At 44.2% G+C, this 72,089-nt stretch overlaps 1 protein-coding gene across 2 annotated transcripts; it reads left to right on the top strand.

Annotated features, from left to right (window-relative positions):
* The first annotated feature begins 38,609 nt into the window (after positions 1–38,609).
* On the top strand, positions 38,610–50,331 carry LOC143783480 (microtubule-associated serine/threonine-protein kinase 4-like). 2 transcript variants are annotated; one of them, XM_077271881.1, is made up of 18 exons: positions 38,610–38,882; positions 40,624–40,725; positions 41,185–41,278; positions 41,709–41,776; positions 42,136–42,221; positions 43,005–43,213; positions 44,012–44,150; positions 44,251–44,383; positions 44,530–44,695; positions 44,857–44,958; positions 45,195–45,317; positions 45,452–45,552; positions 46,919–47,010; positions 47,367–47,455; positions 48,531–48,611; positions 49,078–49,158; positions 49,314–49,394; positions 49,628–50,330. In XM_077271881.1, exons 1-18 carry the CDS (start codon positions 38,655–38,657, stop codon positions 49,723–49,725), a joined length of 2,073 nt encoding a protein of 690 aa, XP_077127996.1. In that variant the 5' UTR covers positions 38,610–38,654; the 3' UTR covers positions 49,726–50,330. The 2 variants fall into 2 exon arrangements, with proteins under 2 accessions (XP_077127996.1, XP_077127995.1); XM_077271880.1 differs by lacking the exon at positions 38,610–38,882 and adding an exon at positions 40,112–40,381 and having other exon boundaries at positions 49,628–50,331.
* Positions 50,332–72,089: the final 21,758 nt, after the last annotated feature.

Below are 72,089 nucleotides of genomic sequence, written 5' to 3'. Positions count from 1 at the left end.
AATATAGACTTAAGAACCTATACAGTCTGTTTACTGAGGAAATGGATTAAGGTTTAGCTGTATGCTAGAATCCACACAGCATCATACGTGGAGGAAGGCAGAACAGTAAAAATGGACTGCCTATCGCACGCGGTGATTACACAGACTGTATGGGACCGCTACCACCCAAACTGCTCCGCATACGGGTATTACAGCAGCCGCCATACAGCCGTGGGGAACAAGAGTCCAGGCCCCAGTAAAAATGGGACCGCTGGTCGCACGCGGTGATTACACAGACTGTACGGGAACGCTACCACCCAAACTGCTCCTCATACGGGTATTACAGCAGCCACCATACAGCCACAGGGAATAAGAACCATGGACCCAGTAAGAACAGATTAGCCACCTTCAGTAAAACTGATAGCCGGTCACAGGCTGTAGTTGATCAGACTGTACGGGACCGCTAACACCCACACTGCTCCGCATACGGGTATCACAGCAGCCGCCATACAGCTGCAGAATGATACTGCAGCCCGCCAAGAAGTGCTATGCCATTCCCGCCAAGTGGAAGCTCGCCCGCACAAAAACTCAGTTTCCCGCCAAAATACTCAGTAGTACGCAGCTAAGCGCACAATGTCTCGACGCGATACATCCTCCCTCAAAACAAGGTCACAAGCAGACTCTAACAAGTCTTCAATAAGAGAGCTTACTGATGTTGCTCGTGCTGAAGCCGAAGCGGCCAAAGCGAGGTCCTCTTTCACCGGACAAGAGATGCATCTAAAGATGAGATAAGCAGAACATGAAGCAAAAAGTGCACGCCTGTCTCTAGAAAGACTTGCGGCAGACAAAGAGACAGCAGCTGCAATAGCTAAGGCAGAGTACTTGGAAGCTATGGAGGATCCTGGTGATGAGAAATGCAGCAACGTTCTCGGAACACATCTAGAACAGCAAGATTCAGCGCAATGCGTCGCAGAGTACATCCGTCAACATTCTGGCATGGATGACAGCCCTGACACACTACACCGACCAGCCTATGCTGATTACCAGCAAATCAACCCCGATCTTCGCTACTATAGACAAGAGGACGCCCAGCATAGAGATGTCGACCACAGCTACCATTCCACTGAACAGAAGGTACAGCTCCCGTCCCGCCTTAAAGAGACACCTTCACCGGAAAGATACTATGCAGACTATCCGAAACCAGTAACGTCTCACAGGTATGGTGGTACACCACACATTAGACATGACTGTCACACCGGCTCGTACCAGCACTGACCAAGCCACCATGGACTTTGCAAAGTTCTTTGCCCCCCGAGAACTGGTTACTAAAGGACTTGTAAAGTTTACTTATACAGCCGAAAACTATAGCTCATGGCGTGCCTCGTTCCAGAAGGCCATTCAGGGACTGAACCTTTCTAGTAGTGAGAAATTAGATCTCCTGGTAAAGTGGCTCATAGGTCTACGTAAAGTGTGGGAAAGACTTGATGAATGCTATGGGTCCATAGATAGAAGTCATCGAGAATGCTTTATACAAAAGAATTGATGATTTCCCTAAGATAGGGCCTAAAGGTTATCAGAAACTTAGAGAATTGAGTGATTTATTGATAGAGTTACAGGTTGCCCAGAAGGAAGGTCACTTGCCCGGATTGGCATTCTTAGACACTGCTAGGGGTGTCCATCCGATAGTACAGAAACTCCCTTACAACTTACAAGAAAAGTAGGTTACACATGGTTCACGGTATAAGCAAACTCATAATGTACCATTCCCTCCTTTTACTGTATTTGTGGAATTTGTCATCCAACAAGCTAGGATCAGAAATGACCCTAGTGTCAAACCCTGTAAGACACCTGTGGCAGTCCACAAAACTAATATTGTTTCCACAGGTCCTCCTCACAATACAAGTAAGCCCCCTCCAGAAGAGAACAAACCTCAAGATGTTAGTAAGCAGTGTCCTCTACACACGAAACCACATCCTTTACTGAAATGCAGAGCCTTCAGGGGGAAGTGTCTGGAGGATCGCAAAGATTTCCTCAAGGAAAACAACATCTGCTTCAAGTGCTGTGCCACAACCGCTCATCTCGCCAGGAACTGTGAAGCTAGCATGAAATGTGCAGAATGCAGCTGCACAGATCACAACACAGCCTTGCACCCTGGACCACCTCCACGAGCATTGTCGCAAGCAGAGGAGCATGATGAGAAGCAAAAAAACACTGAAGAAGACACCCCTGTGGTTACCTCTCAATGTACGGAGATCTGTAAGGGACTCACAGGAGGAAGATCCTGTTCAAAAATCTGCCTTGTCCAAGTCTACCCAGCAGTCCGCAGGGACAAAGTGTTCAAGATATATGCAATCCTGGATGACCAAAGTAACAGGTCTCTAGCCAAGTCCATCTTCTTTGACAACTTCCGCATTGTAGGCCCCGGTTCTCCCTACTCCGTGAAGACGTGTTCAGGTACCATTGAGACGGCGGGGAGGAAAGCAACCCGATACAAGGTGGAGTCCATAGATGGCCAGACCTGCCCATCCTGGAGTGCAACCAGATTCCCGACAACAGGTCTGGGATACCTTCAACGGAGGTGGCAACACATCACCCCCATCTGAAGCGTATAGCCCACCTGATACCCGAGTTGGACCCAGAAGCCCCAATAGCTTTACTCCTGGGAAGAGATATACTATGAGCCCACAAGACTAGAGAATATATCAACAGAACGCTCCATACGCACAGAGGCTCGACCTTGGATTGATCATTATAGGAGACGTCTGTCTAGAAAGAGCAGACAAGCCGGCCTCAGTCAACAGTATGCTTACCAGCACACTTGAAAATTGACGTCTGTATCTCTTCCAGCCATGTCAAAATAGTCTACTGGTAAAGGAATTATCAAACAGCTCTTCCCTACCTCGCACTTTCTCAGTTCTTACCAACGAAGACCATGCTTGTGAAGGTGAACAAGACCACATAGTCTTCCACAGGACGAAGGAAGACGACAAGTGTTGTGAAATTGGATTTTGGGCTCCCCCGGTGGCCACTGGTGGAATTGAACTGGTGTGCATCATCCCCTCTGTTCACCTGTTTCCATCAGGATGTGGGAGTCGCTATTTAACCTTGCTCCTCTGTCACTTCCATGCCGGTCAACATTGTAATCAGAAGCCTTTCTGTGCATGTTCCTGCTGCTAGACAACTCCCAGCTAAGTTGGACTTTAGTCCTCGTTTGTTTTTGCATTTTGTTCCAGTTCACTGCTGTAGTTTCGTTTCTGTGTCTGGAAAGCTCTTGTGATCTGAAATTGCCACTCTGATGTTATGAGTTAATACTAGAGTCTTAAAGTAATTTCAGGATGGTATTTTGATAGGGTTTTCAGCTGACCATGAAAGTGCCCTTTCTGTCTTCCTGCTATCTAGTAAGCGGACCTCAATTTTGCTAAACCTATTTTCATACTACGTTTGTCATTTCATCTAAAATCACCGCCAATATATGTGGGGGCCTCTGTCTGCCTATCGGGGAAACTTCTCTAGAGGTGAGCCAGGACTATATTTTCCTCTGCCAGGATTAGTTAGTCCTCCGGCCGGCGCTGGGCGTCTAGGGATAAAAGACGTAGGCAACGCTACCCGGCTACTGTTAGTTGTGCGGCAGGTTTAGTTCATGGTCAGTTTAGTTTCCATCCTTCCAAGAGCTAGTACTTATGTTTGCTGGGCTATGTTCTCTTGCCATTGAGAACCATAACAGTTTGACCGGCCAAAAAAGGGTTAAATTAATTGACAGAGAAAGGAGAGAAAAGAGAAGTCTGCTGAAGATTTTTTTTTTCTTTTTCTTTTTTTCCCCTTCCCTTCAGTTCTGAGTGTGCTTGTAATTGAATCTCTTGCAAGTCTGCCTATATTGCAGCCTTTCTCTCTCTCTCTCTCCTTCTAATCCTGGAATGGCTCTGTGTTCACTTGTTTAAAATGGATATTCAGAGTTTAGCTGCAGGTTTGAATAATCTCACCACGAAAGTTCAAAATTTACAAGATTTTGTTGTTCATGTTCCTATATCTGAACCTAGAATTCCTTTGCCTGAATTTTTCTCGGGGAATAGATCTTGCTTTCAAAAATTCAAAAATAATTGCAAGTTGTTTTTGTCCCTGAAATCTCGCTCTGCTGGAGATCCTGCTCAGCAGGTCAGGATTGTGATTTCCTTGCTCCGGGGCGACCCTCAGGATTGGGCTTTTGCATTGGCTCCAGGGGATCCTGCGTTGCTCAATGTGGATGCGTTTTTTCTGGCCTTGGGGTTGCTTTATGAGGAACCTCAGTTAGAGCTTCAGGCGGAAAAGGCCTTGATGTCCCTATCTCAGGGGCAAGACGAAGCTGAAATATACTGCCAGAAATTCCGTAAATGGGCTGTGCTTACTCAGTGGAATGAGTGCGCCCTGGCGGCGAATTTCAGAGAGGGTCTCTCTGATGCCATTAAGGATGTTATGGTGGGGTTCCCTGTGCCTGCGGGTCTGAATGAGTCCATGACAATGGCTATCCAGATCGATAGGCGTCTGCGGGAGCGCAAACCTGTGCACCATTTGGCGGTGTCTACTGAGAAGACGCCAGAGAATATGCAATGTGATAGAATTCTGTCCAGAAGTGAACGGCAGAATTTAAGACGAAAAAATGGGTTGTGCTTCTATTGCGGTGATTCAACTCATGTTATATCAGCATGCTCTAAGCGTACTAAGAAGCTTGATAAGTCTGTTTCAATTGGCACTTTACAGTCTAAGTTTATTCTATCTGTGACCCTGATTTGTTCTTTATCATCTATTACCGCGGATGCCTATGTCGACTCTGGCGCCGCTTTGAGTCTTATGGATTGGTCCTTTGCCAAACGCTGTGGGTATGATTTGGAGCCTCTTGAAACTCCTATACCCCTGAAGGGGATTGACTCCACCCCATTGGCTAGTAATAAACCACAATACTGGACACAAGTAACTATGCGGATTAATCCGGATCATCAGGAGATTATTCGCTTTCTTGTGCTGTATAACCTACATGATGTGTTGGTGCTTGGATTGCCATGGCTGCAATCTCATAACCCAGTCCTTGACTGGAAAGCTATGTCTGTGTTAAGCTGGGGATGTAAGGGGAAGCATGGGGACGTACCTGTGGTTTCCATTTCATCATCTATTCCCTCTGAGATTCCTGAATTCTTGACTGAATATCGTGACGTTTTTGAAGAACCTAAGCTTGGTTCATTACCTCCGCACCGGGAGTGCGATTGTGCCATAGATTTGATTCCGGGTAGTAAATACCCTAAGGGTCGTTTATTTAATCTGTCTGTGCCTGAACATGCTGCTATGCGAGAATATATAAAGGAGTCCTTGGAAAAGGGACATATTCGTCCTTCGTCATCTCCCTTAGGAGCCGGTTTTTTCTTTGTGGCTAAGAAAGATGGCTCTTTGAGACCGTGTATTGATTATCGGCTTTTGAATAAAATCACGGTTAAATATCAATATCCGTTGCCACTGCTGACTGATTTGTTTGCTCGCATAAAGGGGGCCAAGTGGTTCTCTAAGATAGATCTCCGTGGGGCGTATAATTTGGTGCGAATTAAGCAGGGGGATGAGTGGAAGACCGCATTTAATACGCCCGAGGGCCACTTTGAGTATTTGGTGATGCCTTTTGGTCTTTCAAATGCCCCTTCAGTCTTTCAGTCCTTTATGCATGACATTTTCCGTGATTATTTGGATAAATTTATGATTGTGTATCTGGATGATATTTTGATTTTTTCGGATGACTGGGACTCTCATGTCCAGCAGGTCAGGAGGGTTTTTCAGGTTTTGCGGTCTAATTCCTTGTGTGTGAAGGGTTCTAAGTGCGTTTTTGGGGTTCAAAAGATTTCCTTTTTGGGATATATTTTTTCCCCCTCTTCCATCGAGATGGATCCTGTCAAGGTTCAGGCTATTTGTGATTGGACGCAACCCTCTTCTCTTAAGAGTCTTCAGAAATTTTTGGGCTTTGCTAACTTTTATCGTCGATTTATTGCTGGTTTTTCTGATGTTGTTAAACCATTGACTGATTTGACTAAGAAGGGTGCTGATGTTGCTGATTGGTCCCCTGCTGCTGTGGAGGCCTTTCGGGAGCTTAAGCGCCGCTTTTCTTCCGCCCCTGTGTTGCGTCAGCCTGATGTTGCTCTTCCTTTTCAGGTTGAGGTCGACGCTTCTGAAATCGGAGCTGGGGCAGTTTTGTCGCAGAGAAGTTCCGATTGTTCCGTGATGAGACCTTGTGCCTTTTTCTCGCGTAAATTTTCGCCCGCCGAGCGGAATTATGATGTTGGGAATCGGGAGCTTTTGGCCATGAAGTGGGCTTTTGAGGAGTGGCGTCATTGGCTTGAGGGGGCTAGACATCAGGTGGTGGTATTGACTGACCACAAAAATCTAATTTATCTTGAGTCCGCCAGATGCCTGAATCCTAGACAGGCGCGCTGGTCGTTGTTTTTCTCTCGGTTTAATTTTGTGGTGTCCTACCTGCCGGGTTCTAAGAATGTTAAGGCGGATGCCCTTTCTAGGAGTTTTGAGCCTGACTCCCCTGGTAACTCTGAACCTACAGGTATCCTTAAGGATGGAGTGATATTGTCTGCCGTTTCTCCAGACCTGCGGCGGGCCTTGCAGGAGTTTCAGGCGGATAGACCTGATCGTTGCCCACCTGGTAGACTGTTTGTTCCTGATGATTGGACCAGTAAAGTCATTTCTGAGGTTCATTCTTCTGCGTTGACAGGTCATCCTGGAATCTTTGGTACCAGGGATTTGGTGGCAAGGTCCTTCTGGTGGCCTTCCCTGTCTCGAGATGTGCGAGGCTTTGTGCAGTCTTGTGACGTTTGTGCTCGGGCCAAGCCTTGTTGTTCTCGGGCTAGTGGATTGTTGTTGCCCTTGCCTATCCCGAAGAGGCCCTGGACGCACATCTCGATGGATTTTATTTCGGATCTTCCTGTTTCTCAGAAGATGTCTGTCATCTGGGTGGTGTGTGACCGTTTCTCTAAGATGGTCCATTTGGTTCCCCTGCCTAAGTTGCCTTCTTCTTCCGAGTTGGTTCCTCTGTTTTTTCAAAATGTGGTCCGTTTGCATGGTATTCCGGAGAATATCGTTTCTGACAGAGGAACCCAATTCGTGTCTAGATTTTGGCGAGCATTCTGTGCTAGGATGGGCATAGATTTGTCTTTCTCGTCTGCTTTCCATCCTCAGACTAATGGCCAGACCGAGCGGACGAATCAGACCTTGGAGACATATTTGAGGTGTTTTGTGTCTGCAGATCAGGATGATTGGGTTGCTTTTTTGCCTTTAGCGGAGTTTGCCCTCAATAATCGGGCCAGCTCTGCCACCTTGGTGTCTCCTTTTTTCTGTAATTCGGGGTTTCATCCTCGATTTTCTTCTGGTCAGGTGGAATCTTCGGATTGTCCTGGAGTGGATGCTGTGGTGGAGAGGTTGCATCAGATTTGGGGGCAGGTAGTGGACAATTTGAAGTTGTCCCAGGAGAAGACTCAGCTTTTTGCCAACCGCCGGCGTCGGGTTGGTCCTCGGCTTTGTGTTGGGGACTTGGTGTGGTTGTCTTCTCGTTTTGTCCCTATGAGGGTTTCTTCTCCTAAGTTTAAGCCTCGGTTCATCGGCCCGTACAAGATATTGGAGATTCTTAACCCTGTGTCCTTCCGTTTGGACCTCCCTGCATCTTTTTCTATTCATAATGTTTTTCATCGGTCATTGTTGCGCAGGTATGAGGTACCGGTTGTGCCTTCCGTTGAGCCTCCTGCTCCGGTGTTGGTTGAGGGCGAGTTGGAGTACGTTGTGGAAAAAATCTTGGACTCCCGTGTTTCCAGACGGAAACTCCAGTATCTGGTCAAATGGAAGGGATACGGTCAGGAGGATAATTCTTGGGTGACTGCCTCTGATGTTCATGCCTCCGATCTGGTCCGTGCCTTTCATAGGGCTCATCCTGATCGCCCTGGTGGTTCTGGTGAGGGTTCGGTGCCCCCTCCTTGAGGGGGGGGTACTGTTGTGAAATTGGATTTTGGGCTCCCCCGGTGGCCACTGGTGGAATTGAACTGGTGTGCATCATCCCCTCTGTTCACCTGTTTCCATCAGGATGTGGGAGTCGCTATTTAACCTTGCTCCTCTGTCACTTCCATGCCGGTCAACATTGTAATCAGAAGCCTTTCTGTGCATGTTCCTGCTGCTAGACAACTCCCAGCTAAGTTGGACTTTAGTCCTCGTTTGTTTTTGCATTTTGTTCCAGTTCACTGCTGTAGTTTCGTTTCTGTGTCTGGAAAGCTCTTGTGATCTGAAATTGCCACTCTGATGTTATGAGTTAATACTAGAGTCTTAAAGTAATTTCAGGATGGTATTTTGATAGGGTTTTCAGCTGACCATGAAAGTGCCCTTTCTGTCTTCCTGCTATCTAGTAAGCGGACCTCAATTTTGCTAAACCTATTTTCATACTACGTTTGTCATTTCATCTAAAATCACCGCCAATATATGTGGGGGCCTCTGTCTGCCTATCGGGGAAACTTCTCTAGAGGTGAGCCAGGACTATATTTTCCTCTGCCAGGATTAGTTAGTCCTCCGGCCGGCGCTGGGCGTCTAGGGATAAAAGACGTAGGCAACGCTACCCGGCTACTGTTAGTTGTGCGGCAGGTTTAGTTCATGGTCAGTTTAGTTTCCATCCTTCCAAGAGCTAGTACTTATGTTTGCTGGGCTATGTTCTCTTGCCATTGAGAACCATAACAGACAAGGTAGTGATGTCTATAAAAGACAGGACGTTCTTGGACATCATGGATTGTCAAATTGTCAAGGACAAGTCAAACAGTTGGGTCGCACCATTACCATTTCGACCTTGGAGAAGACGCCTACCCAACAACAGGGAACTGGTCTACAACCGATTCATCTCCCTCAGACACAAGTTTCAGAAGTCACCTGAGACGAAGGAACATTTCTTTACTTTCATGGGGAAGATATTCCAGAACAACCACACAGAAATTGCACCTGCACTTCGGCACTCAGAGGAGTGTTGGTACTTGCCCATCTTCAGAGTGTACCATCCTAAGAAGCCAGGGCAAATAAGAGTGGCGTTCGATTCAAGCGCCAAATGCAAAGACGTTGCATTGAATGATGTCCTACTGTCGGGCCCAGACCTGAATAACAGACTTCTAGAAGTACTACTCTGTTTCTGCAGAGATACGGTTGCTTTTATGGCTGATATACAACAGATGTTCCACTGTTTTCTCGCCAAGGAGGAACACAAAAACTACTTGAGGTTCTTCTGGTACCGCCACAATGATCCAGGCAAAGACATCGCAGAGTACCAGATGAGAGTACACATCTTTGGGAACAGCACTTACCCAGCAGTTGCTATCTACGACCTTCGGCATTCCACCAAAGAAGGCGAAGAAGAGTATGGGTCAGACGTCAGATCCTTCGTAGAAAAGGACTTCTACGTAGACGACTGTTTAAAGTCCACACCAACAAATTAAGCTGCCATCAGTCTACTAAAAAGGGCTCAAGAAATGCTGGCTCAGTCTAACCTAAGGTTACACAAGATTTCCTCCACAAGCCGAGAGGTGATGGAAGCCTTTCCCTCCGAAGACTATTCCAGCGATCTAAAAGACTTAGACCTAAGCATCGACACCCTTCCCATGCAACGGAGCCTTGGATTGCTTTGGGATCTGAAGACGGATGCCTTCACCTTTCAGATCTGCAAGGATGAGAAAAAGCAGAGGAGTTCTTTCTTTCGTGAATAGTCTATACGACCCCCTGGGATTTGTAGATCCGGTAACCATCCAAGTGAAATTGATGCTAAGGGACTTCACCCAAGACACATTTGATTGGGACGATTCACTTCCAGCAGAAAAGGCTAACCTGTGGGCAGAGTGGAGGAAGTCTCTCGAAACCTTTACTGACCTTCCTGTGAAACGACCGTATGCTCCTGTACCATCCACAGAAGTAAAAACATGAAGATTTTGTATCTTCTGTGATGCATCAGTCAAAGTGATCGCAGCAGTAGCATACCTGAAAACCATAGATGAGAAGGAACAATGCCATATTGGATTCATGATGAGCCAGACTATACTGGCACCACTACGCAAACACACGATACCGAGACTGGAACTCTGCACTGCCGTCCTCGCAGTTGAGTTGGCTGAGCTTATCTCAGAGGGGATGAATCTGGAGATCAAAGATGTAGACTTCTACACCAATAGCAAGGGGGTACTGGGATATATCTGCGTTTCGTACGCGATGCTTCTATGTCTACGTCAGCAACCGGGTACTGAGGATAAGACGATCCACCTGCCCTAATCAGTGGCACTACGAGCCTACTCACCACAATCCTGCAGACCATGCGACTAGATCCGTTGCACTAAGTCATCTTAATGGACACTACATGGTTCACAGGCCCTGCCTCCTTTAACTGTTCTATGCCTCACAGCAGATCTGATACATTCGAACTAGTGGATCCAGATACCGACAAAGAGCTCTGTCCTCGAGTGTCTGCTCTACATAAAGTGATTTCAAGTCAACACCTCGAATTTCATCGGTTCATCAGGTTCTCAACCTGGAAGTCACTTGTTCGAGCCATCGCTTGTCTACTTCATGTAGCCCAGTCCTACAAGTCAGCATTACCTGCATGCCAGAAACCTTGTAAAGGTTGGCATGACTGCTTCCAACCTGGAAAGAGCCAAGGTTACAATACTTTGTGTTGTACAAAGCATGTCTAATGTCTTTTGGGACAGATGGAGAAAGGAATATCACTCCACCCTGCAAATCAGGACAAAGTGGCAAAAATACAGCCCAAACATCCAACCTGGCAATGTTGTTCTCGTCAAAGACAGTCAGTCGCATCGGAATGAGTGGCCACTCGGCCTAGTCACCAAGCCCTTTCCCAGCAAGGATGGGAAGGTGCTCAAAGTAGAGGTCAGAGTGTGCAAGCTTGGGGAGAACAAACTGTTCCTAGGGCCAGTTACTGAACTTGTATTGTTATTTTCCCCAAAGGAACCAAATAGTGGCATCCGTTGATGCCAAGTGTGGAGTGTTCTGCCCATTAATGTGCAGCAAGTTAATTCACAATGTAGTACCAGTTGTCACCATTAGAGGTCATTAGGTACACATTTATCATGTTCCTGTATCCAGGAGCATTTTGCTTTAAGCCTGTGTTCTGACTAGAACCACTTCCCCTCTGGTTTCCCGGGCAAGAGTAGTCATTTTCCCCCGGACCTTGAGTCTTACACACATGTTCCTGACTCTCTCTTCCTGCAGATCATTGCTCTTGATAAGCGGATTACGGTGAGGCACAAATGTACTTACATGTGTGTGTTATGTTAGAACAGTTATGCAGCCACTGTGTAGCAGAGCATATTGTGCTTTGCTTCATATTGCTGTTTCTCTGTATGCAGATAGATGTTTGCCTGTATAAAGTAATACAATGCTGACAGCCTGAACTTGCCCTAAGATAGCCATGATAACTGTGTATCTGTCTTATCCTGTGTTCAGTGTTAGCTCTCTAATCTCTCCTGTAACATGCTGTAATGTGTCAAGTACTGATGCACTGTTATTTCCTTTGTAGTTTTACCTGATCATCCATTATATCCCATATCTCACAATATCATCTACTATTGTTGTTCATCGTTCACCATCTCAATAAATATAGACTTAAAGGGCCACTGTCACCCCCTCCAGTCGTTGTAAACTAAAATAGCCACCTTGTGCAGCAGTAATGCTGCAGTCTAACAAGGTGGCTCTTTTAGTTTTTGCTTCAGCTATTCCCTCAATAAAGGGCAGTGCGGCCACCCTGTTGCTGAATCCCCGCCCCGCACTGTGTTATTCATTATGCACAGTGCGGGGCTGGGGTTCCTGGGCACGCGCACTGCGCTGTTCAGACGCTCCCCCGGTCCCCCGCCTTCCAGCGTTGCCGTAATATACAGGTTTCCTTGCCAGTGTTTGGAATGAAGCAGCCGCAAATAACAACGCTGGAAGGCGGGGGAGCTGGGGGAGCGTCTGAACAGCGCTCCTTACCTGGAACCACTTGGTCAGACAGCTGGGTTGTTGTGGGGAAGACTTTCTGCCCTGGACAGAAGGGACCATGTGACTGCTGGGGGCAGAGAGGAAGAGAGAGGGATGTGGTCAGAAAAGAGCAGGAGAGCAGAGCACGTGGCACAGAGGGGACAGCGCGCCAGAGAGAGAGCAGGCTGCAGCACCGCGCTCCCCGAAAGAGAGTGCTCCCCATGAGGGCACTGAGGCTGAGATACCAGCCGTAGTGAAGGCTGGATGTGAGAGTGTGGACTTGGAAGCCTCTGTAATCAGAGAAGACGTATCCCCTTACAGTGACCTGAGCCCCGATGACCGCACTGACAAGCCAGGACCCCTGAGTGTGACAAAGTAAACTGCTCAGTGTGTGTGTAGCATTGCTGCTGCAGAGAGAGACTGACAGCCTAATATACAGAGACTCACAGCAGAGTGGCTGTGTTACTTCCTGCTTCCAGCTTCACTGGGAGAAAAGACTGCAAAGACTTAACCCCAGAGTCTCCAGTTCCCAGGAGACAGAGGAGAGACTTCAGGATCTTCAAGCGCTGCTGGTGACTGTACCCACGTTGGAATAAGGACCCTCCAGTCAGGACCGCCCTGGACTGATAAATTACAAGAACATTTGTTAACCATTTATATTCCGCTTGAGGCCAGCATCACACTGGCGTGTTTTATGGACATATGAGAGGAGCAGAAAATGCGGATTAGTTACCTCGAGTCGCGGTGATGCGCCCTCAGCTGGATGAACTCATATGAACTCGAGCCTGGGAACTGTTCAGAATATTTTCCCAGGCTCGAGTTCATATGAGTTCATCCAGCAGAGGGTGCATTACCGTGACGCGAGGTAACTACAGTACATTCCCCTACATTCCATTCATTCACCAAGTTTTACAGACAGGAGCACAGCTGCATTAGCAGAGCTCCTGGTTGTAAAATGATTTAACCCCTTCAGATGGATTTACAGCGTAGAACAAGACTGAACGACGGAAGGTATGGAATATTGTTGTTTGTTTTGTTTAACTTTATTTCAGGTGACAAGGGTCTTCAGGTGGATTAAGGGTATAATAAAATATTAAAACAACATGTGTCTTTATTTCATTAAAATACTTTTTAATAATGTGTGTGTGTTTTATTAACCATTTCGTACTATTGGATTAATAATGGATAGGTGTCATAATTGATGCCTCTCCATTATTAACCTGGCTTAATGTCACCTTACAATAGCAAGGTGACATTAACCCTTCATTACCCCATATCCCACCGCTACACGGGAGTGGGAAGAGAGAGGCTAAGTGCCAGAATAGGCGCATCTTTACAGATGTGCCTTTTCTGGGGTGGCTGGGGGCAGATGTTTTTAGCCAGGAGGGGGCAATAACCATGGTCCCTCTCTAGGCTATTAATATCTGCCGTCAGTCACTGGCTTTCCCACTCTGGCGGAGAAAATTGTGCGGGAGCCCACGTCAGTTTTTTCAGCGATTTAACCCTTTAATTTAATAGATAGAGCCCCCAATATTGACACCAAGACACTTGTTACATTAGTAAAGAGGAATATGTAATAAAAGAAGGGATATGAGATGGTTTACTGTATGTAAACCATGTCTCGTATCATGTCGGGTTTGTGAAGGAGAGAGGAAAAGGTGGCAATTGAATTACCGGCTTTTCTGCTATCTAGCGCTGAATTAAATATAAATACAGTGTATATATATATATATATATATATATATATATGTCTCACTGACATATATATATATATATATATATATATATATATATATATATATATAGACTGTATATATGTTTTAACGAATATTTGAGCCCATGGATCCATTGTATGTCGGTTTTGCAAGCCTGCGAGAAAATATCGCAGTACGGATGCCATATGGATTACATACGGAGGATGACATGCGCAAAATACGCTGACACACCCTGCCTACGGATGACATATGGATCACTATTTTGGGAACATTTCTGCGTATTACGCGTATTTTCATACGCCTAGTGTGACGCCGGCCTAACTGTTTACTGTTTGCTTTATCTCTATTAACCCCCTGTTTACTCCCTGCGAGGAGAATCTTACTCCTGTTAATAAATTCCCCTCAACAGTTGGTCTGTCTGTTCCATGGTGACATACTCAACCCTGCACTCTATTACATATGGATGGAAGGCTGTTGAGTGTCATCATAAAGAAAGGTGGCTATATTGGTCACTAATTTTTTGGGGGGTTGTTTTTGCATGTCAGAAATGTTTATTTCTAAATTTTGTGCAGTGATATTGGTTTACCTGGTGAAAATAAACAAGTGAGATAGGAATATATTTGGTTTTTATTAAGTTGCCTAATAATTCTGCACAGTAATAGTTACCTGCACAAACAGATATCCTCCTAAGATAGCCAAATCTAAAAAAAAAAAAAAAACACTACAACTTTCAAAAATATTAAGCTTTGATATTTATGAGTCTTTTGGGTTGATTGAGAACATAGTTATTGATCAATAATAAAAATAATCCTCTAAAATACAACTTGCCTAATAATTCTGCACACGGTGTATTTATTTCACCCGCTGTATGTCCTAATAATACCGCCTCACCTCGCCCCCTATGTGTCGGAGTCCCGCAAGGTTCAGTCCTTGGGCCCCTGCTCTTCTCCTTTTACACCTTCAGGCTGGGACAGCTCATAGAATCTCACAGCTTCCAGAATCACCTCTATGCTGATGACACACAAATCTACCTCTCTGGACAAGATATCACCACCCTACTAACCAGAATCCCACAGTGTCTGCCTGCTATTTCATCCTTCTTCTCCGCTAGATTTCTAAAACTTAATATGGGCAAAACAGAATTCATCATCTTTCCTCCATCTCATTCTACTTCTCCAATGGACCTATCCATTAAAGTAAATTGCTGCTCAATCTCCCCAGTCCCACAAGCTCGCTGCCTTGGGGTAAATTCTGACCTCTACTTCAAATCACATATCCAAGCCCTTTCCACATCCTGCCGACTTCAACTCAAAAATATTTCCCGAATCCAAACATTTCTCAACGAAGAATCTGCAAAAATCCTAATCCATGCCCTCATCATCTCCCGCCTTGACTACTGCAAGCTCCTGCTCTGTGGCCTCCCCTCTAACACTCTCGCACCCTTCCAATCTATTCTAAACTCCCCTGCCTGACTAATCCACTTGTCCCGCTCTATTCCCCGGCCTCCCTCCTCTGTCAATCCCTGCACTGGCTCCCTATTACCCAAAGACTCCTGTTCAAAACCCTAACCATGATATACAAAGCTATCTGCAATCTGTCTCCTCCATACATCTGTGACCTCATCTCCCGGTACTTACTTGCACGCAACCTCTGATCCTCACAAGATCTCCTTCTCGACTCCACTCTTTTCTCCTCTTCCCACAAACGCATGCAAGATTTCTCCTGCGCATCTGCCCTACTCTGGAACTCTCTACCACAACATATCAAACTCTCACCTACCGTGGAAACCTTCAAAAGGGACCTGAAGACCTACCTCTTCCGACAAGCCTACAACCTGCAGTAACCTGCACCGATCCACCAATCCACTGCACGACCAGCTCTGCCCTCACCTACTGTATCCTCACCCAGCCCTTGTAGATTGTGAGCCCTCATGGGCAGGGTCCTCGCTTCTCCTGTACCAGCCGTGACCTGTGTTGTTGAAAACTACTGTACTTGTCTTTTATTATGTACACCCCTCCTCACATGTAAAGCGCCATGGAATAAATGGCGCTATAATAGTAAATAATAAGAATAATAATAATAAATAATAATAAGACTTTTCGTTTAGCGTTCCAGTGATTTCTACATATGCTCCTGCTCAGGAGGCAGACTGCAAAATCAGTATTATTACAGGGAGAGAACAGGAGACATATTATTATACAATCACAGGGGTAAGAAGGTATGGGGTCAATATTATTATAATAAAGGGTGAAGGAGAATTATTATAAGGAGGCATGGGGGCATTATTTCTATTTGCTGCTGTACTTAGATATAAGGAAGCATACGGGAGGCATTATTACCCTAAGTGTGTACAGAGGGAACATTATTACTGTGTAGGGGCATGGAGGAGGCACTGCTATTGTGGGGGGACACAAAAAGAGGCTAGGATTACCATACAGGGCACAGACAGGCATTATTACTGTCTAGATTACTTATTATTGCACTACATGGTATGTACAGGAATGGGGGAATCTATGGAGGGTAAAAGCTGTAAGGAGTGATGGGCAAGCACTAAAATGCTCGGGTGCTCGTTGCTCAGATCGAGCAAATTGGAATACTCGGCTACTCGACAAGAGCAATGAGCCCAATGTAAGTCTATGGGAAACGCGAGCATTGTTTCCGCGATCTGTTAAGGAAATCCTTTCTAGGGTAATAATTTGTATGTAAGGCAAAATAAAGACCCCAAAAAAAATGCACCTCCACCACTTGGGCTATGTTCACATGTAGCATTTTTGATGCGTTTTTCAACTTTAGCATTGCTTTCAACTAGTGATGAGCGAGTGTACTGGTTGCTCGGGTTTTCCCGAGCACGCTCGGGTGACCTCTGAGTATTTATGACTATTCGGAGATTTAGTTTTCATCGCGGTAGCTGAATGATTTACAGCTATTAGTCAGGCTAAGTACATGTGGGGGTTGCCTGGTTGCTAGGGAATCCCCACATGTAATCAAGCAGGCTAGTAGCTGTAAATCATTCATCTGCCACGATGAAAACTAAATCTCTGAGCAGTCATAAATGCTCGGAGGTCACCCGAGCGTGCTCGGGAAAACCCGAGCAACGAGTACACTTGCTCATCACTACTTTCAACCAATACAAATGCATTCATGGGAAATTTGATTTGAACATTTAACAACGTTAGCTGTCCATGTGGTGTGTGACACATCATCAGACACATCTTGTTTCATTTATGAAGGAGGGACTCTTAAAGTCACAAAGCCTATTTTTATGGTGACAGCAGGCGGCATTAATATTCTTAAACGACCATTATTAAACAGTGGGTCTCCTATACTGTTATTGCCTATGCAGTGAGTGGCTGGGCTGCCAAAATTAGGACGCATCCTAATACTGCTTTCACGAGACGTACAGGAGGGCCTCCTGAAAATATGTTCCTATTATAAGAAAGTGGGTCTCCCATAGTGTTTGCCTGTGCATTTAATGCAATGCCTGCCCTGGCCCAAAGTTACACACACCCCAATAAGCCTTTGAGCCCCCGTACTGGATGGCATCAGGAAAACCTAGTTCACATTATTCATTTGGTACTACCATATTGTTTGCTTAGGCATTGAATGCAAGGCCTGCCCTGCACCAAAGTTACAGGAACCCCAATAAGCCTTTGAGCCCACGTACTGGATGGCCACAGGAAAACCTCGTTCACATTATTCATTTGGTACTGCCATACTGTTTGCTTAGGCATTGAATGCAAGGCATGCCCTGCACCAAAGTTACACGCACCCCAATAATCCTTTGAGCCCACGTTCTGAATGACCACAGTAAAACCAAGTTCACATTATTCATTTGGTACTGCCATACTGTTTGCTTAGGCATTGAATGCAAGGCCTGCCCTGCCCCAAAGTTACATGCACCCCAATAAGCGTTTGAGCCCACATACTGGATGGCCACAGGAAAACCTAGATCACGTTATTCATTTGGTACTGCCATACTGTTTGCTTAGGCATTGAATGCAAGGCCTGCCCTGCATCAAATTCACAGGCACCCCAATAAGCCTTGGAAGAGACGTAGAGGTGGGCCTCCTGAAAACAATGTTCCCATTATTAGGAAGTTAGTCTCCTATAGTGTTTGCCTATGCAGTGAATGCAATGCCTGCCAAAAATTAGGAGGCACTCCAATGCCCCTTGAAAGAGATGTGGAGGAGGGCCTCATAATAAAATGTTCCCTTTATAACGGAGTGGGTCTCCTATACTTGGAATGCCCATACACTAAGTGTATGGGCTGACAAACATTTCCCCATGGGGGTACACATAATTATTGTTTTTTTTATATTTTTTACAGGCATCATAAATACAGTTTCCAAAAAATAGAGTGGCTGTTGCATCACGGAATACGTTCACCCTGGTGTTCTAGTGGTGGTGTCTGAAGAGACGTGGAGGATGTCTTCCTATAAATCTTTTCCCAATTTAAAGGAGCAGGTCTCCTATACTTGGAATGCCCAAACACTAAGTGTATGGGCTGACAAACATTTCCCCATGGGAGGTACACATAATTATTTTTTATTAAACATATTTTTTACGGGCATCATAAACACCATTGCAAAAACATAGAGTGGCTGTTGCATCACGGAATACGTTCACCATGGGGGTCTAGTGGTGGTGTCTGAAGAGACGTGGAGGATGTCCTCCTATAAATCTTTTCCCAATTTAAAGGAGCAGGTCTCCTATACTTGGAATGCCCAATCACTAAGTGTATGGGCTGACAAACATTTACCGATGGGAGGCACACATAATTATTTTTTATTAAACATATTTTTTACAGGCATCATAAACACCATTGCAAAAACATAGAGTGGCTGTTGCATCACGGAATACGTTCACCATGGGGTTCTAGTGGTGGTGTCTGAAGAGCCGTGGAGGATGTCCCCCTATAAATCTTTTCTCAATCTAAAGGAGCAGGTCTCCTATACTTGGAATGCCCAAACACTAAGTGTATGGGCTGACAAACATTTTCCCATGGGGGGTACACATTATTTTTTTTATACAGTACAGACCAAAAGTTTGGACACACCTTCTCATTTAAAGATTTTTCTGTATTTTCATGACTATGAAAATTGTACATTCACACTGAAGGCATCAAAACTATGAATTAACACATGTGGAATTATATACTTAACAAAAAAAGTGTGAAACAACTGAAATTATGTCTTATATTCTAGGTTTTTCAAAGTAGCCACCTTTTGTTTTGCTGACTGCTTTACACACTCTTGGCATTCTCTTGATGAGCTTAAAGAGGTAGTCACCAGGAATGGTTTTCACTTTACAGGTGTGCCCTTTCAGGTTTAATAAGTGGGATTTCTTGCCTTATAAATGGGGTTGGGACCATCAGTTGTGTTGTGCAGAAGTCTGGTGAATACACAGCTGATAATCCTACTGAATAGACTGTTAGAATTTGTATTATGGCAAGAAAAAAGCAGCTAATTAAAAAAAAATCGAGTGTCCATCATTACTTTAAGAAATGAAGGTCAGTCAGTCCGAAAAATTGGGCAATCTTTGAGTGTCCCCAAGTGCAGTGGCAAAAACCATCAAGCGCTACAAAGAAACGGGCTAACATGAGGACAGCCCCAGGAAAGGAAGACCAAGAGTCACCTCTGCTTCTGAGGATAAGTTTATCCGAGTCACCAGCCTCAGAAATCGCAGGTTAACAGCAGCTCAGATTAGAGACCAGGTTAATGTCACACAGAGTTCTAGCAGCAGACACATCTCTACAGCAATTGTTAAGAGGAGACTGTGCAGCAGGCCTTCATGGTGAAATAGCTGCTAGGAAACCACTGCTAAGGACAGGAAACAAGCAGAGGAGACTTGTTTGGGCTAAAGAACACAAGGAATGGACATTAGACCAGTGAAAATCTGTGCTTTGGTCTGATGAGTCCAAATTTGAGATCTTTGGCTCCAACCACCGTGTCTTTGTGCGATGCAGAAAAGGTGAACGGATGGACTCTACATGCCTGGTTCCCACCGTGAAGCATGGAGGAGGAGGTGTAATGGTGTGGGGTGCTTTGCTGGTGACACTGTTGGGGATTTATTCAAAATTGAAGGCATACTGAACCAGCATGGCTACCACAGCATCTTGCAGCGGCTTGCTATTCCATCCGGTTTGCGTTTAGTTGGACCATCATTTATTTTTCAATAGGACAATGTCCCCTAACACACCTCCAGGCTGTGTAAGGGCTATTTGACCAAGAAGGAGAGTGATGGGGTGCTACGCCAGATGACCTGGCCTCCATAGTCACCAGAACTGTACCCAATCGAGATGGTTTGGGGTGAGCTGGACCGCAGAGTGAAGGCAAAAGAGCCAACAAGTGCTAAGCATCTCTGCGAACTCTTTCAAGATTGTTGGAAGACCATTTCCGGTGACTACTTCTTGAAGCTCATCAAGAGAATGCCAAGGGTGTGCAAAGCAATCATCAAAGCAAAAGGTGGCTACTTTGAAGAACCTAGAATCTAAGACATATTTTCAGTTGTTTCACACTTTTTTGTCAAGTATATAATTCCACATGTGCTAATTCATAGTTTTGATGCCTTCAGTGTGAATGTACAATTTCCATAGTCATGAAAATACAGAGGGCATCATAAACACCCTTTCCAGGGCAGGCCAGGACCTCCAAGGCATAGAGAGCCAGTTCATGTCACATGTCCAGCTTGGATACCCAATAATTAAATGGCACAGAGGAATCATGGAGGACATAGGTACAGTCAGCAAGGTACTCCCTCAGCATCTTCCCAAACATTGCACTCCTTGTGACAGAACCCTGTGCCTCTGGGCCAGGGTGATGGGAGAGTCTGAGAAAACACTCCCAGAACTTTGCCGGTGTTCCTCTGCCTCTGCTGGTTTGGAGTTGTGTCTCTCTCACCTGTACTCCTTGGTTGTCCAACAGACTATGATGCCTGCCAGCAGCATTCTCAGATGGGAATTTTTTTAGTAATTCCATAACAAGGGCCCTCTGGTACTGCACCATTTCAGTAGACCTGTCTGCCTCTGGAAGAACAGATCAAAAGTTCTCCTTGTAGCATGGGTCTAGAAGTGTCAAAAACCAGTAATGAGTGTCCCCGAAAAATTTCATAATGCGGGGGACATGGGAAAGACATCACAACATAAAGTCAGCCATGCGTGCCAGACTGCTAACAGGCAAGACTTCCGTGTCCTCGCCAACAGGATGACTGACCATGCTGTCCTCCTCCTCCCTATCCTCAGGCCATCCACGCTGAACAGACGGTATGACAGTTGTGCTTGTAGTACCGTCCATAGTGCATGAAAGTAGCTCCTGTTCTTCCCCCTCCTCTTCCTCATTGTCTACCAATCCACATTGGGTCGACATGAGGCTGGGCTGTGTGTTATCACCCTGTATGGCTCCTTGCTCTATGTCCTCTGTTATCATCCGGTGACCTTGGAGCAGCATGAATCTTTCTCTGGAGAAGGTGGGACCTGTACTGACCGTAAACCCTGAACTTAACACCGCAACTAGAAGTAGCCGTGGGATGTACCTAACAATCCTAGACACCTCGACACAGCTGGAGGACTAAATACCCCTATAGATAGAAAAGGAAATACTATCTTGCCTCAGAGAAAAACCCCAAAGGATAGGCAGCCCCCCACAAATATTGACTGTGAGAGGAGAGGAAAAAACACACGCAGACTGAAAACAGGATTTAGCAAAGGAGGCCACTCTAGCTAAATAGAAAAGGATAGGACAGAATACTAAGCGGTCAGTATTAAAACACTAGAAAATATCCACAGCAGAAAATACAAAAACTCCACATCTAACTAAAGACATGGAATGTATATCTGATCTCCAGAGAATCCAACTTGACTGAAATAATCCTTACACAGACTAAAGGCCCCGTCACACATAGCGAGATCGCTAGCGAGATCGCTGCTGAGTCACAAGTTTTGTGACGCAACAGCGACCTCAGTAGCGATCTCGCTATGTGTGACACGTACCAGCGATCACGCCCCTGCTGCGAGATCGCTGGTCGTGTCGGAATGGCCTGGGCCGTTTTTTGGTCGTTGAGGTCCCGCTGACATCGCTGAATCGGTGTGTGTGACACCGATCCAGCGATGTCTTCACTGGTAACCAGGGTAAACATCGGGTTACTAAGCGCAGGGCCGCGATTAGTAACCTGATGTTTACCCTGGTTACCAGCGTAAATGTAAAAAAAAAACAAACAGTACATACTCACCATCTGATGTCCGTCAGGTCCCTTGCAGTCTGCTTCCTGCTCTGACTTAGTGCCGCCGTACAGTGAGAGCACAGCACAGCAGTGATGTCACCGCTCTGCTCTCACTGTATGGCTGGATCTCAGTCAGAGCGGGAAGCAGACGGCAAGGGACCTGACGGACATCAGATGGTGAGTATGTACTGTTTGTTTTTTTTGGTAACCAGGGTAAACATCGGGTTACTAAGCGCGGCCCTGCGCTTAGTAACCCGATGTTTACCCTGGTTACCCGGGTGCTGCAGGGGGACTTCGGCATCGTTGAAGACAGTTTCAATGATTCCGAAGTCGTTCCCCTGATCGTTGGTCGCTGGAGAGAGCTGTCTGTGTGACAGCTCCCCAGCGACCACACAGCGACTTACCAACGATCACGGCCAGGTCGTATCGCTGGTCGTGATCGTTGGTAAATCGCTATGTGTGACGGGGCCTTAAGCTGGACAAGAAAAAACATTGAAAAGCACTGAACTGTAAAGCCCACAGCATGTGGGCTGCAGAAACAAAAACCAGAACTTATCTTTGCTGATTTGGGCAGCAGGGCAGGAGAAACCAGACAGAGATGTGAAACCTCCAAGAACAATGGACAACTGGCAATGACTAAAGAATCCTGCAGACCTAAATAGCAGAGTCAGAGCTGCAATCAGCAGAGACACCTGCCCAAGATTGCAACTCAGGGACAACTGCATTACCACCAACAACCACCGGAGGGAACCCAAGAGCAGAATTCACAACAGTACCCCCCCTTGAGGAGGGGGCACCGGACCCTCACCATAGCCCCCAGGTCGATCAGGCCGTGCCAGATGAAAGGCACAGACCAAATCAGCAGCATGGACATCAGAGGCAAAAACTCAAGAATTATCCTCCTGGCCATAACCCTTCCATTTGACAAGGTACTGAAGCCTCCTCCTCGAAAAGAGAGAATCCAACATCTTCTCAACTACATACTCCAACTCCCCATCAACCAACACAGGGGCCAGAGGATCAACAGAGGGAACAACGGGTACCACATATTTCCGCAATAAAGATCTATGGAAGACATTATGGATAGCAAACGAGGCCGGAAGGGCCAAACGAAAAGACACCGGATTAATAATCTCAGAAATCTTATAAGGACCAATAAACCGGGGCTTAAACTTAGGGGAAGAAACCTTCATAGGAACATGATGGGAAGACAGCCAGACCAGATCCCCAACCCGAAGCCGGGAACCAACACACCGACGTCGGTTAGCAAAACGTTGAGCCGCCTCCTGAGACAAAACCAAATTGTCCACCACATGAGCCCAAATCTGCTGCAACCTGTCCACCACAGAATCCACACCAGGACAGTCCGAAGGCTCAACCTGCCCCGAAGAAAAACGAGGATGAAAACCAAAATTACAAAAGAAGGGCGAAACCAAGGTAGCCGAACTAGCCCGATTATTAAGGGCAAACTCGGCCAACGGCAAGAAAGCCACCCAATCATCCTGATCAGCAGACACAAAGCATCTCAAATAAGTTTCCAAAGTCTGATTAGTTCGCTCGGTCTGGCCATTTGTCTGAGGATGGAATGCGGAAGAAAAAGACAAATCAATGCCCAGCCTAGCACAAAAGGCTCGCCAAAACCTAGAAACAAACTGGGAACCTCTGTCGGACACAATATTCTCTGGAATACCATGCAAACGAACCACATGCTGGAAAAACAACGGAACCAAATCAGAAGAGGAAGGCAATTTAGGCAAAGGCACCAAATGAGCCATCTTAGAGAACCGGTCACAAACAACCCAGATAACCGACATCCTCTGGGAAACAGGAAGATCAGAAATAAAATCCATAGAAATATGCGTCCAGGGCCTCTCGGGGACCGGCAATGGCAAAAGCAACCCACTAGCACGGGAACAACAAGGCTTGGCCCGCGCACAAGTCCCACAGGACTGCACAAAAGAATCACGTGACAAAGAAGGCCACCAAAAGGACCTACCAACCAAGTCTCTGGTACCAAAAATACCAGGATGGCCAGCCAACACAGAACAATGAAACTCAGAAATCACGCTACTAGTCCATCTATCAGGAACAAACAGTTTCCCCACTGGACAGCGGTCAGGATTGTCAGCCTGAAATTCCTGAAGAACCCGTCGTAAATCAGGGGAAATGGCAGAAAGGACCACCCCTTCTTTCAAAATGCCGACCGGTTCACGGACCTCAGGAGAATCAGGCAAAAAACTCCTGGAGAGGGCATCAGCCTTAATATTCTTAGAACCCGGAAGATACGAGACCACGAAATCGAAACGGGAGAAAAACAAAGACCATCGAGCCTGCCTAGGATTCAGCCGTCTGGCAGACTCGAGGTAAATCAGATTCTTATGATCGGTCAAGACCACAATACGGTGCTTAGCTCCCTCAAGCCAATGTCGCCACTCCTCAAACGCCCACTTCATAGCCAACAACTCCCAATTGCCGACATCATAATTGCGTTCAGCAGGCGAAAACTTACGGGAAAAGAAGGCACACGGTTTCAACAAGGAACCAACAGAATCCCTCTGAGACAAAACGGCCCCTGCCCCAATCTCAGAAGCGTCAACCTCAACCTGAAACGAAAGAGAAACATCCGGATGACGCAACACCGGGGCAGAAGTAAATCGGCGCTTAAGCTCCTGAAAGGCAGAGACAGCCGCAGAGGACCAATTCGTCACATCAGAGCCTTTCTTCGTCAAATCGGTCAAGGGTTTAACCACACTGGAGAAGTTAGCAATGAAACGGCGATAAAAATTAGCAAAGCCCCAAAATTTCTGAAGGCTCTTCACGGATGTGGGTTGAATCCAATCATGAATGGCCTGAACCTTGACCGGATCCATCTCTATAGATGAGGGAGAAAAAAATGAAGCCCAAAAAAGAAACCTTCTGAACTCCAAAGAGACACTTAGACCCCTTCACAAACAAAGCATTATCACGAAGGACTTGAAATACCATCCTGACCTGTTTCACATGAGACTCCCAATCATCGGAAAAAATTAAAATGTCATCCAAATATACAATCATGAATTTATCAAGATAAGTCCGGAAGATATCGTGCATGAAGGACTGAAAAACAGAAGGAGCATTAGAGAGCCCGAATGGCATCACAAGGTATTCAAAATGACCTTCGGGCGTATTAAACGCAGTTTTCCATTCATCACCCTGCTTAATACGAACAAGATTATATGCCCCCCGAAGGTCAATCTTCGTAAACCAACTAGCCCCCTTAATCCTAGCAAACAAATTGGAAAGCAGAGGCAAAGGGTATTGAAACTTGACCGTGGTCTTATTCAAGAGGCGATAATCAATACAGGGTCTCAAGGAACCATCCTTCTTAGCAACAAAAAAAAATCCCGCTCCCAACGGTGAAGAAGATGGCCGAATATGCCCTTTCTCCAAAGACTCCTTAACATAACTCTGCATGGCGGTATGTTCAGGCACAGATAGGTTGAAAAGTCGACCCTTAGGAAACTTACAGCCTGGAATCAAGTCAATCGCACAATCACAGTCCCTATGCGGTGGAAGGGCACTGGACTTGGGCTCATCGAATACATCCTGAAAATCAGACAAAAACTCTGGAATTTCAGAAGAGGAAGAAGAGGAGATTGACATCAAAGGGACGTCATTATGAACCCCCTGACAACCCCAACTAATCACAGACATAGACTTCCAATCCAACACAGGATTATGTATCTGCAACCACGGAAAACCCAGCACGATAGCATCATGCACATGGTCACCTGTGTCCAAAACTGAGGCTTATTTTTAGCCAAGGGTGTAGCATCAATGCCCCTTAAAGGAATAGGGTTCTGCAAAGACTGCAAGGAAAAACCACAACGCCTGGCAAACTCAAAGTCCATTAAGTTCAAGGCGGCGCCTGAATCCACAAACGCCATGATAGAAACTGATGATAATGAGCAGATCAAGGACACAGATAACAGAAATTTAGGTTGTACAGTACTGATGGTAAATGAACTAGCGATCCTCTTTGTACGTTTAGGACAGACCGAAATGACATGAGAAGCATCGCCACAATAAAAACACAACCTATTTTGACGTCTGAATCCTTGCTGTTCCGTTCTAGACAGAATCCTATCACACTGCATTGGCTCAGGCATCTGCTCTGAGGACTGTTGTGACCTGGTGGTTAAGGAGCAACATGGGACGAGCTCTGAGGAGGTGGTATCTGTACTGACCGCAGTTCCTGATCCTAACACCAACACTAGAAGTAGCCGTGGGATGTTCCTGTCACTCCCTAGACACCTCGTCACAGCCTGAGAACTAACTACCCCTAAAGATGGAAACAGAAAGCTATCTTGCCTCAGAGAAAATCCCCAAAAGGAAAGATAGCCCCCCACAAATATTGACTGTGAGTGGAGAGGGAAATGACATACACAGAATGAACACAGATTTTAGCAAAGGAGGCCACTTCTAAACTAGATAGACAGAACAGAAAAGAATACTGTGCGGTCAGTATTAAAAGCTAAAAAATCCACACAGAGTTTACAAAAAATCTCCACACCGACTCACGGTGTGGAGGGCAAATCTGCTACCCCAGAGCTTCCAGCTAAGCTGAATATATCATACTGACAAGCTGGACAAGAAAAAACATAACATGAGCTGAACGATTAAGTCCACAGCAAGTGAACAACCAAAAGAACAAGCAAGGACTTATCTTTGCAGAAATGGACAGGCTATCAGAGAAATCCAAGGAGAGATCTGAATCCAACCAAGAAACATTGACAGCTGGCACTGACTGAAGACCAGAGCCAGGCTAAATAGCAGAGCCAGGAGAAATGATCAGTGGAAGCAGCTGCTAATGCTAAACCCAAGGAGCAGCAGTTCCACTTAAAACCACCGGAGGGAGCCCAAGGGCAGAATTCACAAAAGTGCCATTTACAACCACTGGAGGGAGCCCAAGAACGGAATTCACAACAGAGGACAACGCCACAACGCGCACAGATCTGCGCTCCCGCAAGCGCCGATCAATCTGAATGGCCAGAGACATAGAATCACTCAGATCGACAGGCGTGGGAAACCCCACCATAACATCTTTAACGGATTCAGAAAGACCCTTTCTGAAAATTGCCGCCAAAGCATAATCATTCCATTTAGTCAACACAGACCATTTTCTAAATTTCTGACAGTACAATTCTGCCGCTTCTTGACCCTGAGACAGGGCCAAAAAGGTCTTCTCCGCTTGATCCACAGAATTTGGTTCATCATATAATAATCCTAGAGCCTGGAAAAAGGCGTCAATATTAAGCAAGGCCGGATTCCCCGATTCCAGGGAAAATGCCCAATCCTGAGGATCGCCACGCAGCAGGGAGATGACAATTTTAACCTGCTGAATGGAATCACCAGAGGATCGAGGTTTCAGAGCAAAAAACTGTTTACAGTTGTTTTTAAAACTCAAAAACTTGGACCTGTCACCAAAAAACAAATCAGGAGTAGGAATCCTAGGCTATAAAACCGGAGTCTGAACAATATAATCTGAAATACCCTGTACCCTAGCAGCAAGCAGGTCTACACGAGAAGCTAATCCCTGAACATCCATGCTAGCAAAAAACTCCTCAGCCACGCAGAGGTAAAGAGGGAAGGAAAGACAAAGCAGACTACAGAAAAAAAATGGCTCAACACCTTCCTTCCCTTCTTCTGAGATGCATTTAACTCATTATTGGCCAGTTGTACTGTTATGATCCGGTGACCTTGGAGCAGCATGAATCTTTCTCTGGAGAAGGTGGGACCTGTACTGACCGCAAACCCTGAACTTAACATCGCAACTAGAAGTAGCCATGGGATGTACCTAACAATCCTAGACACCTCGACACAGCCGGAGGACTAAATACCCCTATAGATAGAAATGGAAATACTATCTTGCCTCAGAGAAAAACCCCAAAAGATAGGCAGCCCCCCACAAATATTGACTGTGAGAGGAGAGGAAAAAACACACGCAGACTGAAAACAGGATTTAGCAAAGGAGGCCACTCTAGCTAAATAGAAAAGGATAGGACAGAATACTAAGCGGTCAGTATTAAAACACTAGAAAATATCCACAGCAGAAAATACAAAAACTCCACATCTAACTAAAGACATGGAATGTATATCTGATCTCCAGAGAATCCAACTTGACTGAAATAATCCTTACACAGACTAAGCTGGACAAGACAAAACATTGAAAAGCACTGAACTGTAAAGCCCACAGCATGTGGGCTGCAGAAACAAAAACCAGAACTTATCTAGCAGAGCAGGAGAAACCAGACAGACATGTGAAACCTCCAAGAACAATGGACAACTGGCAATGACTAAAGAATCCTGCAGACCTAAATAGCAGAGTCAGAGCTGCAATCAGCAGAGACACCTGCCCAAGATTGCAACTCAGGGACAACTGCATTACCACCAACAACCACCGAAGGGAACCCAAGAGCAGAATTCACAACAGTCCTCATGCTCTGCCTGCAATGCATCCTTTTTCATTCTGAGCAGAGAGCTTTTCAGTATGCAGAGAAGTGGAATGGTGACTCTAATTATGGCGTCATCGCTGCTCTCCATCTTGGTGGAGTCCTCAAAGTTTTGTAGGATGGTACATAAGTCTGAACTGAATAACGACGGCTTTGTTGATGCTGGTAGTCAACAACTGCCCTCTTCTGCTCACAAATTCTTTCCAACATATGCAGTGTAGAGTTCCAATGCGTGGGGACATCACACACCAGTCAGTGACCCAGAAGCTGCAAACACTGCTGAAGCACAGCAAGGGCGGCTGAAGCTGTAGCTGACTTTAAAATGGGTACACAGGCGGCATACTTTCACAAGCAGATCTGAGTAGCTTTTGAGAAACTGTTGAATGACGAGGATAAGCACATGGGCCAGGCATGGTGCATGTGTGAGCTCACCTCGCCTCAGCGCCACCACCAGGTTCTAGCCATTGTCACACACAACCATGCCGGGCTGTAGGTTCAGCAGTGTCAGCAACAAATCTGACTGCTCTTTCAGATCTGTCCACAACTCTACAGCATTGTGCAGTTTATCACCTAAGCAGATTAGCTTCAGCACAGCCTGATGCCGCTTGGCTGTGACAGTGCTGCAGTGCTTCCTGCTTGTGACTGATGTGCTCATTTCAGAGATGGAGGCTGAAGAGGAAAAGGAGGAGGAGGTGCAAGAGCTGTTGACTGTGGGGCTAACCCTGATTGACATAGGGCCCGCAATCCTCGTTGTCGGGAGGACGTGTTCCATCCCAAGATCCAACTGGATCCCATCTTCCACTTTGTTAACCCAGTGTGCCATCAGTGAGATGTACCATCCCTGCCCACAAGCACTTGTCCACTTGCCCATGGTTAGGTGGACTTTCCCAGTAACAGCATTGTTAAGGGCATGGGTAATGTTGTGGGACATGTGCTGGTGTAATGCCGGTACGGCACTGGGAGAAGTAGTGGTGACTGGGGACCGAGCACCTTGGGATGGCCGCTCACATCAGGTTGCAGAAAGCTTACGTCTCTGCGAGCCTAAAAGGCAACATTTCAAGCGCAAGTAGATGAGAAATGTGTGAATTTAGTACTGTGGCCTGTGAAGCGTTGGCTGCGTATTTCCAATGACTGGGGTATGGACAACTGAAGGCTGCACTGGGACAAGGACATGGAATTGCTTGATGATGGTGCTAGTTGACTGTGGGTAACGACAGGTGCAGGGCACGAGGATCTTCATATTCACCATGGACAGGGGATTGGCTTGCATGCACAACAGTGGAAGAAGCAGTGGTGTCACCCGCAGACACTGTTCCTGGAGGCTGGGGATTGTCCCACAAAGTTAAGTGCTTTGCTGCCATGTGCCTTGACAAGCTGGTCAGGCTGGTAGTTTTGCTACCCCTGCTGATGCGGGCATGGCAGGTGGTGCAAATGGCCTGTTTGTGGTTATCGGCAGAGTCTTTAAAAAACAACCAGACTCGGGAAGACCTAAAAGTTGGAATGGCAACTTCCGTCATGTTGGTGTTAAAGGGAATGGATGCACACCTTCTGTCTGTGGCCACCACACTGCTTCTTCCTGCCTCTTGGGGTGCTATACTTACTTCCCCATGTGTGCTGCTGTCCTCGCTCAGCATGACCTCCTGCCAGGTTGAGTCAGTTACTATATCATCCACCACCTAGTCTTGCACATCCGCACCCTGGTCCTCCTCCTGACTTTCTGGCAATTGTCTCATTATCGTCCACCTCTTGTGACACTTTCCCACCTGTTGCCTTCGTGTGACCGTGGCTGCTCAAATATTTGGGCATCGCTACATGCAATCTCATCTTGCCCCGCTTCAAGTGGACCGGACGAAAGTCCTGAATCTATAAATGGAAAAGTGAACAGCTCTTCAGAGTGTAAAAGTGTGGGATCAGTTGTCTCCGGGCACTCGGCATTGTGGGAGGGAGGAGGATCAGGGTGAGTAATATGCTGTCCAGACTCACGGCTACTCAAACTTGAACATGTGGAAGCTGTGGTAGTGGTGGTGGCAAAGTGACTGGAAGCATTATCCGCTATCCAACCAACAACCTTTTGACACTACTCTGGGTTCAATAGTGGTGTGCTGTGGTTCCCTAGTAATTGGGACAGAAAGGTCGAGCAAGAAGATGTGGGTGTTTGTTGTGGCCCACTTTCAGCTTTCCCACGGCCTCGGCCTCAGCATGCACCATCAGCCTAAATCAGCATTAAATGGACTACTAAAATATTTTCCACGTTCACTACAAATGGCTGAATTTGGAGCAAACATATGTGATCAGGGTACGTAAAAACCAGTTTAAATTATCTGGACTGTAGGTAATTTTTTATTTTGTTTAAAAACTGTTGTTAATAACTAGTGTAAGAAACAGCAAAACCTCTTCAATGGAGCCCACAAATGCCACAATTTTTAGCCCACAGAAAGAGGAGGTGCTTGACAGAGATACCACCCTGTTCAATATGTGGCCTATATATTTTTAATTTAAACAGAAAAATACTGTGTAGAACTAGGGTAACACACCACAAAAAAAGGTGAATGTAGGCCTGAAATGCCCAAATTTGTAGCCCACAGATAGATCAAGAGTCTGACAGTGGTACCACACTGTTGAATCTGTGGCCTGTTTTGTTTTTTAACCAAAAATACTGTTTAGAACTAGGGTAACACACTGCAAATACAGTGAAATGGAGGCGTGAACTGCCCAAATTTGGAGCCCACAGATAGATCAGGCATCTGACAGAGGTACCACACTGTTGAATCTGTGGCCTGTTTATTTTTAACCAAAAATACCTTTTAGAACTAGGTTACAGACAGCAAATACAGTGGAATGGAGGCGTGAAATGCCCAAATTTGTTGCCCACAAATAGATCTGGCATCTGACAGAGGTACCACAATGCTTAATATGTGGCCTGTATTTTTGTATTTTTTACCCCAAAATACTGTTTAGAATGAGGGTAACATACAGCAAATACAGTGGATTTGAGGCCTGAAATACCCAAATTTGTAGCCAACAGATAGATCAGGCATCTGACAGAGAAACCACAATGTTCAATATGTGGCCTGTATTTTTTTTACCCCAAAATACTGTTTAGAACAAGGGTAAGAGACAGCAAATACAGATGGCCAGTCCGGCCCTGCCTATAATGCCACATACGAGGAACACATACCACCACACCATGTCCAGACCACATATTACCACCACAGTGATCGAATGCTATCACATACAAGGACAAATACCACCGCACCATGTCCAGACCACATATTACCATCACATAGTGATGAAATAATAGCACATACAAGGAACAAATACTGCCACACCATGGCTGGACAACATATTACCACCACATAGTGACTGAATACTAAAATACTGATCAGTAATAAGAAAACACAATACTAATATCACCATAAGTGCCATTATACAAAGGAGATCTGTACTTAGTATGCAGTGTCTGTGTACAGGTAATACAGTTATCACTGGCGACATTATACACAGGAGCTCTGTATATAGTGTATAGTGTAAAGGTAATACAGTGATCACTGGTGACATTGTACACAGGACCGCTGTATATAGTATATTGTCAGTGTACAGGTAACACACTGACTCACCAGTGACGTCTCTAGGTGAAGTCCTTCATCTTTGCTTTTCATCTTCATCCAGCACAGACCGCCATCGCTTCTTCCAGCCAGGGCTCATCTCTGCAGAAAATAACACAGTTACCTAGAGCTCTGCTTGCAGAACACATTACTTTTTTTTCCCAAATTCTAAACTACACCAGCAAGGCTGGAATTGGGCAGGTTAACCTTTGCAAAGGAAGAATGAATTAAGCCCCATACAAGGTTATCCTGGAAAAACAGTTGATTCCTTCTGCTCAGGCAATGTTTCCCAACTCTGGGGACTGTTTTTTCCAGCAGGACAATGCGCCATGCCACACAGCTAGGTCAATCAAGGTGTGGATGAAGAACCACCACATCAAAACCCTGTCATGGCCAGTCCACTCTCCAGACCTGAACCCCATTGAAGACCTCTGGAATGCAATCAATAGGAAGATGGATAGTGACAAGCCATCAAACAAAGAAGAATAGCTTTAGTTTTTGTACCAGGAGTTGCATAAGATCACCCAAAAGCAGTGTGAAAGACTGGTGGAAAGCATGCCAAGACGTATGAAAGCTGTGATTAAAAATCATGGTTATTCCACAAAATATTGATTTCTGAACTCTTCCTGAGTTAAAATATTAGTATTGTTGTTTCTAAATGATTATGAACTTGTCTTTTTTTTGCATTATTTAACGTCTGCAAGCAATGCATTTTTTCTTATTTTGACCATTTCTCATTTTCAGAAAATAAATACAAAATTTATTGCTTGGAACTTCGGAGACATGTTGTCAGTAGTTTATAGAATAAAAGAACAATTTACATTTTACTCAAATATCTATAATATAACGCTGGGAGCGTCACTCTGTCCGAAGCCTTTATAGACTGCGCAAGTGCAAGCGCCGGCGCAGTCTGGACCCCACAGAGTGACGTTCCCAGTAGATCGCGGTATGCATAAGCACTGAACGCACACCGCAATCTCCAACGGAGAAGCAGGGACGAGCCAGGAGGGTGAGTATACTATATTTACCTGTCCCGTTCCACCGATGCGTACTGCTCCATCCTCCACAGCCTGTGACGTTCAGTTCAGAGGGCGCGATGACGCGCTTAATGCGCGCCGCCCTCTGACTGAACAGTCACAGCCAGAGGATGTGGAGGATGGAGCAGCGCGCATCGGTGAAACGGGGGACAGGTGAATATAGCAAGTGCCGGGGGCCTGACCTAGCGGCGACTCCGGCACCTGACCCCCACAGCGCGCCGGGGTCCCCGCCTGCTCAGGCCCCCAGCACTCGGCGCCCAGCACAGCCACGCACAGCCGCCCGCATTCACCACAGCCACGCACAGCCGTCCGCACTCACCACAGCCACGCACAGCCGCCCTCACTCACCACAGCCACGCACAGCCCCCCGCACTCAGCACAGCCGCCCGCACTCAGCACAGCCGCCCGCACTCAGCACAGCTGCCCTCGGGAAGTAGAGCCGGAGAGAGAAAGATGGGAGCAACATATGGCAGAAAGGAAACAGGAACAGGCAGAATGGGTGCAGAACACTACAACAGAATGGGGGCACAGGATGGGAGCAGCACATGATAGAATGGGGGCACAGGATGGGAGCAGCACATGACAGAATGGGGGCACAGGATGGGAGCAGCACATGACAGAATGGGGGCGCACACATGACAGGATGGGGTGCAGGATTGGAGCACATGACAGGATGTGGTGCAGGATGGGAGCAGCACATGACAGAATGGGGCACAGAATGGGAGCAGCACATGACAGAATGGGGGCACATACATGACAGGATGGGGGTGTAGGATGGAGCAGCATATGACAGGATGGGGGCACAGGATGGGAGCACATGACAGAATGGGGACGCAGGATGGAGCAGCACATGATAGGATGGGGGCGCACGATGAAGCAGCACATGACAGGATGGGGGTGCAGGATGGAGCAGCACATGACAGGATGGAGGAGCAAGATGGGAGCAGCACATACCAGGATGGAGACCATATACCAATATAAATGCTAACCACCTGGGCGTAGAATGGGTTCAATAGCTAGTATACCTATAAAGAGAAAAATCAGACAAACTGAAAGTTTTGTAGTGGCTTCTTAATTTTTTGCCAGAGCTGTATATGGTCTGCAGTGCACTTGTGTAGAACAGGTAACAGGAGACATTGGACCCCAAAATCTGTTGACCAGTTTGTCCTGAGTATGCTGATACCCCATATGTGGGGGGGCACTGTTTGGGCATCCATCGGGGCTCGGAAGGGAAGGAGCGCCGCTTGGAATGCAGACTTTGATGGGATGGTCTGCGGGCGTCATGTTGCATTTGCAGAGCTCCTGATGTATCTAAACAGTAGAAACCCCCCACAAGTGACCCCATTTTGGAAACTAGACCCCACAAACAGCTTATCTAGATGTGTGGTGAGCACTATGAACCCCCAACTGCTTCACAGAAGTTTATAATGTAGAGCCATGAAAATAAAAAAATCATATTTTTTCCACAAAAATGATCTTTTCACCCCCAAATTTTTAATTTCACAAGGGTAACAGGAGAAATTGGACCCCAAAATTTATTGTGCAATTTATGCTGAGTAGGCTGATACCCTACACGTGGGAGGGACCAGTGTTTGGGCGCATGGCAGAGCTCGGAAGGGAAGGAGAGCCGTTCTGGAATTCAGACTTTGATAGAATGGTCTGCGTGTGTCATGTTGCGTTTGCAAAGCCCCTGATGTACCTAAACAGTAGAAACCCCCCACAAGTGACCCCATTTTGGTAACTAGACCCCCATGGAACTTATCTAGATGTGTGGTGAGAACTTTGAATGCCCAAGTGCGTCACAGAAGTTGATAATGTAGAGTCGTGAAAATAAAAAAATAAATTTTTTCCACAAAAAAGATTTTTTAGCAACCAAGTTTTTATTTTCACAAGGGTAACAAGAGAAATTGGACCCCAAAAGTTGTTGTCCAATTTGTCCTGAGTATGCTGGTACCCCATGTGTGGGGGGGACCACTGTTTGTGAGCACGGCAGAGCTCGGAAGGGAAGGAGCGCCATTTTGGAATGCAGACGTTGATAGAATGGTCTGCGGGCATCATGTTGCCTTTGCAAAGCCCCTGATGTACCTAAACAGTAGAAACCCCCCACAAGTGACCCCATTTTGGAAACTAGACCCCCCAAGGAACTTTTCTAGATGTGTGGTGAGAACTTTGAATACCCAAGTGCTTCACAGAAGTTTATAATGCAGAGTCATGAAAATAAAAATATTTTTTTTTACACAAAAAAGATTTTTTAGCAACCAAGTTTTTATTTTCACAAGGGTAACAAGAGAAATTGGACCCCAAAATTTGTTGTCCAATTTGTCTTGAGTATGCTGGTACCCCATGTATGGGAGGGACCACTGTTTGGGAGCACGGCAGAGCTCGGAAGGGAAGGAGCGCCGTTTTGGAATGCAGACTTTGATAGAATGGTCTGCGGGTGTCATGTTGCGTTTGCAAAGCCCCTGATGTACCTAAACAGTAGAAACCCCCCACAAGTGACCCCATTTTGGAAACTAGACCCCCATGGAACTTATCTAGATGTGTGGTGAGAACTTTGAATGCCCAAGTGCGTCACAGAAGTTTATAATGCAGTCGTGAAAATAAAAATAAAAAAAAAATTTCCACAAAAAAGATTTTTTAGCCCCCAAATTTTTATTTTCACAACGGTAACACGAGAAATTGGACCCCAAAAGTTGTTGTCCAATTTGTCCTGAGTATGCTGGTGCCCCATGTGTGGGGGTAACACTGTTTGGGAGCATGGCAGAGCTTGGAAGGGAAGGAGCGCCGTTTTGGAATGCAGACTTTGATAGAATGGTCTGCGGGCGTCATGTTGCGTTTGCAAAGCAACTGATGTACCTAAACAGTATAAACCCCCCACAAGTGACCCCATTTTGGAAACTAGACCCCCAAGGAACTTATCTAGATGTGTAGTGAGAACTTTTAATGCCCAAGTGATTCACAGAAGTTTATAATGCAGAGTCGTGAAAATAAAAAATATTTTTTTTTCCACAAAAAAGATTTTTTAGCCCCCAAGTTTTTATTTTCACAAGAGTAACAGGAGAAATTGGACCCCAAAAGTTGTTTTCCAATTTATCCCAAGTACGCTGATGCCCCATATGTGGGGGTAAACCACTGTTTGGGCGCATGGCTGAGCTCAGAAGGGAAGGAGCATCATTTGACTTTTTGAGCGCAAATTGGCTTTCGTGTTTGGAGACTCCCTGATGTATCTAAACAGTGGAAACCCCCCAATTCTAACTCCAACCCTAACCCCAACACACCCCTAACCCTAATCCCAACCCTATCCATAATCCTAATCACAACCCTAACGATAATCACAACTCTAACCCCAAAACAACCCTAATCTCAACCCTAACCATAACCCTAATCAAAACCTTAAATCCAACACACCCCTAATCCTAATCTCAACCCTAACCTCAAACCTAACCCTAATCCCAATACATCCCTAACCCTAATCCCAACCCTAACCTTAACACTAATCCCAAACGTAACCCTAATGCCAACCCTAACCCTAATACAACCCTAGCCCTAACCCTAACTTTAGCCCCAACCCTAACACAAGCCCTAACCCTAAATTTAGCCCCAACCCTAACCCTAACCCTAGCCCTAACTTTATCCCCAACCCTAACCCTAGCCCTAACTTTAGCCCCAACCCTAACCCTAGCCCAACCCTAACCCTAGCCATAACTTTAGCCCCAACCCAAACCCTAACCCTAGCCCTAAGGCTACTTTCACACTTGCGTCGTGTGGCATCCGTCGCAATCCGTCGTTTTGGACAAAAAACGGATCCTGCAAATGTGCCCGAAGGATGCGTTTTTTGCCCATAGACTTGTATTGCCAACGGATCGCAACGGATGGCCACACGTCGTGCACTGGATCCGTTGTGTTTTGGCGGACCATCGTCACAAAAAAGTTCAATGTAACATTTTTTTGTACGTCGCATCCGCCATTTCCGACCGCGCATGTGCGGCCATAACTCCGCCCCCTCCCCCCTGGACATAGACTGGGCAGCGGATGCACTGAAAAACTGCATCCGCCTATTAACTAGTTAAATGCCGCTGTCAAACGCAGACAGCAGCATTTAACTACCGCATCCGGCCGGGCGGCCGGAAATGATGTCATCGCCGACCCCCGTCACATGATCGGGGGTCGGCGATGCATCAGGAAGGTAACCATAGAGGTCCTTGAGACCTCTATGGTTACTGATGCCGGCCTGCTGTGAGCGCCCCCCTGTGGTCGGCGCTCACAGCACACCTGCATTTCTGCTGTATAGCAGCGATCTTATGATCGCTGCTACATAGCAGAGCCGATCGCGTTGTGCCTGCTTCTAGCCTCCCATGGAGGCTACTGAAGCATGGCAAAAGTAAAAAAAAAAAGTTTAAAAAAATGTGAAAAAAATAAAAAAAACATAAAAGTTTAAATCAAAAGTTTGGAATTTTTTTTCACCACTTAGGTAAAAAATAACCTAGTCATGTTAGGTGTCTATGAACTCGTAGTGACCTGCAGAATCATAATGGCAGGTCAGTTTTAGCAATTAGTGAACCTAGCAAAAAAGCCAAGCAAAAAACAAGTGTGGGATTGCACTTTTTTTGCAATTTCACCGCACTTGGAATTTTTTTCCCGTTTTCTAGTACACGACATGGTAAAACCAATGATGTCGTTCAAAAGTACAACTCGTCCCTCAAAAAATAAGCCCTCACATGACCAAATTGACAGAAAAATAAAAAAGTTATGGCTCTGGGAAGGTGGGGAGCAAAAAACGAAAACGAAAAAACGGAAAAAGCTCCGGGGGTGAAGGGGTTAAGTACCCTTAACTGCCACCGTTAAAAGGTGTATCAGCGGTCGTTAAAGGGTTAAACACACACGCACCGCAGGTCATTTTATAAAGGGTATAAAAAAATCGCAGTGGGCATGAGATTTCTATAAATCCCATCCACTTTGTTGGGACTGTAAGAAGGTGTGTATTTTATGCAGTGAAAATACTCAATGTAAGAACTTAACCATATATTGCAATATTATTATTATGAAATCTTATATTGGAAATATAGATAATAGTAAACTATTGATTTTCTCGAGGTAGGATAAAATTAGTATTAGACACCTCAATCTAGGGAAGGGAGAGGTGACAGCATGTGCTTGAAAGACCAGGACTGTATTTTTGTCCCATTCCATAACATGTCACAATATCCAGAAAAAGTAAATGTTTACACAAGTGAAGAACATTTAGCGTCCAAACTCTGTTTAACATATTTTATGGGGGAAAAGACATATGTAAAAGCCGGCCTCACTGATTAAACCCATGGTGCTTCCCTCCATGCCTGAGTTTGAAACTGATGCTCAGCCTGTGGTGTTGACACTTTAATTATTGCTAGGCAACTTCCTTTTATGGTGAGATGCCCCTTTAAGATTGCATCACCAGATTCCTTGATGACATCACTGATGACATGTTAACGTTCCTCCACAAGATTCCGTTATTATGACATCATAATGCGCCGCCACTACTTAACCAAGTGCTTACTGCCCAGGAGTCATTGTTGTCAGTGATTGGCTGCGAAGCTGGTGATATACTGACTGCGCTTGGATTTGCTTGAAATGGCTGGAATTATCATAGATAAATATATAGTGTGGACAGACCTCAGGAAGATTCTTAGGATCTATGCCCCTGAGAATGTGCCAGCTATACCCGATGGCGTCCTCAGCTTCACTTACCGGATGGTTATGAAGCTAGTGAGCGACTGCCTGACCCAATTCTATCGAGCTCGTATAAGCTCAGAATATCTTGAGCATTTACAGATGAACATCAGGACATTAGTACAACAGGCAAGTAATCTGGGCAAATCATATAAAATAATAATGGATAATAATCATAAAATACAAGCTGGGGAGGGGGGCGGTGATAGTGTGGGCCTGCATGCTCTAAAATGCCAGGGCTGAATTTTACTCCCAGTCCACCCTGGTCACAATATGTAAAAAAAAGTAAATGTTTACACATGTAAAAACTATGTAGCATCCAAAACCTGTTTAAAATAATTTTTTGGGGGAAAGACGGATATAAAAGCCTGATTAGAAGAGCAAAGCCATGTTTTTTCCTCTTTCCCTGATTCTGGTTCTGATGCCCAACCCATAATGTTGCCACCTTAATTGTTACTAGAATGTTGCTAGGCAACTTCCTTTTATGGTGAGATGCCCCTTTAACTCCTTCACCACCTTTGCGATTTTCCTTTTTGTGCTTTTGGTTTTTTTTCTCCCCTTCTTCTCAGAGCCATAACATTTTTTTACCATAAATATAGCCTATGAGGGCTTGTTTTTTGCAGGCCGAGTTGTAGTTTTTAATGACACCATAGATTGCATATATTGTACTTGAAAACGGGAAAAAAATTTGAAGTGCTGTGAAATTGCAAAAAAGTGCAATTCCACAGTTTTTTTATTTAAAATGTTCAATGAATGCTAAAACTGACCTGGTCATATGCTTCTACGGGTCAGTATGAGAATGCAGATACCAAACATGTATAGGTTCTTTTTTTACTTATGTGGTGGAAAACAAAATCTGAACGCCGGCCATGAGTCAGCGTTCATAAAATGTAATGAATGGACAGGCACACTGGCCTTCTGCAGACCCCAGCTGTCATTACCACCCATCGCAACCCTAGAATCATGTGACAAGGGCGCTAATGAGCAAGACTTGTGACACGGTTTCGGTCAACATGTCTTAAATGCTGTTGTCAGTGATTGACAGCGGCATTTAAGTGGTTGACAGCCGAAATCCATCTGCATCTATTTGTGGGTCATGACAGCTGATCAAATCAGCTGTCATGTGCGGGTAGAGATGCCGGCTCTGGCGCTGCCTAAAAAAGACAGGGACACAACCTTGGGCGTACCTATACTTTCAAGGATGTAAATGGGTAAAGATTCCATCCCCGGATTCCATGATGACACCACTGATAAAATGTTAACATTCCTCCACAAGATTCCATGATGACATCATAATGCACCGCCACTGCTTACCCAAGTGCTTACTGCCCAGGTGTCATTGTTGTCAGTGATTGGCTGCGAAGCTGGTGATATACTGACTGCGCTTGGATTTGTTAGAAATGTCTAGAATTTCTTCAGATAAACGTGAAGTGTTGGCACTACCACAGGGGATTCTTACCACCTATGCCCCTGACATTGTGCTACCACTACCTGATGGCGTCCTCAGCTTCACTTACCGGATGGTTATGAAGCTAGTGAGCGACTGCCGGACCAAATACCACCGAGGTCGTATAAGCTCAGAATATCTTGAGCATTTACAGATGAACATCAGGACATTAGTACAACAGGCAAGCAACAGACAAACTGGGCAAAGCGTATAAAATAATAATGAATAATATTTATAACAAGTTTATTTACATGAAATATGTATTTTGGCCAAGAGCAATATAATTTATCGCTTATACGAAATATCCATATATGTATTAATTGTAGCTGTAGATTGCAGGAGTCAAATGGTGACATAAATAGTGTCCTATATTCTCTACTTTCTCTCATGATTTTCCTTTTTTGTTTATTTCAATTTTTATAGGCTGAAGAAAGATCCCGAAGTGGAGATTTGGCCTTTCTTAAAAAAGTGGCCCGAAAGTTCCTGGATGTACTAGAATATATGGAGCCCTCACTGATGTATTTGGTAAGAATCCGTCATCTTCTATATCTCATGTCTATCTTGTCTGATCTTCTCCAGATTCCTAGTCATATAGCAGAATGTCATATTTCTCATATTAGAAGCCTCCCAGTCCGCTACTGGCAGATACAGGATATTTTATGGCCGCCTGTCTCTGCTCCATCCTCTGTGGTGACAGTCTGTGCTGTACTCAGTGGTGCGGACCTTTCAGATCACATCTGTCTCACTTTATCTTCACAATCTGCCTTCTTGTAAATGCTGCAGTTCTGGTAACAGATGTTATTGGAGAACTGTTGTATTTACAAGTCCCTTATATATTAATGTGGATTTACTGGACGGAGCGGCGGTATATATGCCATACAATACCGCAATTATGTAAATCCAGGTTTAGTCCTTTCTGTCTTTTGTGTACTATAATTAAGTATTTGTAAAAGTTGTATTAATTGTACGTATTATATCCATTAGGAAACACCGGACGGTGACTCCAAAAAGGGGCAACAACGAAATATCGCTGACCCCAATACCAGTGAGCCACGGCTAAAAAGAGATCTGACTGAAGGTAAGCTGATCATCTCGCCTTCCTACAAACATTAATATTATGGAGATATCAGAGAATATATAAATTTACTCTTCATCCTATGTATGAGGCCAGTGACGGCTCCTGGACCTCCTATAGACTATAATAGAGAAGGCCCATGCAATTCTGAAAACCCCTCTGATTCTCTTCTGAGATCTTCTCAGCCCCAAAATGCACAAGGAACCTCATAGGGTCCCCATTCAAGTCCTTGTCAGATCCCGAACAATCACACATTTATGGTAGAGTAGATCTATCTATGGATGTGCCATAATTATATACAGTATGTGCAGAATATCCATAAAACTTGTATTACACCATTTACTTGTCTTTCCTTCCTTATATCGATGTTATTTATTAAATATTGATATCATCTAATACATGATGTCTCTTCATTATTTTATCATTATATTAGAGACAACTGAGCCGGCAACTGCTGACGGTGGAATACCTGAGACACCAGAGATCCCCGAATCTGCCAGTGTAAGTATCAGAGAAGACATATGTATATCATCCGATAACGGGGTATGAATTACATATCACATGTTACACCCCATAAGACAGCGGGTTAATTCTATTCTTAATGTAGATTGGACCTATTATTACTATTCCTGTCTCCTCTGTGTGATGTCCCTTACCATCCCCTCCAGTACAATGATATATGTGCATGGAGGCTATCCCCATAATATAATAGTGTCTGGGGAGCGTCCTGCTAGTATCATGTCCTCTACATCTGCTGCAGTGTAATCTGCAGGGACATAATCTAGGGGAAAAGTTCCTGCATCTGCAGCTTTTATTTTCCTGCAACTTTTATGTCTCATTGTCATTTCTTATTCTTCTAGGCCGTGATCAGATCATTGAACCCTATGAGTAAACAAAAGATCAACAACTTTACCCAGATCAAAGTGATCGGCAGGGGATCTTATGGGTGAGCTTTATGTATAAGCTACATTTTTCCCAAACTCCTTATGATGAATCCTCTGTCTATATGTCCTCCTGCCTTGGGGAAATTCCTGTATATGAGTCCACGTCTAAATATTTCTGTTGTCCAAGATCTGAAACATTTTTACTTTTTCATCTGATAGAGCTTTGTAAGGACTTGTTTTTTGTGAGCCGAGCTGTTGTTATTGATAGCACTTTGCACTAGATCTAATCTACATCTAGTCATCTAGTCCACATCTATTTGTCACGATTCAGCTCAGTTATGATGTGATATGGATGAATACCTCCCATAAGTGATCATTCATGCCGAGTTATTTTGTGTATTTCCAGATAATGATTTCTAGTGACGGCCATACATCTAGTATTAACTATTAGTGATGAGTGAGTATGCTCGTTACTTGAGCTTTCCAAGCATGCTCGGGTGGTCTCTGAGTAGTTTGGGTGTGCTCGGAGATTTAGTTTGTGTCGCCGCAGCTGCATGATTTGCGGCTGCTAGACAGCCGGAATACATGTGGGGTTTTCCTAACAAACAGGCAATCCCCACATGTATTCGGGTTGTCTAACAGCAGCAAATCATGCAGCTGCGGTCATACAAACTAAATCTCCGAGCACGCCAAAATACTTGGAGAACACCCGAGCATCCTCAGAAAACCCGAGTAACGAGTATATTCGCTCATCACTATTAACTAATAGTGCAGAAGATCTTTTCACATATAGACAGACTGTTAGTAAGAATTCTGTATAAATTATGGATTTTTCTCCTCTACAGGGTCGTCCAATTAGTGCGTCATAAAGACACGAACAAGGTTTACGCCATGAAGAAACAAACCAGGAAACACTGGGTTCGTGGAAGAGAAATTGCAAGGACCTATCTGGAAAGGGATATTGGAATATTCTCTGATTGTCCCTTTGTTGTCTCCACGCTTTGTTGCTTCAAATCTAAAAGACATCTGTGTACGGTCATGGAATTTGAAGCAGGTAAGATATATCCATTGTATCTATATCCAGCCCATATCTGCTTAAATATATAAAGGTACCAATGTATTTATTACATTTCATTCATCTACATGCTCATAAGAACAGTTTAGGAGGGTTACATCTTTCTGACAGATAATAATTTTCTTTGCTTCTTATTGCATTTTTTTTCTGATGTTGGGACAACAAAAACACTGCAATTCCAACTGCAGTTTTTTTGTTTTTGTATTATGTATCTTGAATGGAGGAAGAATGATTTTTAGATTTAATTTTCTTTCCCCAAATATTTTTATTATTATTTTATTTTTTAGTCTCCATAAGGGACCTGAACTTGCGATTATATAATCGCATTTCCTATGTACTGCAATATGGATATTGCAGAATATGGTGAAAATCTTGGTCCCCTATGAAGCCAAGCTACACACTGACCTTCACAGAAGTACCATAATGGCAAGGATAGTAGTCTTCTGCAGCCATAGCCAACCACTGACATGAAATGGGGACGATGAGTGCTTAGAGCAGCTCGCCTCCAGGTCACCTGCTGTCACAGTGCAATGTAAGAGTTTACCAGCAGGGGGCAGATCGGAGCCCTGTTTTTGTATAGGACTACTCTGTAGTATACGCGCTCCATCACAAGACTACTCTGCAGTATGCAGTATACAGTACGCATTCTACATCACACAGTGTATCTCTATGATTGACTCCCTGCCCCAATGTCTCAGCTTATTTCTCATTCACACTCATCATGTGTAATTTACATTGTAAAAAACCCTCACCTGTCATATTTGCTTTCTGCTCTAGGAGGAGACTGCGGTAGGCTCCTAAAGGCATATGGTCGTTTACCCCTTGACTTGGCCCGCATGTACATTGCGGAAACGGTGCTTGCTGTGGAATATCTGCACAGCTATGGCGTGGTTCACCGAGACTTGAAGCCTGAAAAGTAAGTGAATGCAGCAGTTTAATACAGGGAAAGACAGTTATAGTTTGGTATACAGTCTATGGGTTATTACTTAGGGCTGACAATATCTTTTCTTTCACAGCCTCATGATATCATCAACTGGACATATCAAAGTCAAACATTTTGGGCTTGCAAAACTCGGAGTCATGAGACCAACATCACACATTTACAAGGCTCGAACTAAAGACATCACCAGAGAGTTCCCTGGTAATGAGGTTAGCTCTACATAAATAACTTATTCTTTACACATCTGATCTATTTCTGCGTCTCTGATATTTTTCACATGGAAAACGTTTCCACTGATATTAGTTGTCAAAGTTATTTTCATTGATCATCTTCTCATTGTTCTGTTGGTTTCCAGATGTTTGGCACCTTGGTTTATCTAGCCCCAGAAGTCATCGCACTGGAGGGCTATGGAAGGCCTATTGACTGGTGGGCAATAGGAATCATCTTATTTAAATTTCTCACCGGCCATGTGCCATTTAGAGGAAGCTGCCAAAAAGATATTTTCCGCAAAATCATCACGGGTAAGTAAAATAATCTGACTACTGTGTGATGCCATAGTAATTTGGTTCAGTTGTTAGGTTCATTATTTGGTTTAGTTACTTGTTGTTTTTGAGAATTTGTTTTTAAATGATAGTAAATGTAGAGACTTTATTTTCTGTAATATTTTCTTTTTATATAACAGATAAGATCACTTTGAAATTTAAAAATCTTGCTCTTCATCCCGATGCTGAAAACATCATGACTCAGCTGCTCCGAAAAAATCCAAAACGTAGACTCGGGACAGGTAATGTATATAGTAGTATTAATAATGACGTATAACTCCTCTGTGACCTTACACATAGATAATTTCCATGAGGATGAGCACCGAGGTCTCTGCTTTACCTTCTTGTCTCTTCCCCATCTTCATGCCATGTCTTCCAGTATATGTTGGCTCTACTATGTCTTCAGCTTAGATTAACATAAAATGTACAGTCCTCCTAACATTGTCTGAATCACTTTTTTCTTGTCTTCCGTTTCCAGGAGGAGCAAATGAAATCAAGAGTCATCCATTCCTGAGTAAGTTAGATTTCAAGAACCTTCAACATCAGAAGCCGCAGATTTGGCCAAAGCTTACGTCAGACGAGGACACCCGCTACTTTCCTAGTAAGTAGAATAAGATGTCATCTGCCATTTGTCTTGTCTTTCATTTTATGTGACAATATGTTCCCATCATTATTAGTAATAACATGGTGACTGTGACTATATTAATAATCTCTGCTAATACTTGTTCTTTGTAGCTGGCGATAGGAGACTCAAACCTATGCGTTCAGATAAGGGTGAAGTCATTGATTGTCCAGAAGGCCTAAACGATGCATCATCTTCTCAAAGACATTCTAAGGTAAGTATATGATCAGTAAATCCACAAAACTATAACTAAAAATAGTATTAACCCCTTCACGACATGCCCCGTACTAGGACGGCGCATGTCGTGTCTCCTCCTTTGATGTGGGCTCCGGCGCTGAGCCCACATCAAAGTCACGACATGTCAGCTGTTTTGTACAGCTGATATGTGTGCGCAATAGCGGCAGGTGGAATCGCGATTTACCCGCCGCTATTAACTAGTTAAATGCCGCTGTCAAACACTGACAGCGGCATTTAACTACCGCTTCCGGCCACGCGGCCGGAAATGAGCGCATCGCCGACCCCCCGTCATATGACCGGGGTCAGCGATGCATCAGAATGGTAACCATGGAGGTCCTTGAGACCTCTATCGTTACTGATGCCGGCCTGCTGTGAGCGCCACCCTGTGGTCAGCACTCATAGCAAGCCTGCAATTCAGCTACATAGCAGCGATCTGATGATCGCTGCTATGTAGCTGAGCCGATCGAGTTGTGCCAGCTTCTAGCCTCCCATGGAGGCTACTGAAGCATGGCGAAAGTTAAAAAAAAATGTTTTTAAAAATATGAAAAAAATAAAAAAAATATTGAAGTTTAAATCACCCCCCTTTCGCCCCATCCAAAATAAAACAATTTAAAAAAAATCAAACCTACACATATTTGGTATCGCCGCATTCAGAATCACCCGATCTATCAAATTAAAAAAAGCATTAACCTGATTGCTAAACAGCGTAGTGAGAAAAATTTGAAACCCCAGAATTACATTTTTTTGGTCGCCGCGACATTGCATTAAAATGCAATAACGGACGATCAAAAGAACGTATCTGCACAAAAGTGTTATCATTAAAAATGTCAGCTCGGCACACAAAGAAAAAGCCCTCACCCAACCCCAGATCACGAAAAATGGAGACGCTATGAGTATCGGAAAATGGTGCATTTTTTTTAGCAAAGTTTTGAATTTTTTTCACCACTTAGATAAAAAATAACCTAGACATGTTAGGTGTCTATGAACTCATACTGACCTGGAGAATCATAATATCAGGTCAGTTTTAGCATTTAGTGAACCTAGCAAAAAAGCCAAACAAAAAACTAGTGTGGGATTGCACTTTTTATGCAATTTCACCACACTTGGAATTTTTTTCCCATTTTCTAGTACCAGACATTGTAAAACCAATGGCGTTGTTCAAAAGTACAACTTGTCCCGCAAAAAATAAGCCCTCATATAACCATATTGACGGAAAAATAAAAAAGTTATGGCTCTGGGAAGGAGGGGAGCGAAAAACGAAAACGCAAAAACGAAAAAGGGCCGCGGCGTGAAGGGGTTGAAATACTACATATATATATTTGATTTTACTCTATGTATTTTAGCTATATGCCACCAATACCAGGATGATGAGCAATGAAGATCATGAGCCATCTCCAGATTCTTCTCCAGAGACCAGCACCAAACACTCAGACGTGTGAGTAGACTATTATTATGGGGTACAGTACTGACATACCTTCAGAATACCAAATACAAGATGCACATGACACAATACTACATCCAGAACCCACCACCCCATGATTGATCATCACTGTAGGGTCTGGCTTGTGATAACGCTGGTGATAACAGCTGATAATTGTGACCAGCCTTTAATTTCCATTTCATTGAAGCCCTTTATTACTAGTTATTCTTCATTCTTGCTGATAGAAGGCAGTCCTGTGCAAGGTGTCCCTTCCATTTTGTCCAAGTTTCCTAACTGCCCATACAGAAAGGAGTCTTTTTACTTTTAATTGCTTTTACTTGTAATTTATTTATTTTTCTTCTACCAAACAGGCAGAAAGAATCTTCTTCTACTACAAGTGATACTGATAGTGAGTATTTCTCTGCTGAAAACGGCAAGTCACCATCTCCCATATTGTCAGGTATGTGCAGGTCTATAGGACATCTTGATGTCACCACTGACCAATAGGTGTAATGTAAATGTTACATGAGGGCTCAGAAAATCACTGCTTTTTTGTGCCTTTAAAATAACAATCCAACACTTTAATGTATAAAATTTTCACTCTTTTGTTCTGTGCATTAAAAGTTATAAGAGGCCATACAGTCTGGTGCCCCATACTGATCACAAATACTGTGCCCATGGCTCGATCAAGCCCCAAACTAACCCTATATGTACCCTTAATGTGACACAGATGGTTTACGTAATGATTATATGATAACACTGCTGCAACTAATGTCATATTGAAGGGAACCTGTCACCAGATTTTTCCCCTATAACCTAAGACCACCACCTTTCAGCTCCGTGCTACAGCATTCTGGAATTTCTGTATATAATTCTGCAAGCTGCCCTTCAAAACACAAAAAAGACATTTTATTATACTCACTGATGGTGCAGTCCGGACTGATGGGCGTTACTGTTCTTGGTCCAGAGCCTCCTCTCTTGCGATGCCGTTCTTCTTCTCTGCTTCATGTGGATGATGCTTCCTATGTCATCCACACAGTGTTCCCCCATTACGTTCCTGCGCAGGCACACTTTCCTCTGCCCTGCTGAGGGCAGATCAAAATACTGTAGTGCACATGCGCATGTGCTCTTTGGCCCTTCCCCAATTAGTGATGAGCAAGTGTGCTCGTTACTCACATTTTCCGAACATGCTCGGGTGTTCTCCGAGTAGTTTGGGCGTGCTCTGAAATTAAGTTTTAGTCCCCACAGCTGCATGATTTGAGAGTGCTAGATAGCCTGAATACATGTGGGGATTTCCAAAAAAAACGGGCAATCCCCACATGTATTCAGGCTGTCAGCAGCTGCAAATCATGCAGCTGCGGTGACTAAAATATAATTTCCGAGCATGCCCAAAATACTCAAAGAACACCCAAGCATGCTCGGAAAACTCGAGTAACGAGCACACTTGCTCATCACTATATGTCAATGGTGGGATTTTCACATTACTAACAATGATAATTGACTTGCATTTCTCACTTTTTTATATGAATTTCCAGTTGAGAAGAAAAATACAACTGCATTAAAACTGGGAGAAGAGCAAGACCCAGAAATAGTAGCAGAGACAGAACCTAGCAGAGGTAAGTGTGACAATGAGGTCTATGATGTCTGATGTTGGCGACTGAGAATAATTCGCGAGGGGGGTATATTATATATAGTGATGAGCGAGGGTGCTCGTACTCGAGATTTCCAAGCATGCTCAGGTGTTCTCCGATTATTTTGGGCGTGCTCAGAAATTAAGTTTTAGTCCCCGCAGATGCATGATTTGTGACTACTAGACAGCCTGAATACATGTGGGGATTTCCTAAAAAAGGACAATCCCCACATGTATTCAGGCTGTCTAGCAGCCGCAAATCATGCAGCTGCGGGGACTAAATTTGAATTTCCGAGCACTCCCAAAATAATCGGAGAACACTGGAGCATGCTCGGAAAACTTGAGTAATGAGCACACTCGCTCATCTCTATATGTCAATGGTGGGATTTTCACATCTATGACTAACAATAATTATTGACTTGTTTTTCTGACTTTTTTACATAAATTTCCAGTTGAGACAAAAAATACAACTGCATTAAAACTGGGAGAAGATCAAGACCCAGATATAGTAGCAGAGACAGAACCTAGCAGAGGTAAGTGTGACAATGAGGTCTATGTTGTATGATGTCGGCGATTGAGAATTATTCACGAGCAGATGTTAACTCCCAGTGGTACGATTGCCACATGTATGATGACTGACAATGATCACTGACTTGTTTTTTTTTTTATTTTTTATATGAATTTTTAGTTGAGAAGAAAAATAAGTCTGCAATAAAACTGGCAGGAGAGAAAAATGCCAAAATAGTAGAAGAGCGAGAACCTAGAAGACGTAAGTGTGATAATAAGGTCTATGTTGTTTGATGTTGGCCAGTGAGAATAATTCATGTGGAGAAGATGTTATCTGTCAGTGGTGGGATTGTCATATGTATGATGACTGACAATGATCATCCTGTTCCTCTGCACAGATAAGATTTCTCTCCCCTCCTGCCACAATGACACCAAAGCAGTATCTTCTAATATGGAGTCCTATTACTTACTTTAGTTTTATATCTCCTCTCATAGGTTCCATCTTCCGACGGATCATATCATCCTGCCGGCGTGGACTATCCAGGGCTGCTCGCAGCATCAGAAAACGATGCATTTTTCCAATCTGTCATTAGGGCACCATATACATCTAGTGCCCTGAAGAAAGTACAGCAAGTCCATCATCAAAGCTGTACTTGGGCAGCACGGTGGCTCAGTGGTTAGCACTGTTGCTTTGCAGCACTGGGATCCTGGGTTTAAATGTCACTAAGGAAAACATCTGCATGGAGTTTGTATGTTCTCCCCGTGTTTGCGTGGGTTTCCTCCGGGTACTCCGGTTTCCTCCCACACTCCAAAGACATACTGATAGGGAATTTTCTGTGGAATATGATGGCGCACAAAAACACGTAAGAAATAATACCCGTGCGGAAACATTTCTAACATCTACCTGTGGCCTTCTGACCAGCTAAAAGCATCTGCAGAAGATGAAGGCCCCTTCAAGCACATCACATCTTCCATTCAATTCCTAATTTTAAAAAAATAAATAAATTCTGAATTAATTAATGTTACTTTGTTATAGAATATTTCTGAAATATATGGCATACCAATACTGTACGTCGTACATGTTTGAAGCACCCTCATGAAGTTTTGTTTTTTCACTAAACGTGTATGTACTGTAGTGTGGTGGGGTAATATACTTCCCTATTGCCATCTTCTCTGGGATCAAGCTCTGTCCGACTCCTCTTTTGTGTGATGTCATAGCTACATAGTTGAAAAAAGACCTAGGCCCATCAAGTTTAACCTTTCTCCACCAATTGTCCATTTTGTCACTAAATTAAATATAACCCACAATGCTACGTGTATTGAGGAAATCATCCAGCCCTTTTTAAAAAGTTGTTGTAGTGTCTGCCATTACTAGTTCTTGTGGTAGGGCATCCCACAGTCTGACTGCTCTAGCTGTAAATAACCCTTTCCTATTTAGCTGTCAGAATTGCCTGTCATTGCTCTTCTGTCTGTTCGGCTCACTCTATGCTCTCGGTGTAAGCGAGAAGTCTCATCTATAATGCAAGCCTATGGGGCCTTGTTCTGACGCTCCATAGGCTTACATTGTTTAAGCCACATCCGGGTTACATAGAGCGCAATATGACCCGGTCTGTCTGGAGAGCGGTGACAACAATCAGATGAGGAGCAATCGGCACTAGATACCAGTGAACTCGGTGGTAGATGAATATATTAACATACACTGCAGACCAGAGGTGTTGCTAGGATCCTAAAAGATTAGAGGCTCAGCTCCAAAGTACATGTCTTCTCACATGACCCCTCGCGACTTATAAGAGGATTTATACATACAGTATTTAATTACATAAATTAAGAAGAGTCGCAGGAGACTAGATGAATATATATGCACATACAGTGCCTTGCGAAAGTATTCGGCTCCTTTGAAGTTTTAAACCTTTTCTCACATATCATGCTTCAGACATAAAGATACCAAATGTAAATTTTTGGTGAAGAATCAACAACGAGTGGAACACAATTGTGAAGTTGAATGAAATTTATTGGTTATTTTAAATTTTTGTGCAAATTCAAAAACTGAAAAGTCTTGTTTGGCATTGTTTCCAAAAAGTTTGATTTTGGTTTCATCTGACCAGAGCACCTTCTTCCACATGTTTGGTGTGCCTCCCTGGTGGCTTGTTGCAAACTTTAAACAACACTTTTTATGGATATCTTTGAGAAATGGCTTTCTTCTTGCCACTCTTCCATAAAGACCAGATTTTGCAGTGTATGACTGATTGTTGTCCTATGGACAGACTGTCCCACCTCAGATGTAGATCTCTGCAGTTCATCCAGAGTGATCATGGGCCTCTTGGCTGCATCTCTAATCAGTCTTCTCCTTGCTTGAGATGAAAGTTTAGAGGGTCTTGGTAGATTTGCAGTGGTATGATACTCCTTCCATTTCAATATGATCACTTGTACAGTGCTCCTTGGGATGTTTAAAGTTTTGGAAATAATTTTGTATCTAAATCTGGCTTTAAACTTCTCCACAACAGTATCACGGGCCTGCCTGTTGTGTTCCTTGGTCTTCATGATGCTCTCTGTGCTTCAAACAGAACCCTGAGACTATCACAGAGCAGGTGCATTTATGCGGAGACTTGATTACACACAGGTGGATTATATTTATCATCATTAGGCATGTAGGACAACATTGGATCATTCAGAGATCCACAGTGAACTTCTGGAGTGAGTTTGCTGCACTGAAAGTAAAGGGGCCGAATAATATTGCACGCCCCACTTTTCAGTTTTTGAATTTCCACAAAAATTTTAAATAACCAATAAATTTCGTTCAACTTAACAATTGTGTTCCACTTGTTGCTGATTCTTCACCAAAAATTTACATTTGGTATCTTTATGTTTCAAGCATGATACAGTTACATGAAAAAGTTTGGGCACCCCTATTAATCTTAAGCTTAATGTTTTATAAAAATTGTTTTTTTTGCAACAGTTACTTCAGTTTCATATATCTAATAACTGTTGGACACAGTAATGTTTCTGCCTTGAAATGAGGTTTATTGTACTAACAGAAAATGTGCAATCTGCATTCAAACAAATTTGACAGGTGCATAAGTATGGGCACCCTTATCATTTTCTTGTTTTAAATACTCCTACCTACTTTTTACTGACTTACTAAAGCACTTTTTTTGGTTTTGTAACCTCATTGAGCTTTGAACTTCATAGCCCGGTGTATGCAATCATGAGAAAAGCTACTTAAAGTGGCCACTTGCAAGTTGTTCTCCTGTTTGAATCTCCTCTGAAGAGTGGCATCATGGGCTCCTCAAAACAACTGTCAAATGATCTGAAAGCAAAGATTATTAAACATAGTTGTTCAGGGGAAGGATACATAAAGCTGTCTCAGAGATTTAACCTGTCAATTTCCACTGTGAGGAACATAGTAAGGAAATGGAAGAACACAGGTACAGTTCTTGTTAAGGCCAGAAGTGGCAGGCCAAGAAAAACATCAGAAAGGCAGAGAAGAAGAATGGTGAGATCAGTCAAGGACAATCCTCAGACCACCTCGAGAGAGCTGCAGCATCAACTTGCAGCAGATGGTGTCACTGTGCATCGATCAACTATACAACGCACTTTGCACAAGGAGAAGCGGTATGGGAGAGTGATGCGAAAGAAGCCATTTTTTGCAAGCACGCCACAAACAGAGTCAGCTGAGGTATGCTAAAGCACATTTGGAGAAGCCAATTTCTATTTGGAAGAGGGTCCTGTGGACTGATGAAACCAAGATTGAGTTGTTTGGTCATACAAAAAGGCGTTATGCATGGCGGCCAAAAAACACAGCATTCCAAGAAAAACACTTGCTACCCACAGTAAAATTTGGTGGAGGTTCCATCATGCTTTGGGGCTGTGTGGCCAATGCCGGCACTGGGAATCTTGTTAAAGTTGAGGGACGCATGGATTCCTCTCAGTATCAGCAGATTCTTGACAATAATGTTCATGAATCAGTGACAAAGTTGAAGTTACGCAGGGGATGAATCTTTCAGCAAGACAATGATCAAAAACATTGCTCCAAATCTACTCAGGCATTCATGCAGAGGAACAATTACACTGTTCTGGAATGGCCATCCCAGTCCCCAGACCTGAATATCATTGAACATCTGTGGGATCATTTGAAGAGGGCTGTCCATGCTCGGCGACCATCAAACTTAACTGAACTGGAATGGTTTTGTAAAGAGGAATGGTCAAAAATACCTTCATCCAGGATCCAGGAACTCATTAAAAGCTACAGGAAGGGACTAGAGGCTGTTATTTTTTCAAAAGGAGGATCTACTAAATATTAATGTCACTTTTCTGGTGAGGTTCCCATACTTATGCACCTGTCAAATTTTGTTTGAATGCAGATTGCACATTTTCTGAAAGTACAATAAACCTCATTTCACGGCAGAAACATTACTGTGTCCAACAGTTATTAGATATATGAAGCTGAAATAGCTGTTGCGAAAAAAAACAATTTTTATAAAACATTCAGCTTAAGATTAATAGGGGTGCCCAAACTTTTTCATATAACTGTATGTGGGAAAAAGTTGAAAAGTTCAAGGGAGCCGAATACTTTCGCAAGGCACTGTAGGTACACAAGGTTATAAATTATGTAATTTTATAAATACAGGAAGTATGTGCATACGTCTAGGATATGAATCCCGAAGAAAAACTAATCTGAGCATTAAAGGGAACAAAACACCAGAGAACTGAAAAAAAAAGTCAATAGACCAATGTATGAAAATATAAAAATTATATTACATTTGTCAAGTATAGAAGGTGTGGGAGAAACACAAATATAAGAAAAAAGGGCGCATAACATAGTTGTATTTAGTAAAAGTGACGTATGTCAAGGTTAGGTAGGGACACGTGCTGCATAACGCTGTCAACAGTGTATTGAAAATATCTGAATACTATCAAGTAAGAACAAATGTAATTTTACATAAAGACACTGCGAGTATGGTATAGCACTATGGTTAGTCAAGAAAGTTACTAAATGTACAGGTCCTTCTCAAAAAATTAGCATATAGTGTTAAATTTCATTATTTACCATAATGTAATGATTACAATTAAACTTTCATATATTATAGATTCATTATCCACCAACTGAAATTTGTCAGGTCTTTTATTGTTTTAATACTGATGATTTTGGCATACAACTCCTGATAACCCCAAAAACCTGTCTCAATAAATTAGCATATTTCACCCGTCCAATCAAATAAAAGTGTTTTTTAATAACAAACAAAAAAACCATCAAATAATAATGTTCAGTTATGCACTCAATACTTGGTCGGGAATCCTTTGGCAGAAATGACTGCTTCAATGCAGCGTGGCATGGAGGTAATCAGCCTGTGACACTGCTGAGATGTTATGGAGGCCCAGGATGCTTCAATAGCGGCCTTAAGCTCATCCAGAGTGTTGGGTCTTGCGTCTCTCAACTTTCTCTTCACAATATCCCACAGATTCTCTATGGGGTTCAGGTCAGGAGAGTTGGCAGGCCAATTGAGCACAGTAATACCATGGTCAGTAAACCATTTACCAGTGGTTTTGGCACTGTGAGCAGGTGCCAGGAAGCATGAAGTGCTCCAAAATCTCCTGATAGCTAGCTGCATTGACCCTGCCCTTGATGAAACACAGTGGACCAACACCAGCAGCTGACATGGCACCCCACACCACTGACTGTGGGTACTTGACACTGGACTTCAGGCATTTTGGCATTTCCTTCTCCCCAGTCTTCCTCCAGACTCTGGCACCTTGATTTCCGAATGACATGCAAAATTTGCTTTCATCAGAAAAAAGTACTTGGGACCACTTAGCAACAGTCCAGTGCTGCTTCTCTGTAGCCCAGGTCAGGCGCTTCTGCCGCTGTTTATGGTTCAAAAGTGGCTTTACCTGGGGAATGCGGCACCTGTAGCCCATTTCCTGCACACGCCTGTGCACGGTGGCTCTGGATGTTTCCACACCAGACTCAGTCCACTGCTTCCTCAGGTTCCCCAAGGTCTGGAATCGGTCCTTCTCCACAATCTTCCTCAGGGTCCGGTCACCTCTTCTCGTTGTACAGCGTTTTCTGCCACATTGTTTCCTTCCAACAGACTTACCATTGAGGTGCCTTGATACAGCACTCTGGGAACAGCCTATTTGTTGAGAAATTTCTTTCTGGGTCTTACCCTCTTGCTTGAGGGTGTCAATGATGGCCTTCTTGACATCTGTCAGGTCGCTAGTCTTACCCATGATGGGGGTTTTGAGTAATGAACCAGGCAGGGAGTTTTTAAAAGCCTCAGGTATCTTTTGCATGTGTTTAGAGTTAATTAGTTGATTCAGAAGATTAGGGTAATAGGTCGTTTAGAGAACCTTTTCTTGATATGCTAATTTATTGAGACAGGTTTTTTGGGTTATCAGGAGTTGTAGGCCAAAATCATCAGTATTAAAACAATAAAAGACCTGACAAATTTCAGTTGGTGGATAATGAATCTATAATATATGAAAGTTTAATTGTAATCATTACATTATGGTAAATAATGAAATTTAACACTATATGCTAATTTTTTGAGAAGGACCTGTATAAGTGGATACAAATACTAAATACCGTATTTTACGCATTATAAAATGCATTTTTTCCCCCAAATATGGGGGGGGGAATGGGGGTGCATCTTATAATGCGTTTATACCTTAACTGTACCGTTCCTGCAGGCTGGGATGAGGGTGGTTCCAGATGCCGCTGCTGCCCAGGGGTGTCCGCCGCTGCTGCTGCCCGGGGTGTCCGCCACTGTGGCGGGGCTCTGCCAACATTTCGTGAAAGGCCAGATCCCCCTGCAGTTCCTGATTTCCTCCTGTGCGGTGGACTCTGGGAAAATGGCCACCGGTGGGCGGCACATGTGCAGATAGAGATCTTGGCACCAATATCTTGGGAGATGAGATTTCAGAGCTGAGATCTCATCTCCCAAGATCTTGATGCCGAGATCTCCACCTGCGTATGTACCAACCCCCGGAGGCCATTTTCCCGGAGTCCACCACACAGGAGGAAAGGGCACTGGCCTTTCATAAAATGTCGGGACTGCCCTCCCGCAGTGGCGGCGGACACCCCAGGCAGCAGTGCCGAGCACCCCAGCAGCACTGCCGGGGACACCCGCAGCACCGGACACCCCCTCATCCCGGCCTGCGGCATGCAGCATCACCCCACTCCTGCCTCCTCCAACAGCGACCCTGGGACCCCACTTCACCGCAGCCATCACCCCCAGTAAGCAATAAGACGCATGGATTATAAGAAGCACCACCATTTTATTAAAAAAAGTTTTTTTCCTATTTTTCTCCTCAAAATTTGGGGAGCGTCTTATAATCCGAAAAATACGGTAGTTAGCATAGATAAAGTATATATAGGTGGATATGCCACATGCACAATAGTATATATTTTTTTGCAGTTAGATGATCTAGTCGGGGAACATAGCCAGAGATGAGACTTGTCCAGTTCTGCCTCCAGCGCCGGAGCATTTCAGAGAAGAATATAAATGGGACAACCATCTTGTAGATTGTGAGCCCTCGCGGGCAGGATCCTCTCTCCTCATGTACCAGTTGTGACTTGTATTGTTCAAGATTATTGTACCTGTTTTTTATTATGTATACCCCTCCTCACATGTATAGCGCCATGGAATAAATGGCGCTATAATAATAAATAATGATAATAATAATAATAACTAGTCCTCTCTATAGTGATATTCTTGTGCTGATAATACAGTGACTTTATTGAAACTACAACTCACATCTCAGAAAATGATACATTGTTAGAATCAGATTCTCATCCCCTAAATCATGCTGTGATTAGACAAATGTGTTTCAGAACTATGATGAATATGTATTAAAAAAAACAGGCATAGATGTCCAACAATACAGACAAAAGGACAAATTAGTGGGTGAGCCAGAGAAGGAGCCCAAATAGAACAATGGCACCAATACTTATATGGCATAACAAAATAGAAAAGTATTACCTGTACAGGTATTTAAAACATACAAAAGTCACATAATATAAAGCTCAAAGTGCCTACCGAGCACCCAACACGCGTTTCCCAATGCTTCAACAGGGTATTTTGTGGGACTATGGGCTAGGTATTTAAAGTGCCCGCTACCAATCAGCATATACTTAAAGCAATATATGAGTAAGAGTATAATAGTTACCTCCCGTATAATGGAGACACACATGATCTATCACAAATGACAGTGTGGCACACCAGGAGTTCGGGTACTACAGTAGTGCTGCCTTCCTCTCGGGGAAGGTAGTGCTATGCCTGGAAACAAGAGGGATCCTTTTGGCAGGTTATCCCACACACAACACATTCTGACTCTAGGCCAGGAGGGGGAGCTCAAAACCTGGTTTTAGGGGAACTTCCCTGGTTTTAGGGGAACATCCTGGACTGGAGGAGGAGTCAGTTCAGTCTGGAGTAGACAGCAACGAGTGAGGAGCAGAGGAGAGATAGATGGCTCAAGGAGGCTGTGAGTGGGCCTCCTGTGAGCCAGAGTGCAGAAACCGGGCACCGTGAGCCCGAGGTTATGGATAACTGTAAGGTCCACAACAGACCCGAAGGGCATAGGACTATACGTAAACTGCCCGTACAACACCTGTGGTACAGCAGCATTCTGGAGCCTGGAGTCACCATGCAGAGACCCCAGAAGGAATGGCTCAAGCTGCCTTCCATACAGGTACTGTCCCAGGACAGTAAAGAACTAGGACCTTGTTAGGACACTTCAGATAGCAAGGAAATAATAGTGAGCGCAAAGTGGAAGGCTCCTAGCCTGACCTGCCAAGGGTATTTCCACTTGTTTCCAGGCTGTCTGGACTCCTTTTGTACCTGTGGCTGGTACCCTGGACTGTGGCCTACTACCACCAGTAAACCAGGTACAGACTTTACAACTCTGTGTCATCCACTTATTCGTCGGCATACATCATCCTTGCCACACACTTTGGGAGCCCTGGGGACACCGCTTCACCTGTGGGAAGCGTTACCATCTTGCTGCAACAACATCACCCCAGAGGACCCCTTTAAGCAGCGTCAGTCCCTATTAACCGAGAATCACAGGTAGCGTCGTGAACAATAGACTTTATCCACAATTCCTCTAAAAAGACCATTCCCCCTTTTATTGGGCGCCCAGGGCCACGGACCGGATCGCAGCCACCATGACATCCCCTTTAAGACCAGAGCCGGTACCAAGTACCCCAAGGCCCAGGCAGGTGACTCAACTTGGCGTCACGAACAGGATCTATTGTGAGACTATTGGACTGAGACATTGCACCAAAACCGCCATTGCCATGCCTCATGGAGCGTGAGGAGAAGAAGGGGCGTACCTTCGTGGGTGGAGCGATCAAAAAGAGTGCCAAGAGGAAGCTGGTGCCGTGTTGCGAAAGGAGCCGCAAGTGAGGACGTGGTACAGCAGAGCCGGAAGTGGAGACGCCGGGTAGCAACACTGCAAGTGAGGACGTCATGCAACAGAGCTGTGAGTGAGGACGTCGTGCCACAAAGCCCTGGATGGAGGACTTGGAGAGGCGCCTGTCCGTGCAGAGGATGAACAGCTGCGGACCGCGCGCAGGAGAGATGCCGGACCTCTACAAGGTAGGCACGAGGGACAAGCTATGTCTGACCCAGGAGGGGAATTGGCGACGGACGCAGTCGCAGGCCCGGAGATGCCCCAAGACCTCGGGGTGGATGCAGCCACCAGCCCCATGGTACCCCAGTCCCCAGCACAGGCGCACCTGCAGGTCCAATACTGCCACCAGGCCCCGCAACTTCTACCAGCTGGCCGGATCACGCTGCAGCTACAGCGCCCATCATGCCGCTGTCCATGCCCTTTATTCCTGGAGCGGCCTGGCTTCCACAATATTCTGGGGAGTCCCATACATTAAGTGACTTTAAGGAGAGGCTCTGCAACCTATTTGAGGTATACCCCCTGACAGAGCATCAGAAGTTCAACATTCTAACTAGACAATTGATAGGCGCAGCCCTAAGAGAAGTGAAATCCTAGCCAAACATGGAAAAAGGAACTGTGCAGCAGATATTTGCCAGACTTAAAACCACCCTTGACACCCGCACCGCTGCAGAAATCAAAATGAAGTTTTTTGGGTGCAAGCAAAGAACACAGGATAGTATACGGGACTATGCCCTTAACCTGCAAGAGTGTCATGGTTCCCAATGGCAAGGGAACGTCAGAGAACATAAATAACAGAACAGCTCTTGGGTGATGGAATCTCGAGCTGACCGTGAGCTAAACCTACCACACAACTAACAGTGGCCGGGTGGCGTACCTACGTTTTATCCCTAGACGCCTAGCGCCAGCCGGAGGACTAACTAACCCTAATAGAGGAAAAGACAGACCTGGCTTACCTCTAGGGAAATTCCCCCAAAAAGGAGACAGAAGCCCCCCACATATATTGACGGTGAGTTCAGAGGAAAAGACATACGCAGTATGAAGGTAGGTTCAGCAAAGCGAGGTCCGCTTACTAGATAGCAAGAAGATACAATAGGGAACTTCACGGTCAGCTGAAAACCCTATTAAAATACCATCCCGAAATTACTTTAAGACTCATGTGTCAACTCATGACACCGGAGTGGCAATTTCGGGCCACAAGAGCTTCCAGCTACAGAAAAATAACATAACTGTGAACTGGAACGAAAATGCAAAACAAACTTAGGACTAAGAGTCCAACTTAGCTGATAGTAGTCTAGAAGCAGGAACATGCAGCAGAAAGGCTCTGGTTACATTGATGGCCGGCACTAGAATAACTGAGCAGCAAGGCTAAATAGGATACTCCCATATCCTGATGGAAACAGGTGAACAGAGAAAGTGAAGCACACAAGTCCAGTACCACCAGTGACCACCGGGGGAGCCCAAAAACCAAATTCACAACACAAGAGGCACTATGGGCAATCAAACAGGTTGACCCTAACAGCGTACAGGACGGAGATAAACTCTTAAAGGAACAGTTAATTGAGGGTCTCTTGTCCAGCACCCACAGGACACAGCTGCGCATCCTGGCCTTGCAAAACCCTGACCTGGACTTTGCGCAATTTAATGACAGAGCCATCTGGGTGCTGCACGAACCTCAGCCCAGCCGCAAAGTCCTCCCTAGATGTCCAGCCAGGGCCGGACTGGCCATCTGGCAATTCTGGCAAATGCCAGAAGGGCCTGTCTGGTCATGGGCTGCCTTGTCTGCATTGTTGTTAACAGAATCGGTGTTCTCCAGACATCCACACTGTTAAGAGTTGTGACGGAGCACAACGTTGCTGACTCCATCACTTACCCCAGCAGGCCACAGGTATCTTTAGAAATATTGGACTTGTAGTAAATCTTCCTTTCCTCCATCCAGGGTAATATTAGTAATATATCCCATCTAGTCATTGGAGACAGGGACAACATGGGCCTGTGTGATTTCAAATGCCAGGGCTGAATTTCAGTCCCAGTCCGTACCTGCTGCAAGCCCAGCTAAGCAAAGTGCAGTGATTGCACGGAGGAGCGGGGCCCAGGTGCAAGACCCTGAGGTGCGTTCCTCATTTCTGATAGATGCGCAGCAGCACCCGTGTTGGACAGAGACTCTTGTAACGATCCCCACTTCAGCTGCACAAATTTATAGACTAGGGGCTCAGCGGGCAAAACTGGTGACCGAATGTTGCTGCCAGCAGCTGGACCGTGATTTTGTTTGGGATCCATATAAAGACACCACGCTGGCCGTTGCCAGTACTCCAACTCCCATCAGACTGTATGTGGATGAGGATCAGAGAAGACTACAATAAGGGCTGTTTAAATACTAGACTGTCGTGTTAACTCTTTAACCCCCGTGATTCTTGCTAATTGTTTATTAACTACCTGCGAGGAGATCAGTTTCATCCTTTTGTTAAAAATTAAATAATATTGTTATACAGCATTGTTCTGCAATCCCTGCGTTACTGCATTTCCGAACCTGCTTTCATACTGACCACCACTGTACGAGTTATAACAATCTGTAAGATGTCATAGCTGCAGTACATTATGGGGAGACTTGCTAAGCAATGAAAAATATTGTTGGCCTGCTCTATGATGCTTCAGCAGTGTGGGAAATGATGCCAGTAAGGGTTTTTTGGGGAAAAATGAATTGAATTTCAAAATGTTCAGATTTGCATGAAACCACAAATTTCAGAAAATTTTACTCAAACTCGATCTTCTGCGAATTGATCCTTTCATCCCTAATGCATTCTACTGTACTAAACTAACAGGATGCAGCAAACCACCACATTGAACATGGTCTAAAATTACTAACAAGTAAAGGCAATCTGCAGTGGATATACTTAGAGCTAACTATACTATTCCCATGTAGATGTGTGTATTAGAGGCAGCTAAAATGATAGTGTACAAAATAATAATTGTTTACTTGCTAAAACTGATTTTCTTTATGAAAACCTGTCCATGTACTGTCGGAGCATACAACAGCTGAGGCTTGTTCTGTTAGGGTTGGCGGCTGTCTTCAGCAGACAGCAGATAATGCTATGTGCAGTTGTTAGAGTTTGTTAATACTTTACTGTGTGATTATTTTGTTTTTTCTGTCTATTTATTCCTGTAATTCTCAATGTTGTAAAGATGAAGTTAATAATTTCTGTATGTCTCACTTTTACACAATGCCTGAGCGCTGAATATTCCGCTGAAAGCTGAAATCTTCAACATGTGTTACTCACATCTTATCTATTCCAATACTATGTGCAGGAATACATTATCTCATACACTCTGTAGTGCTCACAGTTTTATTCCTTGTTTTATTTTTAGCCAATGAATAACCTAAGCATGTTGAGTTTGAGATTAAATCAAAGTACCAGGAAAGGGACCATAAATCTATAGGAGGAATTTACAAATCTCAAACAGATTTTCTCCTGGTGGGATGAGAACCGCAGATCTCGATTCCGTAATAAGCAGTTTACAATGGCATTTGTGCACCAAGCTTCAGACTGGGAAGAGGCCGACTGTTGTGTTCTCTGATGGGGTTATGGACAGAATACTTTATTACAGAAACATTTACATTTATTTATTTGTAAATTATATTAACAGCTCTTTTTATAAGAGTTCCAGTTAGATTTTATATAAATATATTTGAAACATTTGCTATAATGTTCATAGTTCACTATATAAAGAATGTGTTAATCTGGATCAACAGAGACCTATATCTGGACAGCCCTGACTTTATTGCAAGTCAAATACACTTTCAGCAGTGCTCGGACTGTAAACAGTATGTAACAAAGAAACAGGTAGTTTTGTTTTAGTGTCTGCAACTAATGAGTAGTGCTGGTCTTGAACCAACAGACTCTGTGCTGTGGAAGTTGTAAGAATATCAGGCATTTTCTGGTTATCATTTTATTTAGCTTGGTCGGGTTCCAAGGCTATACATTAAAGGTAAGTAAAAAATCCAATTAGCATGCCAGGGCTGCTCTACAACTGGTTTCATTTGAGAAGGATCAAAGATATTTTTTTTTCTGTTTAGCCATTTTGTTCATTAACAATAGGATACCAAGTTTTACAACCGGGCCTGGTGTGGAGTCCACACGGATTAATCAAGGGGAGAGTAAGAGAAGATGAAACATGTAAAGCACATCACAAAATCAAGCTCGGTTGTTTCATACATTCTGCCATCATTGATAATTACAAATGCATGTGTATATTGTATAGTTGACCTGGGAAAAAAGGAAAATAGACGGTATGTGTAACAGTAAAGAAAAAAAAGGAGAGAAAAAACGATCGCGCTTGGACTTCAATGTATTGATGTGTAGGCATACAAGCGGGTTGCCAACTGTCCAGAAATTCCAGTACAGTTCATAATAAGAGAGCGCTTTTTTGACTTGTCTGTAAAAAAAATTGAAAGCGCCCATGATGTTTTTGAAGCTGAAGAAATCATATAGATTATTTTTTATTGTACAGTGAATGCAGCTAATCTCTTCATATAAATATTATGGGCTGTAGACATGTTTCATGATTTATTATGGTTGTCCAATTTGTCTGTTAAAAAATTTGCCTGTCCGTAATTCTTTGGTAAGCTGTCCAGAAAATAGAAAAAGTCAGGTTGGCAACCCTGCATACAACATGAAATCAGATGTGCTATGTGGGCAGGCTGCTTTTCGCCCAATCAACTTTTAAGCACTGTCGTATGCAAAAAAAGGATCTCATCAGAACATTGACATCCAACTGATTCTATGACATATACCCTATGATATATGCATTTATATTTTATATTATTATGAATTACTATATAATCAGTAATGTAGCTGCTGGGGGGGCTGACGGGGGCCCTCTTAGAGTTATCGATGCGCTTAACTGTATCGGCATGCACAGCAGAGCAGGGATACATGATCTCCCTGCTCTCCATTCTGTTTGCTTTAAGCGTCCAGTATACAGAACAGCAGGGTGATAAAATGCGGGAGCCACTATAAAGTGTGGGAGCAACTGTAAGGTGCCATTATACAGTTGGAGGACTACTGTTGGCCCTAAAACAGTGTGGGGACTACTTTGGTCACCTTCATACAGAGTGGGAATTAATGTGGGACTCTTATGTAGTGTGGGGGCCATCATAAAGTGTGTGGCCTACTGATGGGCCCATCATCCAGTGTGGGTGCTATTATACAATGTGGGAGATAATGTGGGGGCCATTATACAGTGTGTGAGCTAATCTGAGAGTCATTATATAGCTTGGGGACTACTGTGGGAGTCATTATAATGTGTTTTGGGGCAGTAGTGAGGACATCATACTATGTATAGGAAAGCTGTGGGCCCACTATACTGTGTATAGGGGAACTGTTGGCCAATCATACTGTTTATAGATGAACTGTGGGTCAATCATAGTGTTTATAGGGAAGCTATGGGGGCATTATACTGTGTATAGAAGAGCTCTGAGCCCATTATACTGTGTATAGGGAACTGTGCACATGGGGGAATTATTACTTTCTATGGGCAAAATTTGTTAAATTTTCTACAGCACTTGCACAGGACAATAATATTTTCTAGGGTGCAATTTTACCATGTAGAGGGTACAAAGGGAACATTTTACTTTGTGAGGGGCACAGTGGTGGTTATTGTTATGTGGGGCAGTAAGAGAATCCCTGATTTTTTACCACACTTCAGGTATAGTAATAGGGACACATACAGCAGCAGTGGCTGAGCATTGGGGTATCAGCTGGATGAGGAGTATGTGGAAGTTGGGATAAATTGGGATGGTACCTGAAAATGTGAGAAGTCAATTGTGTCTTTGTTGTGTTCTCTGCAGATGAGTCGTAGTTGGAAGAAGTTGTCATATCAGTCTGGGCTAGATGGAAAAGATGGTAAATAACTCCATCTCTTATAGTTTCTGCAGGACTGGTATCTACCCCTGTGTGTCACAGCTATATCAGTGTTGGTCTTTGTATAGAGATTTATTATCAGTACCGGCCTAGCCAGCTGCTGAGATTCCCCCATATCCATTATTAGGATGCGCCACCATAGTTGTAATCAGGGTTACCAGGTTAAGGGCCCACTCAGATGTTGAGCCCCCATAGTTACGCCTCTGCATTTAATGGAAGTTAAATACATAAGTCATAGATATCAATTAAAATTGACCTGTGCCAGTTATTCCAAATGTATAACTGCACATAAGCCTTGGAGTCATTTTTCCTTCCATTACCAGAAAAACAGAAACAGTGGTGAAGGTGAGTTGCCCGCCAGGGCCTTGGGGCACTCGGTACCGGGTCCTGTACTCAAAGGGGGATGTCACGGTGGCGGCGACCCGGTCAGTGGCCCTGGGCGCCTATGTTAAAGGGAATGTCCTTAAAGGGGGTTTGTAATAAAGTTTGTGTTTGTGACGCCACCTGTGGTGTTCGGTCAGTAGGGACCGACGCTGTTTAAAGGGGTCCTCTGGGGTGATATTATGGCAGCTAGATGGTATAACTTCGCACAGGTGAAGTAGGTCCCCAGGGCTCCCGGTGTATAGATGAGGATCGTGAGTGCTGCAGTAAAGAACAGAGGACACAGGTTTGCAGTCTCTTTACCTGGTTTACTGAAGGCTTCAGGCAATCGCAGTCCAAGGCACCAGATTACAGGTACAGGCAGGGTCCGGCCGGCTTGGAAGCAAATTCAGAGTACCAGGTGGAGTTAGAAGCCTTCCTATTAGCGCAGCGATGTTGTAGCCCCTTACTGCCTATGGCTACTGGCAAGGTCCTCACAATTCTTTCTGTCCTCCGTAAACGTTAGGACACAGACCCGTATGACAGGTGGCTTGAGCCTTTTTATAGGGTCTCTATCACGACTCGGGCTCTTTGTGCCACTGTGCCTCCTGGGCATTAGGGCAGACAGGTGATGTGTAATCCAGCTGTCCTGCCGGTTTCTGCTGTGTCTCCTAGAGTTCGACACAACCTCGGTCTTCTGGCTACTGGAATCTGTGCTCGGCCAGGGAGGTAGCCCAAATGCTGCTATGCTCCCCTGGTGTCTGTCTCCTGTGCTTCGTTCTCCTGCACCCTCACTAAACACTGTTCTTCCTTCTCAATTCTCTTTCCCCAGGAGCTGCAGCAACTTTGGCTGCACGGCCCCTTCAGTTCTTCCGACACTCACTGTCTGACTGCTCTCTTCTCTGTCCTCCTGACAGACTACTCTCTCTTGGTCTCCCTGGACTGACTGACTGCTTTCTCTCCAAGCGAGAATATATCAATAGGGGAGTTCCACTGAAAGCCGGGTTCAGAGCTCCCCCTTCTGGTCTGGAGTGCGAACATGTTTTGCGCATTGTGGTTACCTGATAAAAGAGATCTTCCTTCGCTTCCAAGCGTGACATCACTCTCCCCGTGAGGAAAGTAATGGCACTGTGACAACCAGGACCGTGGGTCAAGGATTTGTGAAGGATTTGTAGTGATCTATCATTGAATATAATCAATACTATATGTCTTATATAATGACACACTATTTACTTGTAGAGAAGATTACTCATATTGGTCTCTAGTGGACAAACCTTGTGGGAAATCATTTCACAGAAGAGAAAACATTAAAAAAATCATAGAAAGTCCCTACAATATTATGGCTATCTTATACTCAATCTTTTACTGACATCCTTTCTTGTCATATTATTGATCAATTGAGCAATCATGATATCGCAAAATGTGTAAGGTATAAAAATTATATGAATGCACTGCAGACCTGATCTATCATATATAGCCTTCCCTCCAAACAAGATGCCTTTCATGACATGATATGCTCTGTCACATTTCTAAACACTGTTACAAATCCAGCAACATCCCAACAAAACCAACAATATTGATGAAAACAGTCTGTGCCCTTTAATGGGTTTACTGAAATTTTCAAAAATTTGCCAATAGCAGACAACATGATAGCGATGCAATTGGCAAATACATAGTTCACCTGAGTGCTGCAATCTATCACTATCTGCTGCAAACTATCACTGGCCTAAATAGCTGGCACGCTATGACTGGTGAATGATGTATGGCACATGTCCAACTGCAGCACCTAAGGACACTACCGGAGCTGCACAGAATTTGAAAGGTGAGTTGTGTTTATTTATTAATATGTTACCACATTGCCTGCCAATTTACAGGGAAAAAACAGGAATATGATGTCATGATGACTGTTGTTGATGAAGGAGGCTTAACAGTGCCTGAAAGATGTGATTGTGGTCCTGGTGGAGGTAGAGTCCTATGTCCAGGTATCTCATTATGGAAATTCTTTTCCATGTTGCTGGAGGACCAATCTACTGCAGTGTGAAGGCTGTGTTGTTGAAAAATAGTATATCATGGCACACAAAATTAGAAAAAGTGTTAATTCAGCTCACAACTCTTGCGTTAGTGATAAGTATCAAAGGAAACTTCCAGGGTAGACAGTCTGTGGTCTGGGTGTGGTTCATAGAGTATGCACTGGTCTGGTTTCCATATCAAATAACTCTCAATGGTCTAAAAGGAGATGTTCTCCACCATACATGGGCACACATTGACTAGAAACTACATCACTCTGCCAGCATATGAAAAAACATCACCTGCTCATGATTGGGAAGCAATCGACCAGTGAGATAAACAAAGCTCAAGTTTGCTTCCTCCTATTCTCTTCCTCGTCATTGTCTTTGTGGTAACCAGTCTGCAACCCCAACTACAGTAATGCCTTGTCGTTGCCTTCAGCCCCATCATCCTCACCCGCTCCTTTCCATGCAATTGCTCCTCTACCTACATTGCATCAGCAGTTTTCCTTTTTTCGTGCCAAACAAAACATGCAGTTAGTCTTCTAATTACATGGAAATTGTGCTCCCACGTGTGCAAGTTCACTACAATTGATGCCTGAACACTTGGAATGTACTGCTTTTGTGAAAGAATCGCATGCACTCAGGCCCAATGGAAGATGCGTAGACTCCATTATTTATTGTACTAAAATGTCATCCCTGCCAGATTTGGGTGTAAAATGTTATGCACGTTAGTTTTTAAATATAACTGACCGTCTTTCTGATCTTGGGAGAAATTCAATTTTATTGCAACTGCATCTGCAGTGAATTTTCCTTATAGCATCCTGAATGGATTGTGAGAAAAGGCTTTTTTTTTTTTTTTTTTTTTGAAATCATCAAACCCTAGTTTTTGGAAGTAAAATTTTCTCAAAAAAATTATCTTCATCAAAATGGTGCCGGCGGCACTTGCGCAGTAGCATCTATTGGAACCCTATAGATGCTACTGTTTAAGCGCCGCTGCCATTTTGATGAAGAGAATTTTTTTTACCTACGATAGTATAGGACTAAAGCATGAATGCATTCATGTATATTAATCATGTATCATGGTACAGCACAGGCGCCACCGCCATTTTGATGAATATCATTTTTCTTTTTTTTAACCCTACGATATATTCAGTATGTAAAATAGGGGGCAGATCACTGAGGTATCAGTGACCTGTCATAACCTCATACAGATGAATATGTAAGCAGAGCACCACATAAAGCCCCTCCACAGACCACCCTGGAGCACAAAAATCTCATTAACTGAAAACTACGAATACAGATTAAACCACAACGCAGATTCCATTCCAAGGTATCATTTTAATCAGTATAACAGCGCCAACCTGAAAGTGTCTGTAGTGTACTGAGCAAAATCCTGCTGACAGGTTTGCTTTAACCCCTTTCTGACCTCGGACTGGATAGCACTTCCGAGGTCAGAACCCCCACTTTGATGCGGACTCCGGCGGTGAGCCCGCATCAAAGCCAGGACATGTCAGCTGTTTTGAACAGCTGACATGTGCCTGCAGTAGCGACGGGTGGAATCGCGATCCTCACGCCACTATTAACTAGTTAAATGCTGCTGTCAAATGCTGACAGCGGCATTTAACCGGCGCTTCCGGTTAACCATCGCTGACCCACATGATCGGGGGTCAGCGATGCGTCTGCATAGTAACCATAGAGGTCCTTGAGACCTCTATGGTTGCTGATGCTGGATTGCTATGAGCGCCACCCTGTGGTCGGAGCTCATAGCAATGCAGGAATTCAGCTACATAGGAGCAATCTGATGATCGCTCCCATGTAGCTAGCTGATCGAGTTGTGCCAGCTTCTAGCCTCCCATGGAGGCTATTGAAGCCTGGCAAAAGTAAAAAAAAGAAGTTAAAAAAAATGTGAAAAAAATATATATATAAAAGTTTAAATCACCCCCCTTTCGCCCCATTCAAAATAAAGCAATAAAAAAAAATCAAACCTACACATCAAAAGAACGTATCTGCACAAAAGTGGTATCAATAAAAACGCCAGCTTAGCATGCAAAAAATAACGGGTATCGGAAAATGGCACAATTTTTTTAATTTTTTTTTAGCAAAGTTTGGATTTTTTTTTCACCACTTAGATAAAAGAGAACCTAGACATGTTTGGTGTCTATGAACTCGTAATGACCTGGAGAATCATAATGGCAGGTCAGTTTTAGCATTTAGTGAACCTAGCAAAAAATGCAAACAAAAACTCGCATGGGATTGCACTTTTTTTGCAATTCCACCGCACTTGGAATTTTTTTCCCACTTTCTAGTACACGACATGGTAAAACCAATGATATCGTTCAAAAGTACAACTCGTTTCACAAAAAAATAAGCCCACATATGGCCATATTGACGGAAAAATACAAAAGTTATGGCTCTGGGAAGGAGGGGAGCGAAAAACGAACACGGAAAAACGGAAAATCCCAAGTCATGAAGGGGTTAAAGAAAGGGATAATTTTTAAATGGATTGATAAAAAGCCATTATAAATTCTTAAAAATTTTAAGAAGGAAAACCTGTTATGGATTCTAAAAAAATTAACAAAAATTACCTCACGGTTGAAAAGCCATTTGTTTTTCACATTTAAAATAGGACATCAGGTTTATTTCTACATAAATAAAGGGATACATTTTTGGATGGATTGTGAAAAAAGTGTCATTTTTTTATTTTTTCAAAGAACAAAGCTCTTGATACTCCCCAAACATGTATTCTTTTTGCATTCCCCATTTCAAAAAGCCAAGTTTCCCTCTGTTTGCACAGCCCCTGAATAAACACCTGCAAGGCAGGGTTTATACACCAGGGATGAAAACGGAAGGGAGAGGTAATTTTTGGATGGTCTATACAGCTTAAAGGTAATCTGTCAGCAGGATTTCACACCACAAACAATTTCTATGCTTAAGTATCTCTTTCAAAGACCAGTTCAGCAATACTCTTAAGGTACCTTCACATTAAGCGACGCTGCAGCGATAGAGACAACGATGCCGATCGCTGCAGCGTCGCTGTTTGATCGCTGGAGAGCTGTCACACAGACCGCTCTCCAGCGACCAACGATGCCGAGGTCCCTGGGTAACCAGGGTAAACATCGGGTTGCTAAGCGCAGGGCCGCGCTCAGTAACCCGATGTTTACCCTGGTTACCAGCGTAAAATGTAAAAAAAAAAAACAGTACATACTTACATTCGCGTCCCCCGGCGTCCGCTTCCTGCACTGACTGAGCGCCGGCCCTAACAGCAGAGCGGTGACGTCACCGCTGTGCTGTGCTTTCACTTTCACTTTACGGCGCTCAGTCAGTGTGGGAAGCGGACGCCGGGGGATGCGAAGGTGAGTATGTACTGTTTGGTTTTTTTACATTTTACGCTGGTAACCAGGGTAAACATCGGGTTACTAAGCGCGGCCCTGCGCTTAGTAACCCGATGTTTACCCTGGTTACCAGTGTAAAACATCGCTGGTATCGTTGCTTTTGGTGTCAAACACGACGATACACACCGGTCTGACGACCAAATAAAGTTCTGAACTTTGTTCAACGACCAGCGATATCACAGCAGGATCCTGATCGCTGCTGCGTGTCAAACTAAACGATATCGCTAGCCAGGACGCTGCAACGTCACGGATCGCTAGCGATATCGTTTAGTGTGAAGGTACCTTTACATGGCCAGTTCTTTCCTCAATTATTGAGAAACTAACATTTTAATTTATATGTAAATGAGGATTTAGATCTTAGCCTCTGTCATTAGAGCTCTATTTCTGCCCAGTGCAACTTCCAACTGCTTGACTAATGAATGGGTCATTTGTCTCAAGTCACACAGTATAGAGACTGTTAGTCAAGCTAGAGGAGGCAACACCAGGCAAGGAATAGAGCTGGAATGACAGAGGCTTCAGGTCTCGCATAGTTCTTAAGACTCATTTACATTTCAATTCAAACTTTGATTTATTAGTCTTGGAGAAACTAACTGGCCATGGAAAGGTATTACTGGACTTGTCTTTGCAAGAACTATATGCACAGATAACTAGTTTTAGGGGTGAAATCCTGTTGTCAGATTTCCTTTAATTTGCATATAAAATCTAAAACTATAGTGTGTATTTGAATAGGCTGCTCTATTGCATCGGTTACCATCCATTTTCTTCTGCCCAGATAAGTTGAGGTCACTTCTACATTAATAAGCTTGCGTTTGCATTACAGAACTAAAAACAAGTTCATCACACACCTAGTGTTAAACATGTATGTTCCGGGCAATTAAAGGATTTGCATGACCGTGTATGGTCAATATGGCTCCCCCTATTATCCAAACCTTACCCACCATTGTGATAAACCAAACAAAATTACAAATAAAAACGTGACACCAAGTTCTTTTTGGATAATTATGGCCACAGAGGCCAGTTTATTAACAAACAAACAAAAACATTTTATTAAACATTAGCATAATTTATACAAAATTAGAGGGGAGGGTTCTTGGAGCCCACCGGGAAAATTCTGGCTTAAAATTATTTTGGCAAAACCAAAAAACATAAAACACCTCAATTTACCCCCAGCCGTACCACCAGCTCGAGGGCACCATAATTCCCGTTTTGGGAAAAATTAACCACCACCAGCTCCCAGGGTAAACACCCCGTCCAGAGCCTGTAACCAAAATGCCAGAACACCAAACCCGTTTAACTGTCCGGAATTTCCTTCAAATTCCTTCGCCGCTGAATCCGCATAAACTCCAAGAACCCCACCCCCCGCCACAGCCATTGTGACAAGAATAATAATAACCTTAACACTTGTCCAACTAAACAATCCTTGCTCTCACTAAATATACCCCGTCAACCCCAACTACCACTAACCAACTAAAACAACTATAAAAAAGAGGGAGGGCGGGTGGGTCTCTTTCCAGGGCTTCCTAACTGACAGTGTGCCCGATTTTCCCGCACTTTTTCTTATATAGCCCCCCACACCTCCCCCATTACAAACCCTTCCCACACCTCAAGAACGGCCAATCAATGCAGCACAATTTTATTTAAAAAAGAGCCCATGACCAAGCACGGTCATGGGGCACCTCCATTTAGCTCTGCCTATTCCTGCCCCCTCTTGACCGTGTATGGTCAATATGGCTCCCCCTATTATCCAAACCTCACCCACCATTGTGATAAACCAAACAAAATTACAAATAAAAACGTGACACCAAGTTCTTTTTGGATAATTATGGACACAGCGGCCAGTTTATTAACAAACAAACAAAAACATTTT

The sequence above is a fragment of the Ranitomeya variabilis genome, chromosome 6 (assembly GCF_051348905.1).
Source record: "Ranitomeya variabilis isolate aRanVar5 chromosome 6, aRanVar5.hap1, whole genome shotgun sequence".
NCBI classification, from domain to species: domain Eukaryota; kingdom Metazoa; phylum Chordata; class Amphibia; order Anura; family Dendrobatidae; genus Ranitomeya; species Ranitomeya variabilis.
Note: the sequence above shows the minus strand (reverse complement) of the source record. Positions and strands in the feature narration are given on the sequence as shown.

Bases quoted from the DNA above. Each gene is read 5' to 3' on its own strand.
- LOC143783480 (XM_077271880.1), top strand. From the start codon at position 40,154: ATGTCTAGAATTTCTTCAGATAAACGTGAAGTGTTGGCACTACCACAG. The intron at 42,222-43,004 runs GTGAGCTTTATG...TCTCCTCTACAG, and splicing joins ATCGGCAGGGGATCTTATGG to GGTCGTCCAATTAGTGCGTC. The intron at 44,696-44,856 runs GTAAGTAAAATA...TTTATATAACAG, and splicing joins TTTCCGCAAAATCATCACGG to ATAAGATCACTTTGAAATTT.